General features: G+C 41.6%; 2 protein-coding genes across 2 annotated transcripts in view; both read right to left on the bottom strand.

The window, feature by feature from the left end:
* CDC5L (cell division cycle 5-like) overlaps positions 1 to 8,321 on the bottom strand; it is a 44,360-nt gene extending 36,039 nt beyond the window's left edge. Inside the window, exons 1-5 of the mRNA XM_008572649.1 lie at positions 8,079 to 8,321; positions 5,699 to 5,802; positions 4,135 to 4,296; positions 3,408 to 3,535; positions 1,877 to 1,976 (exon numbers count right to left, since the gene is read on the bottom strand). Coding sequence (XP_008570871.1) covers positions 1,877 to 1,976; positions 3,408 to 3,535; positions 4,135 to 4,296; positions 5,699 to 5,802; positions 8,079 to 8,123 — 539 coding nt within the window. The 5' untranslated portion in view covers positions 8,124 to 8,321. The remainder of the gene's footprint in view (positions 1 to 1,876; positions 1,977 to 3,407; positions 3,536 to 4,134; positions 4,297 to 5,698; positions 5,803 to 8,078) is intronic.
* Positions 8,322 to 16,596: 8,275 nt separating this feature from the next.
* Positions 16,597 to 46,045, bottom strand: SPATS1 (spermatogenesis associated, serine-rich 1). The gene is made up of 9 exons (XM_008572648.1): positions 46,020 to 46,045; positions 45,556 to 45,690; positions 38,913 to 39,060; positions 31,781 to 31,905; positions 30,368 to 30,529; positions 23,476 to 23,596; positions 22,807 to 22,869; positions 16,971 to 17,086; positions 16,597 to 16,728 (listed from the first exon to the last, which is right to left on the bottom strand). The coding sequence occupies exons 2-9, from the start codon at positions 45,680 to 45,682 to the stop codon at positions 16,700 to 16,702; spliced, it is 891 nt and encodes a 296-aa protein (XP_008570870.1). The 5' UTR covers positions 45,683 to 45,690; positions 46,020 to 46,045; the 3' UTR covers positions 16,597 to 16,699.
* Positions 46,046 to 72,089: the final 26,044 nt, after the last annotated feature.

Raw genomic sequence — 72,089 nt, 5'->3', positions numbered from 1 at the left:
ATAATCCAATTTTGTATAAATGTATGTCTATACTGAGAGAGAGAAACGTTTGGAAGGATATATTTCAAACTGTTAAAGTAATTTCATTCTTTAAATAATAAAAATAAAGTCTACAAATCACATTAGCAAACCTTTATAACATAATACTAAGTGAATATTACCAAGCCACACAGCATTATATCAACCATGTCCCAAAGTGAAAATATTAACAATACTGGAAGAAAAGTGTATTACTGTTATAACCAAAAAGAATGCTTTAAGTTCTAAGATCTGTAATTTAAAATAAATAGCCCTGCACAGCACTTTGCATACAGGCTAGACTGTTAGAAGACGTATGTACAAAATAACTTATAAAGATGTGTGGATTCTACAAGAAAATCTACAAGAAACCACAGAGTAAGTTAAAATCTGCAAAAATTTATTTAAAGCAATCAGCCAAATCAAGATTCTCACATATAAATCTGCTGTATCACTGGCCCAATCCATATGGCTAAAAAGCTCTAAAAATCTGGTCCCCAACCAACCATGAACAAAAATGGAAAAGTGATTTTTTTTTTAAACCTTACTCACATTACTTAACCCTAAACAGTGTACAGAATACAAAGATGATTGAGACTGAGTAGAAAACTTAGTGCAGTCATCCCTCAATATCCTTCGGGGACTGGTTCCAGGAACCGCCATGGATACCAAAATCCATGGATGCTCAAGTCCCTTATGTAAAATGTCGTAATATTTGCATAAAACCTACACACATGCTCCTGTATACTTTATCTCTAGAATACTTATAATACCTAACATTTGATTTGCATGGATTCAACATAGTACTCAGAGCGCAACAAATTCAAGTTTTCTTTCCAGAACTTTGTGTAATTTTTTCCTCCAAATATTTTCAATTCACAGTTGGTTGAATCTAGATACAAAACCACAGATTCAGAGGGCCAACTGTACCCCTTCTTGCTTTGTTTACAATCCCAGGCTAGTCATATTCCCATCATAAGTAACTAGTTTAGGCTAGTGATAGGACAGCTATGCCAGCAAACATCTGCAGGCATGAAAGAATCCTCCATCCCAGGACCTAGCACTTCAAAGCCATTACTGGGGAAACCCTCCACACAATGCTAGTTATCAGGTCAAGAAGCACTTCCTAGCCAGCCTGGAGACAACAAAAGGCACTGTGTAGGCTAGGAAGGTTATTCCAATGCCTGAATCCCAAAAGTTAATAAGCTTCATTATTATTTCAGAATTTCCTTTTATCTACTTCATCTTGGTTTCTGGGCCATTAGGAATAATATCAATCACGGATTTAACCAAAAAGAAAAAAAAAGGGAAAAGTAGAGAAAGTCCTGTGGATAAGACAATACCTAATATATATTCACTCACTGTTTAAATGAAGATTTCTAGCAGAGCCTAAAATCTGGTTCAAGGCTCATTAATTGCCTCTATGTTCAGCAAGTTTCATGTTGCACAGCCAGTGCCTGCTCAACACTAATCAAATGCTAATTAAACTGGCAGTCATGCAAAAGTCACATAGCTTTGTATGTCCTCCAGCCACCTAACTTCAAGACGGCTACAACAAATGAAGCTCCCCTATGCTAACAGAACAAACACAACCAACTAGATAAACTGGGCATTACTTTTACCATGGCTTACAAAATTTTTTAAAATACGTATTTTGTTCTATAACTACTCTGAAATGGTTAGGGAAGAAAAAATAGAAGACTTTTTCAGAGAAATAAAGAAGCTAAGAAATATTAGCAAAATGGAAATTGGACAATTCTGATGATTATTCACTCAATAGGGTTGATAAATCATGCAGTTTTACTGAGCCGAAAGATGTACCAACTAACTGTTGAACTATGGATGGAGACAAACTTACCTTGCTTCTTCCAATTGTTTCTCTCTTGCTTTCCTCTTGGCCTTCTTTCCCTGGGTATTAGCCAAGCGGGCTCTAGCTTCAGAAAGCATCTCAAGTTCATCTGCAAAAATAAAGAGAAGAAAAACTAAGTTCTTCAACAGAAGCAAGCTATGTCACAGACATACCCTAGTGTTTAAAATGAGAAAAAAACATAAAGATAACTCATTATATGATGCAGCATAATGGAAATAGCTTGAGTTTTGAAATCAGAGAAACCTAGGTTAAAAACCAGGGCCACAGCTTCCTAGCTATGTGACCTTACAAACTTATTTACTCTCCCTGAGCACATTTCCTTATAAAATTGGAATAATAATTCCACTTCACAGGGATTTTGAGAAGAACTAAGTAAAATGAAATGTGTAAAGCATCTAGCAAGTATTCATTAAAGGGTGACTATAATTATCATATCCTTCATTATCATCAACTAACCAGCACATCACAAATCGTGAAATACTGTAAAAATTATTTAATTATGAGGGAATTGCTAATCTCCATTGGATGCATTTTTTTTCCCCAGAACTATTTCTCTCCTCCAACAATTTTCCATGGCTCTCCAGAATAGAATAATGAACGCCATTACTGATGCCTTAGAACAAACCTTATATGAGGACATCCAATGAAATCACATGCGAACTTTTAAAAAACTCAGATTCCAAGAACACTGCTCTCCCTCTGCCACACTCCCCCGACACACCTGCCAATTTACTGACTGTATCTCCAGGGAAGGCCCTGGAGGATATATATTTTTTAAAGTTCCCCATGTGACAATGATGCAGCCAGCTCCAGCCTAGCCACAGTATGCCTTTGGGAACCACTACCTTCAAACTTTTCCATTTTACATATTACATTTTCCATATTCAACAAATATTTACTGAGGACTTCACAACAATCCTGTGAGGTAAAGTACATATTATTATTCTCCAGCCAGAAAGAAAAGGAATCAAAGCTCAGGGAGATTATATGACTTGTCTAAGGTCAAATAGCTAATAAGGAGTAGACATGGGTCTAAAATCCAATTCCTCTGACTCTTGATTCAATGCCTCACAGAATCATCATAAGTCTCCATCCCAGCTTTGCAGGGTTGCCTTCTCACACAGATTAAATGACCTGCTTAAAGTCAAAGCAGTAGTTAACAGCAAGACTGAGATTCAATATCCTGACTTGCTGCCTCTCTTTGTGGAATGGGAATGAGAAACAAGATCTTCAAGAGCTCACCTCTAGCCTCTGAGAAATCTGCCCAGTAATATTATACTGCTTAATTTATTAAGTGAATTAAAGAAATGGAAGATATAAGGGCCCTATTCAAAATGAGCAACTACTCTGTAATAGAAAAGAGTGGACCCATTTGGAAAGATACTTAGAATAACAAGTGCTGATAGAATTGAGATTCTAAAAAGTCACAGGAGTTCAGAAAGAAACTAAAAGAGTTAAAAAGAGGCCTGAGGAGTTTATGGTTAACAAAGAAATAAACTCCTTACAAGTATACACTCACCCTCATCCATATCAATTGGATCAGGCCGTGCGGGTTTTGTTTCTGGATTTGGATCTATTTCTCCAGGCTTAAGTTTTCGTGGATCATCCGTTGTTTCCTCTTCATTGTCTCTTTGGGCAGCTTTATCCCTAGGAAAAAACCACAGATGAGTTAGTCAGACTATCATACCATTTAGTATTAGAATTACTAGGCTTCCTAATTCTGGCACTCTTTTGTTCCTAAAGCCCAATGGATCCACGTTAACAAAATAAAGCATTTCTACTATCACTTCATCTGAAAGACATGGTATTAAAATTCTCTAATTTCAGTGAGTGTGTCCATGCACTATGAAATAGCATTCAAGCAGCCTGTTAATCACAAATGCAGTACAGCCATACAAATGAAAAAAACTATTAGTAAAGAATCAATATGTTCCAATGGTTAATTCTAACAGTGCGATTATGGGTGACTTTTATTTGCTCTTTTACTATTTTTTTTCCCAGATTTTCTATGATGAGCATGTATGACTTGCATAATTTTTTAAATTATTCTTTTAAAATGTCTCTAGCAGAAAACATAATTGTGATCAACCATATGAAATTTGGAATATAGAATCCATTATCTTCAGCTCCTTTGGCTTTACTCGCATCTGTAATTAAAAGTTTAAAGACAGGAAACACTAAAAGTTTGTTCAGCCTCATTCAGAACATATACACATATTTTATACTACTTTTGAAGATTCACATACAAAAGAAACTCATAGTGTTCCAAACACTGGGCTGCTGTTCTTCCAATGATTGGAGCAATGGTCCTCCACTGAGTTGGCATCAACTTAGCCAAGTGCAAGAGTTTTTCCTCTTCTTCTCTGGACCATTCTGTTTTCTTAATGCTTGGATCCAGCCATTCATACCTATTAAAAGATATCACTTTACACATTAGTCAACTATCATAAATATCGAATATACATATTAGATTTACTGACTTCTACTGTCTGAAAAACACAGGCTCTCACCCTTCAATAACTAAAGCTATTCTTTATATTCTGATTTTGACAATATTCACTGTGTGTTAAACTTCCCCAAGTCAAGATTCCCCATCTCACCACATTTTACTGTATTTTAATTATGTAATGTTAGTAAAGCTTAAAAAAGGTACTACTAAAACATGATCATATGCCTTCTTTCTCAACTATCATTTGCCCTCATTTATTTTATGCTTTATTAGAGGTTTTGAAATTATTTGGAAATAAAACAATACCACCTCATATTTTTAGTGTTTCTAGTTTTCACAGTTCTTTTTCACACTTCAATTCTCACATCTTGGCTTACTTTTTTAAGCATTCGACTTACACTCACTACATGCTTTTCAACATTGTATGCTTTCATTTGGTATGTTTTTTAAATTTAAGTAAAACTACTATGGCATCCTCTGTCTTTCCTAATGCCCACCCAACCCACCTTTTCCATCCAGTCTACTCAGCTGGATGAAAGGCTGGCAAACAGGCCATAAGTCTTACCAAACATCAGAGCAGAAGCTTAATGCTACTAAGAGAAACAGAAATCAGAACCACTTCTTCAACCTTAGAACTATCTTCCTCTTTGGAGTCCAATCTCCACATTCTGATCCTTTTTCCTATCCAGGTACCTTGAAAATTAGGTCATTCTTGTATAGTCCAATGTATGTTTTTAGTATCACATGGATTGGGGCTGGGGCCAAATCGCTCATGCCCAGAATACATGTAAATAGTTTAATGTGTCCACTACCCTGTGATTTAAAAGGTGACACCATATGTGTAGTGTTGGCTTATGTTATATTTTAGGGTAGCAAATATAGAATATTTCCACTCTGCTATAAAGAAACTCAATAATTGTGAGCTTGCCTAGAAAATTAACCATTATTTATCAAAGAAATAAATGTTCTTTGGAAAAGTTCTAAAATACCCAACTTATAAACTTTTGGAACACAATCCATTTATAAGCTGGGGCCTATCTGTCCCTAAAAGCAGATTTTATGCTTCACAAAGTACTCTCAAACACATTAACTAATTTAGATGGAACCTCACATCTCCATCAGCTGGAGCCAAGTATTATTATCCCTAATTAGGAGAAAAGAGGGGCAGGGTAGAGGGAATAGAAAAATGGCTTGCCTAAGATCACAGAGAACGCAAGTGACAACTAAGTTGAAAATTCAAATTCCCACCTCCCACTTCATACTTTTTGTTATATCACAATTCCTACTTTCTTTGATAAGATTCAAAGAGCTGACATTTTCCTCATCATAATTCTGTTTTCCAGTTATTAACTGGTACATACCATCTGGCTTTGCACTGCTTTGCTGATTTTCTATGCAATAGCGAAGCGATCCTAGACCACTGATTTTTCCCATATTTCATTACTGCTGCTTTCAGTATTTCATCCTAAAAAAATTGTCAAAGAAAAAAGGTTCATTCAATCACAAAACTCCAAGGGAGAAAAGACAAAATTTAAATAAACTGATAGAGCTGCTGTACAGAAAGAGACATACATAAATACGCTAAGTTTAAAAAAAAAGGAGGGGACACAAAAACCTCATTGACTATGATGATAAACAGCAAGCAAGAATCAACAAAACGCAAGAAATTAAGAAGAAATCCCTTAGAAGGACATGTTACCCTCCCTTATACACACATCGCCCAACAAACTGAGAGTGAAAACAGCCCAATCTGAGAAACCCTACTTTATGATAAAGACAAACAGAAGTATTCTCCGATGTCTGGTTGCCATTCTCCTCAAAAAGGTGTATTTCATTCACTTATACATTCCTTCAAAAAACACTTCCTGAACACCTACCATGAACCAGGTCTTGTGTACTTGGGGAAGAGAATCAAATAGGACACACATCCAGGCCTCAAGAAGCAAGTTGTGACTCTGGTGAATCCATTCTTCAATTCAAACTTCCTGCCTTCAGTTTACTCATGGCATTTCCTCTCCAGCCCCTTAACCCCAACTCTAACCCAAGAATCTACATCTCAGGTCCAACCTAAGAATTAAATACTTCTCTCCCACCCCACCATTCAGCTTTCCCTCCAGTCTCCAGTACTATTTCACCAGAGTACCCATCACAATATGAAATGCACCAATCCTAGGGCAGCCTGGCAAGCTAAGCCGCAGATACCAAAGATGACAGACTCACAGATGAATGCACTTGGGGCATTTCACTTTTACGCTTTTTACCTCACCGGACTTGAACTACATGCTTCGTACTTGAGCCACCCCACTCTACCCCTCACCCCCATTATGAGAGGTAATTACTAGAGATAATAAAGACTGCAGGGCTTTGACCACTGCATAGGAATCCTCCTGTTACTTGTTTTTGTACATCTGTCTCTCCTTCAGAAGTCATCTTTTCTCCAATTTTAAATTGCCTGGTTCCCTCAGTGCAAGCGGAGGCAATTTTCACTGACTTTATTTGTAACTCTGATGCAGTACTGCTATACTTAAACACACCTTCAACTAAGTATATATAGTAGATATCCACCCTACTAGATTCATTCCTCAAACATCTGCCAAGCAACCTACTTCATGTTGGTTACTGTCCTAGGTTCCTGGGATACCAATACCTGGTCCTCTTGCAGCAGTGTCTGGTGAGAGAAATAGCAACTAGCACTTACTGAGAGACTACTACATACCCAATTGTTCTAAATGGTCCAAATGTGTTAACCCATTTAATCCTCAAGAGGAGTAGGTATTATTATCCCCATTTAGAAAAATATGGAAACCGAGGCTTTGAGAGGTTAAGAAACTTACCCAGCATCACATAGACGGATGTGATACTTGCAAAAGGACAAAGCAAGCTATGACAAGTGGGAATGCAACTAATTCTCACAGGATGAATGGGCAAACATTCCAAGAATTTCTGAACTAGGTTTGAAGGATGGTCAGAAGGATGCCAAGCAGTTGGAAGATATACTAAGGAGGCACAAGATGTAAAAAGACAGGGTATGAAAAGATATGATGCTCTGGAAACTGACAAATTCAATGCACCTTGAACACCAAATGCACTACAATATAATTTCTATTTTACTCCCTCTCTTCTGCCCTTTTGCATACTAATGGTTATTTTATACCATCTGGTTTCTATCCAGGCAAAGGCGGAGTGACAGGAAGACAAGAAAGTGATAGATCTTGGAAACTGTGGGGAGGACAGACAGGTTTGGCATGGATAGCAAATAAAAAGACGGACGTGGGCAGAAATGAGCTCCTCGAACCTGACACTCAAGCCGCTTCCCCCCTCTGCAAGAAAGTCAATGAAGAAACAAAGTTGTGACAACAGCAACTTGTTTATTTTTGAGTATCAGAGAGAGGCGCCGTGCCCCGGAAGACCAACTCTGGCTGATGTCCTATCTCTCCCGTCATACTGCGAGTTCCTCAGGGGAGCAGGGGGCGCGTACTCAATTCAACAAATGTTCACTAAGGGCCTAACAAGTGCCTGACAGTGACCTCGGAGCTGAGTAGCCAGGTGGGTGAGTCACGGTCCCTGTCCTAGAGGCGCTGAGATAACACCGGGCCGGGCACACGGTAAAGGCCCCGAGGGTCCCCCCCTCGCGCTGCTCCCCTCCACAGGGCATCCCCTCGCCTCCCCGACCTCCGCGCGCGTGCGCACAAGCTTCCAGAGGGGGCGGAGGGCAGAGGACGGCGGGAAAAGGGGACTCACCTCGGTATTCCTCCACACGCCCCCCTTGATCATAATTCGAGGCATCTTGGCGGCAGGGTATCTCGGCAAGCAGCCGAGAGGAGCTTCAGAGAAGTAGTAACGGCGCTTCCGTCACGGGACCCAAAGCCGCGACTTCCTCCAAGCGCGACCTTCTGCTTTGAAAAGATCTGCGCAGGCGCAAGGGTGGCTCTCCCTCCGAACAGAATAGCAAGTCTCGCGAGATCTCGGGTGTCTGAAAGGAAAGTAGCGTCTTGTTACAACTAGTGTGGAAAGACTGACAGAAAACGGTCAGACCACTCGGGCTAAAGTGCCTTTACGCCGTGCGCATGTCCAAGACAAGTTGGAGGAAACCACGTCTCTCGCGAGATACCAGCGGTAGGGCACGGCTGGGAGCATAATAGTGGGATTGGTCGTGACGTCACCTAGTGGCTGGGGGTGGGAGTGTCACGCGTCAGAGTTTCAACCCTGTTAGTCCAAAGAGAGCTTTGTTGATTTATTAATTTAGGACTTTATTTATTAATTTAGGACTTTATTTATTAATTTAGGACTTTATTGAGCATTCCGCTAATAGAAATCTATTCACAGAACACTCAGATAATACTAGTACCAACCTCATGGGATTATCCTAAGAACTAAATGACACCATAAACCCAGCAATGTATCTAATACATAGTAACTGCTCAAAAAAATAGTAGCTATATATTGCAAGGAGGACAATGCCAGCTTCAACCCACCCCTAGGCAATTAGTAGTTGTCCCAGAAACCTGCAGAAATGTCACGTCAAAGTTCTTCATTCATCGCTATTCAATCTGTGTGGATTAGTAGGAAGAGTTACCACTGATAGGCACCGGTATTGGACAAACATGGGTGGGGTGAAATCTTGGCTCTCATTAGCTTGGGTAACGATCTTGCTGAATCTCGGTCCTCAGCTGAAAGTGGAGCTAACGATACCTACAATATAAATTTGGGGGCAGATTAATTGAGACATAACTAAAACCCAGTGAGGTAGGAAGTGTCAAGCTCTCTGCCATCCCACGTCCCTATTACTTTTTCCAATCTCCTTCACCATTTCAGAACGTCTCTTTAGCGCCAGCCCTAGAAGGCATGGAAATATTTAGTTAGTGGATTGAGAAACACCCTGAGTATTTATAGAGTGCCTTTCTCTTTATATTTCTTAATTTCTCCACTTGCCTCTCCTGGAAGGGCTAAAGAAATTTGTAATTCGATTTTTTTTTTTTTACCTTGAAATGGGAAATTGTATCCGTAAAACAAATTCCTTTCTGTTGAGAGTAAGGCAATGTAGGATTATGAAGAGCACACAGACTTAGCCATCTAAGCTCTTGGTCCACTCCTATCTCTGCTGTCACATGGCCGTGTGAATGGTGACAAGCCATTTTCTGGCTCTGGACCTCTCTGTGCATTACTGAAGCCAGAGGATAGGGTCTGGGAGACCCAATAGCCAGCCTCAATCCACCCCATCCTCTTACCAGTTTCTTGACTCTGACACAGGAAAAATTCAAGAGCAGAGTCTCAGTAGAAAGTGAGAACAGGTTTAATGTAATGAATGAGGGATACAGATTTCACTGAGAGAGTGCAGCCTATCTCCAGAGACTGAGCAGGGCCCACACTGAGTTTAATACAAAAGTAAGAAATACACACTTAAAGTTTAGTACAGAGTACAGAATGGCTCAAGAGAGTGACCAACTGCTTGATAAAAGTAAGCTTGATTAAAAAGAAAGTACACTTTCCACAGGCAAAATGCAGGCTGGCCCCATAGAGAGTGAGCAACCACCCCACCTTCTACTGGGATTCGGCTTTTATAGTTTTTCTATCTGATACATATTCATATTATCTAATGAATATTCAAGTAAGGGTGTGGTTCCCTGTTATGTAACACAGTCTTGCACATACTAAGTTAGTCTCCTTTTAGGGTATGTCATTGGTCAAATTCTATCACATGTACTGAATATATTAAAGAATATTGTGTGCTCTTTAGCACCCCTAGTGAAGGTCATTCAAAGGATAAACTCCTTTCCACTAAGCATGCTCAAACACTGGGGTCATATAATCCTGTATAAATTCCTCCTACCAAGCATGCTTAGCTGCTGGATTTCACTAAGTCCACTCCTTGTGGTCTCAATCCCCCCATGTTGGTGCTGAAAATAGGTCCAATAAGCAACAGTAACTCTCCTCTAGAGGAGGGCCTAGAGGAAGGACTTAAGACCTTGGGGCATCATTTGAAACCTAGAGGTGTGTCCTAAAACCCAAACCCAGGGCAACTTCCAATCTCATTACTCCCCTGTAGAATGTGTGATCATTACCTTCTGCCCACCCTACCCCCAAAGTCCACTTAGTTGATGTGGTTACAGACACACACACACACACACACACACACACACACACACACACCATTTGATTGATCTAATCAGAGCTGAACCAAGTAAGTCTCCTCCCCGGGAATTTTAACATAGGGAGGTCAGTCTGTTTGCTAGCTGCTGAACCTCTAACATGTGACACCTAGAAGTTATCTACCACTATGTTTCGGACTATGTAGAAGGGAAGAAAGCAGGTTGCAGATGCATTGAGAGGAGCAGAAAGGAAAGTGTAGAGACAGAAGTAGGTCCTTGCCATGTTGGAGCCCCTGTATCGAATATGTTCCTGAGTCCCAGCTGCATCCCTGTTCTTGCATTCTAACAATTAGTTCCCCCTTTGACTTTAACCAGATGGCATTGGGTTTCTATTACTTGTAAGCAAGAGTCCTGACAAATTCAGAGTTGGGCCAGCCCTCTATCAGAGCTCTTTCAGATCTAACATTCCAAGGGTCCATGATGATGGCTTTTCCTTTCCACTCAGGGCCACCTCTACACCATATGTCACCTTTGTGCCAACTAGAAAAAGGTGCCCCTTCCTCAAGACACTTTACTGCCACCTGCTGGAAAATTGTCACAAACTACTGATATTTTGAGAACAGGACACTCCACTACAGAAATTAGATCTACCCTGTCTACAATGTGAATTGCACCCCCTCCCCAGGGGCTTGCATTGTTCAACCTGCCCATCCTGACAAAGCAGCCCTGTCAACTGTCCCCCAAGTCACCTTTGAACATGCAGACTCTTTGTCCTTTCACAGGATTCAGAAAATGCAACTTCATACAAGTTCCAGGATGTCTGAAACCAGAGTCCCATAGCCACAAACACCAGAACAGGAACGTGCTGTCCTCCAGGATGGTCTGATTGGCCAGTCTCTCCCACCATATCATCCCAGCCTCATCAACTAAGTCTGAGGCCCCCACAAAAAAGGCCATCCCCACCCCAGGGCTGCCAAGGATTTCTGGCAGGACAGCCTTAAGGAGCAGCCGCCATCAGGCAACCAGACTGTACAGCCGGTCACTGTGAATCATTAGCAAAGTGAGTTGCCACTTGGAAACAGAAGCTTAATGAGAAGGGTTTCACTTCTTCCCTACTCATCCAAGGCGTTATTTCCCAAGCATGTTTCTCAGAACACTGGTTGCATGGGATACACTATAAAAAAAAATAAACATGTTTTTCATGATTCTTTGAATTTGAAAAAAGCAGCATGCTCTGTCCTCCCCTTTTGAACAGTCACCAAAATTAAAGCCTGTGAGAAGTGGTAGGATGAAGAAGTCTGTTTCTTCCTGTTGTGGATTGTATCGTGTTGCCCAAAATAGATATGTTCAAGTCCCAACCCCTGGTACCTGTAAATGTGACCTTGTTTGGAAATAGAGTTTTTGTAGATATAATCAAGTTAAGATGAGGTCATACTGAAATAGGGCTATCCCTAAATCCAATGTCTGGTGTTCTTATAAGAAGAGAAGAGATACAGACACATAGGCAGAACACCATGTGAGGAAGGAGGCAGAGATTGGAGTGATGCATCTACAAGCCAAGGAATGCCAAGAGTTGCCAGCAGCCACCAGAAGCTGAGAGAGAGGCATGGAATACATTCTGCCTCTGAACCCCCAAGAAGGAGCCAAGCCTGCTGACACCTTGATTTCAGACTCCTAGCCTTTAGAACTGTGAATAAATCTGGCTTGTTTTAAGCCACCCAGTTTGTGGTACTTTGTCAAGGCAGCCCTAGGAAGCTAATACACTCCTTTTTAAAAATAGCATTTCCAAACTAGTTTGACCCTGAAACCTTTTCTCTTATAATACTTATTGACAAGCAGAAAACACAATTTTGGGAACTCTGCCTCAGGAAAAACAGGTTAAAGTTCCATCCAACTGTAAGGGGCTAATCAGACATTTTAGCCAGAGGATTTGTTGCATTTGTTGCATTGTCTCCCATTTCCCTACCCCTCATCCCTTTCTGGGAGCTGGTTCTGACTGGACTAACATTTACTTAGCCAAGAAAAAAAAAATCAAAATTCTAGCTTCCTATAATCCAGCTTTTTACCATCAAGAAACTATGCAGGAAAGGGCTAAAATTACGGGCAGAGCCTGTAGTTATACCAAAGCATGATTGGGAGACAGGATTAGTCACCCCCACAATCTTCATCATTTCTTCAAATAAACATATACAATTTCAGTAAAGACACTGCACTACTTTGCAAATACAATTTCAAGACAAGTCCTTTAGCCCCACCCCATCTACCAGATTGCCACTCCTAAGCCCCCCACCCTCCCATTTAGAAATTTTTCAGCAGGAGTTGAGAAATGTTAATGTCCTTGTGTCAAATTACTACAAAATGGAATTCCATGCACCCTAAATCCTAGTAATTCATATATTGCTAACCATGGTTTAATCACCTAAATTAGCTTGAGTTTCATATACTGACACTTCCTTGTAGTAGATCTAATTGTAGTTTGTAATTTTTTCTCAGAAGCTCATCTTTGCAGCTGTTATTCTGAGGGAGTCCCCTGTGCCCTGAGGTGGGAAAGTGTTCCCAAAGAGACTTCGCTTTTTCTCAGGCCCTAGAGGTTCAGGATCTTTTTGAGTTCACTTCTCGGTTTGGCATCGATATTCCAATCGGGTAAGTTTACGTCTAGATCTCACTTCCACCTGCAATGGGTTGGGATATACACTTCTCACAGGAGCCTTTTTTTCACATGCATGTATCCAGACCCCAGGCTTATATGCCAACTACATCCTGGACTGTTCTGCCTGTGTGTGTCACAGGTTCCTCAAAGTCAACTTGCCCAACATCGACCTCCTCCCAGAAAACCTGGACTTCCCTAGCATTCTTTATTTTAGTGAATAGCACAGAGCTGCCACATATGGTTGTGTAGGAAGATCACTGCACAATGGACAAACGAGGCTGAAATCCAGCTTGCACACAGCTCACCACGCTACACATCCATGGGGCTCTGTCCACTGAGAGGGCATGTTTCTCTAGTTGTACAAAGATGGCCACATAGACTGGAGTTGATCCTGGCAACTACGCCACCATCCCCCATATTGCCACTTTTTCTTCCCCCATACCTTTTCCTCACCCATAACCAAGTCATCCCAGAGTCTTACTGCTTTTACCTCCTACTTAGCCCTCAAACCCACCCCATTTGTGCCACCTCCACTGTAAGTTGCAAGATCTGGCAAATAAAAATGCAGAGCTCCCAGTTAAATTTGAATTTCAGATAAAGAACAAATAATTTTTAGTATAACTGTGCCCCATGCATCCTCCCTTTCTAACAGAACCCCATTTTTACACCAGCCCACACTGTGCCAAGTCAAAAGAACACTTTTCTAGCCAGATGATCACACCCACGCTCCCACCTTTATCACTGGAAGCTGGGTCCGTCTGCTGCCCCCACCCTCTCCACATTTGGTAGCAGCAGACACATTTCTTCAGAAAATAAGGCATTGGGATATTTGGCTGCTTATTTGATATGATGCTGAGCCACTTCATGCACACCAAGAAATGTTTGTTTTTCGTGGATGTATTCTTACAAGGTTCTGGTTTCGGAGCCTCAGTATTGTCTCTTGAGGCAGTAGTGGCCTCCCCATTCCTCAGAGTGGGATCAGGCCATAGTCCCTCCTGGAGTTCCACAGCATTGGAAGGACATCAGGCACCTCACATGGGCTCCCACGTCCTTTCCCAGAGTCCACTGAGAACTTGGCCCGTAGACCCCCTAGAAAGGGCACTATCCCACATCTGGCATGTGGCTCAGTCCTGGGTGGAGGTATTTATATACTCAGGTACTCTCTCCTGGTTTTCCAGCCAGGAAAGAAAAGCCTCTCTAGGCCAGTGGCTTGATCTTGAGACTCCAACTCTAAAATACTCCACCAGTCAAGTCCTATAAACGGTGATATTACCTACCTAGCTTTTGAAGGCCAAATGCCCAAGAGCAAAAGGAAACAGTCTAACCAAACTGAATACCTCATACTTGAAATGTGGACAATGAGAGGGATCCTACAGAATATTCATAAATCTTTTGTCGAATTTTAGAAGTTTAATACCCTAATGCCTTAATATTTCAGTAACAGAGTGCAGAGACTGTAAAAATAGTTTTGGAATTGTCTTTATTTAGCTGATACAGATTTTAGTGCCACTAGCTGTATAACACAGCGTTTCCTCCTGTTCACAGAGGCCATTTTCGTTTGTCCCAGGATCTGAAATTAGAATACCTATGTGCAATGCAAAGTTGTTACTCTAATGAATTTAATTGTAAATAGTCATATACAGCCTGTTTCTATTAAAAGTAAGAAAGGAACACACACACCCCGCACAAACACAAGTATTTATTTACCAAAGAAAATAAAGTGAGGTGAAGAGGATTTTCACATCTAACAGGTTCAACCTCTTTGTGACTGGAAAGAAGAAAGAGCTGTAACAGCTGTGACATGCACATGGCTTTTCTCTATACCTTCATCCCTCCAAAACACCAGAATACCTTCTGAGAGCAGTTTCCTCTGCCACCTCGATAACTCCATCAGGAAATTCCTGCAGAATCTTTTTTTATTCACTCTGTGTTCTCCATTATCCACTCACCGGGTGGCTGCAGTGGACTTTTTTACATTTAAGTAATAGAAGCACAAAAAATATTTTTTTTTTCAGAAGTTAATGTATGCCAGAAAAATCTCTAGGCAACCTTTTTTTTTTTTTTTCTTTCTTTCTTGGTTTTATTTTCTGGATTTTGTTGGGGGTAGGGGTGGTCCTTGTGTCTCAGGGTCCAGAGAATTAGCACAGATGTATGCTGATGTTAACCCAAGAAGGGGTCAGACACAGTTACTGGTGGTAGGCACCACATTCTCTGCTAGTTAGTCTAAAGGCACATATGAAAGTAGCATGAATGTCCTGTGTTCTAAACCTGCTTCATTCACTTTGGCTGTGTCTGGAGACAACAAACGTTTTCACAAGGAAATAAAGCCTCATGTCTCGGGCACTTTGAGTCTCAGCATGGGCCCCAATCTCCCTTTCCACTTTAAGGTTTTGGGGAGACCAGATGTGCAGCCCTCACTAGCCAACCAATGGGGTCTCCTCAGTGGAGAAGGAGATTGGCTGCAAAAATGCTGAGAGGCATTAGTTTGACTGTCATAGCCTGACTGTATAGGGTTGACTTTTGTTCCCATCCTTTCCTCCAAGGTTTGCTTCTTGCCTGATTGATGGGAGGCCCTAAAACTCTTGATTGGCTGTCACTGAGCTCTCACCTGCTTGGCTGTGTAGACAGACAGTACTGAAGTGGGCAATGGAGCTACAGGGCGATAGTACTAATTACCTGGTGTAGATCCAGCTTTCACGTTTTTCTGACACATACCGAGTGAATATTAGAGAATACCAAAAGGCATTAATAAAATGAAAATAGTTTCACCAAAAATAATGAAAGCTCACTGCTATGGTCTGAATGTTTCTGTCTTCCCAAAGTTCCTGAGTTAAAACCTAACCCTCAAGGTGATTACATTAGGAGGAGAAGCCATTGGGACATGATTAAGTCATGAGGGTAGAGCTAACAAATGTGGACAGAGTGAGAAGCACCATCAGTGAACCAGAAAGCAGGTCCTCACCAGACTCGGAAGCTGCCAGTGCCCTGATCTTGGACTTTCCACCCTCCAGAACTATGAGAAATAAATTCCTGTTGTTTATAAGCCACCCAGTTTATGGATTTTGTTATAGAAGCCTGAACAAATTAAGACATTCATGTAATGTCTGCATTTCACCATTGATCTGAGGGCATCCTTAGAAAATTAAATATAACTGAATAAAACTGAATGTGGACTGTATATTAGTAGTGTGTACCCATGTTAAATTCCCTAAATTTGACATTTGTATTGTGGTTGTTAGAGAATATCCTTGACCTTAGAAGGTACATGCTGAGGTATGTAGGTAGAAAGGGTTACAATATCTGTCACTCACTCTCAAACAGTTCAGCAAAATAATAATAGCAATAAGGGGGGGGGCAGAGAGAGAGAGAGAGAGAGAAAATTTTGGCAAATGTTAATAATTGCAGAATCTAGGTGAAGCATATGCAGGTACTGGTTGTATGATCCTCACAACTTTTCCATAAGTTTGAAAGTTTTCAGAATATAAAGTTTAAAAAAAGCAAAGCACTGTGACTCCTCTTTAGAGTTAAACATTTGATTTAGCACAGTCACACTGTGAAAAACCATCAACTGGAAGCAGCTTGCCAGAGTGCAGCCAATGCATGCCCTATGGGCCTGTTTCTGCTCAGGATTGTCTTGGAAAGTCCAAAGTACCTGTGGATAGAAGCACGGAGTTAAAGATTGTGCTCCATTACAAGACTAACAGTTCTCAACCAACACATTCGACCCTTGATGCTTGGCAATAACATCTGCCCAAGGGACCACCTCGGGGCAGAAGACACATCCACTCTGGGAGAGGCTTTGCCTTCTCTCCTCTCCATTGTGAAGCCTCTCAAATGCCTGTTCTTCTGGACTCCTCCAGTTTTATACTATTCTATGAAGGTTCTTCAACCCACCAGAAGGGAATAAAATGTGCATTAAGGGTGCCGCTGGCTGCCAATCGTCAAGCTCCTCAACTTCTCTTATCTCATTCTTCAAATTGTTGGCCTTCTCCTTCACCCAAAAAGGCAAGCTATAGGAATAAGACAACACTCTGAGTTTGTGTTTGTGAGAGTGGATAAGGCACTACATGCTCCAAAAGTAAGAAGACCTCCAATTTAGGAGACCAGTTTTAAAATAAAATACTATGTTAGTTGTTTGTTGTACCATTTGCCCCTACCCCAAGTCCAGATCTCTTTTGGGCCCTTCTCTGCTGTGACCCCTGCAGCTAGCATCATCTCAGCTCCTTCCCGCCCCTGCGTTTGAGCTGGGCTTGACTAATGGGAAGCGAACAGGAGATCAGAAGGTGGGAAGAGAGAGGGTGGGGTACTTCTGAACTAGTTCCCCCACTTCTGCCCTATTTCCCATGGCAACCCAGTTCTGGCAGTGACAGTACTCAGCAATGCCACAACTCCTGCTGGGCAGCTCTTCTTCCAGGCTCCAGCTCTCACGTTTCTGCAAACCATGATCCCTCTTCTTCAGACCTAGAAGTAGTAGAGCTTTCCACTGTCGTGAGCCTCTGGGTGCTTCACCTTCCTGTGGGGTTCCCCCAACACACGTGTAAATAGTCCCTTCCATTAAGCTGTTGTCAGAATTCTAGCTGAGGGTGCTTTCTGCTTTCTGCTGGGACCTTGACTAATGCAGACACCCAGAGTTCTCTCAGGTGCACTGAGACTTGAAAGGGCACATGCTGGGCTGTCTGTGTGTGTTCCAAGAGGGAGTAGGAAGTGTGACTCCTGGGATTAGTTGGAGCAGGGAGATAGAGAATTCTTTTATCTTTTGGCAGCTAGAATTCTTGTACTTTTCAGGAGTAACATGCTGTGACTGAGAAAATGCCCGGATAAAATTTCTGGAGTTAAGGAAGTCCCTGCAAGAGGGTTACTACATAGGTAATAGGTGGGAGTCAAGGTTATCATTTAAAGCTAACAAGCCAGATAGTAGAAGCCCAGGTATGAAGAGCAGGACTAAAGGCAATATATAAAAATATTAGCATAAAGAACTATTCAAACAAAACACAAGCATTTTTTTTTTCTTTTTGTCTTTTTTCGTGACCAGCAACGGATCGCAACCCTCAGTGTCGCGCCCGTACCGGACCGGGACCGGCAACGGGATCGCAACCCTCGGTGTCGCGCCCGCACCTCGCTCAGCCAGTGAGCCGCCGGTCTGTATGTGGGATCCGAATCCTCGGCGGGAGCGCCACTGCACTCCCAAGCAGTGCACTGTAGCAGTGTGCCACCGGGCCGGCCCAAAACACAAGCATTTTTAAATATCAAAAGAAAGAATTTCTTGGGCTGCCCTGGTGGCGCACTTGGTAGAGTGCGGCGCTTGGGAGCGCGCTGGTGCTCCCGCCGAGGGTTCGGATCCCATATGGAGACCGGTCCGCTCACTGGTTGAGCGCGGTGTGGGCGCGACACCGAGGGTTGCGATCCCATTGCCGGTCACGGTGCAGGCACAACACTGAGGGTTGCGATCCCATTACCGGTCACGAAAAAAGACAAAAAAAAAAAAAGAAAGAAAGAAAGAATTTCTTAACTTTTGTTGAAGCAATCGAAGAAAACAGTGACTCACAGTAAATACAATGTAATACATATAATAAATGTAACAAAACAATGTGATAGAACTAAAATCAAATATATCAGTCAAATCAATAAATGCAAATGGCCTTAATTCACCTATTAAAGGAAAACATTTTCAAAATGCTCAACATCATTAAGCATCAGGGAAATGCAAATCAAAACCACATTGAGATATCATCTCACCCCAGTTAGACTGGGTATTATCAAAAACACAGAGAATAACAAATGCTAATGAACATGTGGAGAAAGGGGAACCCTCCTACACTGTTGGTAGGATTGTAAATTAGTGCAGCCATTATGGAAAACAGTATGGAGATTCCTCAAACAGCTAGAGATAGAACTGCCATACAATCCAGCAATCCCACTACTGGGTATACACCCAAAGGAAAATGGAAATCTTCATGTCAAAGGGATACCTTCACTCTCATGTTTATTGCAGCTCTGTTTACAGTAGCCAAGAGTTGGAACCAACCTAAAGGTCCACCGATGGATGACTGGATAAGGAAAATGTGGTATATATACTCAGTAGAATATTACTCTGCCATAAAAAAGAATGAAATTTTACCATTCACAGCAAGATGGATGAAGTTAGAGAAAATTATGTTAAGTGAAATAAGCCAGGCACAGAAAGAGAAATACATGTCCTCATTCATAAGAGGGAGCTAAAAAAAATAAATAAATAAGATAAAATAATATGTATTTTCAGATTAGCTCACAAAGCAAAATCCAATTCTATATCTAAAAGATAGACCTTAAAACAAAGATCTAAAAAGACAGACCTAAAAACAAAAGAATAGGCAAAGAATATTAGTCAAATGAACAAAATAAAAGAAGTGTTGTAATCTTAATATCTGGCTAGGTATAATTTAGGACAAAAATATTAAATGAGAAAAATAAAGATGTTTTTATAATGCTAAAAGACACAACAACAAAGTTTAATACTCTAATATTCAGACAATTTAACACACCCATTCTCAGTCTAAGCTAGTCAAGTTGACAAAAATAAGTAAGGAAATATGGGGACTAAACAACATAAACAATAAGCTCAGTCTTCTGGGTATATATCTAACTGCATCCTGATTAAATAGAATACACTTTCTTTTCAAGTACCTGTGGAAACAGTCTCATTAACTAATGGCACCTTCTCTACATTGATTGTAAGATGCATCCCTATTCAAAGTTGTTAAAATGGATAAAAACAAAACTTAAGTGTCCTAAAATAGATACATACCATAATACTCTTTTCCTTGGAGGACCCATTAACTGTAATGCCCTTCCTTCTACTTTTTGATGGCGAACTTAACTTATCATCTAGGACCCCGATCAAATACCTCCTCCTGGGCCGGCCCGGTGGCTCACTTGGGAGAGTGCGGTGCTGATAACACCAAGGCCCCGGGTTCGGATCCCATATAGGGATGACCGGTTCGCTCGCTGGCTGAGCGTGGTGCTGACAACACCAAATCAAGGGTTAAGATCCCCTTACCGGTCATCTTTTAAAAAAAAAAAAAAAAAAAAAATACCTCCTCCTCTCGGGCATATTCCCAACTTTCCCACCGGTGTACTCCCTTTATGCACACACTGTACTATGTTCGCTTTCAATTGTTTCATGATTACGCATTTATTGGTGCCCCACACTAGACAACGAGCCTTGAAACAAACATCATATCTTATTCTTTGTGCCCTCTGCTTCCATCACCTCAACACTTTCCCACCACTTTCCTATAGGCCAAGTGCACAAATGGTTTTCTATAGATATCTTTTGAGTTGATTAAATAATCCCTGTAGACACATTGCAAATTATATGATCTTTTCAATATGTAAAAATCATCTCCCTAATTTTTGTTCTAATTCTGACTCTGTCACCAACTAGCTGGGGAAGACTTGGGCAAATCATATAAGATATCTGGTTATCAGATTTTGTCCTTATCTTAAAGTTGGACTGTTGCATTTGCAGATTTAACATTTTTAAATTTCTAAGCACAATTAATATAATATTTAAAGATATGAATTATTTTAGTGAGAGCAATGTAGTCATACAAAACTGATTCATCAAATAACTTGGGAAAGAAAATAAAAACCTACAATTTTTATTCATAGGTAACAAAGAATCTGGCTTCCAGCCACAACTGGATAGGAGGGATCAGATTTACTCTCCTGACTTAAGTAAAAAACTGGACAAAATGTATGAAACTGCTGTCAGACATGAGACAACTGAAAGTGCAGAATTGTGATCCGGGAGAAAAGGAAAACAAATAAAGGGAGACCTGTGGTCACCCAGCTTTTGCCTGGAGGCACATTCAAGACCACAGAGCAGGGATGGGCAATCCCAAGCAGAACAGGGTGTTCAGAGTTTGAGGAGCCAAATTTGGATCAGGGTTTAGGGAATCTTAGAGGGCTGGAAGCTGCAGGGCAGATTTCTGGAAAAGAAGGAGCTATACGGAAAATGAGCTTCAGAAATTTGCCCAGCATCTGCTTTGAGTCTTTGCAGAATAAAAAGACACACACGTGTAGGGCAGAACACAGCAAGATCAAACAATAGAGTGACTGGGAAACTGAACTGACTGATTCTCAGGGTTTACAAAGGACTAAAAATCATTTGAGTTCTCATCAACTAAAGTGAAGACTCCTCATTATCACTCAAGACATTCAATAGAGACTCCCAAAGGGCCACACCTTAGTAGTGAGGTTAAACTATCCCTAGAGTAAAGACTATTTTAGACATGTTCTAAGAAACCTTGAAAACATGCCTCAAAAGGATCAAACCAAACAGCAAGTGACTGAACTATCTGCCAAAACAAAGCCTGACACTCTCTTTAAAAAGACAACAAAATCCAGACACTCAATAACAGAAGATTATAATGTCCAGTATCCAAACAAAATTACTAGACATGCCAAGAAGCAGAAAAATGTGAGCCATAACCAAGAGAAAGGTCAGTCAGTAGAAAAAGATCCAGAAGTGACAGAGATCAGAGAGTTAGCAGACAGAAATGTTAAAATGGCTATTATAACTATGTTCAAGTATTTGAAGAAAACATGAAAATAGTGAGGCAAGAAAAGATTTTAAAAATAATCAAATGAGACTTCTAGTGATTAAAAATATAACCGTCACTAGATGAGATTTACAGCAAATTAAACACTGCGGAAGAAAACAGTGAATCTAGAAAACAATAAATGGTAAACCGTGCAGCTGAAACTGGAGCATATGTGTCTCCTGCCATGACTAACTGGTTAGTAGACTTTTTCATCAGGGTGACTGTCCCCTGAGGAAAGGGCCTAAATCTCCCAATTCTCTTACTGGCCACAGCACAGAAGAATTTGTTTGCATACAATGTTTTGTCCTCCTTAGAAAACATACTTACTTTTTTTAGAAAACCAGACTCATTGCTATTCTATGATTTATACATGTAAAAACATATTTGCACATGAAAGGCAATGCATGAAAGCTAAAATAGTTGGGTAGTGTGATGGCGTTTAGAATATTATTTTGAATATTCTAGAATGGTGTTTATAAAAAACGTAAAGTACAGACATGAGACGCCCTAATTCCCACTGAACTCCAGAGTTTGGTCTTCCAGCTAAACCCTGGTGGATCAGACTCTGGGACACTTGCCCACTCTACCCATACTTCTACAACTATGAGACTGTTTTATATTAGGAAGTAAAAAAAAAAAGAAAAGAAAAATATCTTTTGTTGGGTCAGAAATAAGTGAGGTAGGGAATGGAGCTGAGCAAAAGTATGACATTAGAGGAATGATACTTCCCCCAAATACAGGAGTGTTCTGTTGGCTTTCTCTCTGCCTCTTGAAACTCTAACCATTCTCCCCAGTTGCAATCATTTAAGTATGTGTCTTTCTTTTTCCACAATCTCTCATATTCTGGAAAGCAGGGCCCCTGGTCTTTTTGCTCCATATAAACTCTCCTGTGGTACATACCTAGCCTCTGGTAGTTTGTCAATCACATCTGTTGCATATGTGACCATCCCAAGTGCCAGACTTCACAGACATTGGCCTCCATGTGTCTCTCCAAACACCCTCCCTACAAACTGCCCCACACTCCTGCTGGCATTCAAAAAGTCTTTGTGGGTTTGTTGTCTACAGGCTCCTCCACAAGAGAAAATAATAAATAATTGATATTTTCATAAAGATGGGAAAATATAAAACACGGTGAGAGAACTCACTTTGGAATTTGTGGAAGAGGCTCAAGTGGAATAAATGTATCAAATTTCTTTTCATAAGGCGTTCTGAAAAACAGAAACGGCAACCATAAAATTGTGTGGCTTCTACAGCAAAGAGATTAGTACATCATCACAGTCAATAAAATGTCTTATTTTCCAGTTATAATTTTCAAGTACGAGCTTCAAAACTGTAAAGGCCACAATTTTTATTATTTTTGATCATTTTTAGTCAACATCATTAAATCCCACATGGCTTTTTAAAATAATATATAAAATTTAATACACTAACTATTTTTCTTTTAACTTAATGATCCTCGTGTTCTCCTCAGTCACTTTGGTCTAAGTTTAGTTCCAAGTTTAAGTCAACCCACATAGTAGTCACTAACCAACAATCTGATTCAGTATGAAAATTCAAGTCTTCAAACTTGCGATAATAAAAATTGAAACAAAATTAATAACCACTTTTTTGTAGTCAAGATCCTGTGTATAATTTCAATTACACACACTAATGTGTGCATATACTAATTAACTAAAGATGAACTTTTTAAGGAATTTTCACCCAGTCATATCTTGTTGAGATATGCCCCTTTCAAAATATAACATATATAGTAGAGGGAGACACAATCTCTTTAAAGTTAACTTTAAGTAACTCGAGTATTAAAATACACTTACATTGAAAAATTCACAGGTGGGAGAGTTGATCCTGCCTTGTGGAAGCCTTTACTCTGTTCTGGATACATGTACGGATTATCCCCTGGAGTTAACTTTGGGATTCCATTCCTGGGATCAATATCTGTGGAAAATGTTTGAAAACGAAATCATACACAAGGCCGAAGATAACCCACAGATCTGCTGTATCAACATGACAATGGAAATAGGCTATTTTAGTGTTTTATTATAAGCTACATAGAGGTTTCTTTAAAGTTCTATTTGTGAGTACCTCGCCTTCAGCAGATGAAGATAGAAGTGTGAGCCTACATTTGAGACATTTTCTAAAAATTGTTATTATGTTTAATTCACCCTGGAAAAGAAAAATAGGCTTAGGTTCAGATGGGGTGTTTTGGTTTAAAATACACAGCAGGTTGGAGGCACCTTTGCAATGATTCACAAGATCTCCGACTTAATCTTTTCATTCCTGAGCATTTAGTGCACTTTGAATCCTTGAGTTCTAGAAAGCCCAAGAAGCAACCATACTTAGTGCTCTGCCTCTCTGAGCGGGTCTCAGGAGGAATCAGCTCATGAGTGTCCCACTCCTCCTCTGCATCAAGCACTGGGGCCGTGTGGCAGTGGAAGGAAGTGGCCCTCCTGGTGAAGAGAAGCCAGGAGAAGGTCTACTGCTGCTGAGCATGCTCTGCTTACCCAGCTGATGCTCTGACACCAGCTCAGCCCCTGCTTGTGCCCTGGGAACAAGAAGCTAATCACAGGAGTTGGGGAGGAGTCAGGCTGGTACAGGATGGTCATTGAAACCCACACACCTGACATCAGACTCATCTGCCAAGAGAATAAGCCTGGCCTCTGAGACTGACCAGCCTGAGCTCAGAAGCAGGGATACGTGCTAGGAACATGGCCTCCTTCCTTGCCACACACCCAATGAACAGGACTCTTTTTCTCTCTCTCTCTTTAAGGCTTGTTTTTATATTAATTCAACTGTACCCACAAGATGCAAGCCAAAGGGAGAGCTAGATAAGATTTTTGAGAAGCTGTTTCCTACCTACCCATATCCTCTTGCTAACTCAGAAAAGCCATCTATACAACAGGGAGGAGTTTTGAGTTACTGGAGTATTTAATTTTTAACCTTCCTCTTTCAAAAGCCTTTTCAATAGCTAAGATTCTGTATCTAAACTTTATATTTGCAGAGTTCCGGTCAAGATGGTGGAATAGATGGTCCCCAGTGTCACTCTCTCCAACATATCAACCAATTTACAACTATAAAAATGTAACAACAGCCAAGCTGGGGCCACTGGAGCTCAGGGGAAGAGGAGGAAAGTCCTACAGAGTTCATGAAGGTGGGAGAAGCCACGATGAGAGAAAGAAAAAACTGCTCAGAGTGTTTTGGGCCACAACTGCTTTAAGGCTGGAACTGCTGAGCACATGGAGCAGGAGCTGGCAAAAGCCACAGCTGTGCCCTTCAGACAGAGCTGCTTGGAGGTGGCAGGGGAGAAGAGGACCTTGGTAGCCCCCAGGACAGTAAGACCACTAATAGGGTTCCTGTGGACCCATGCAGGAGCAAGGAGCCAGAACAGCTGAAAAAGGGGAGCCACTCAGAAGCTGGTGAGTCAATACAAGGGACTGGTACAGGGCCTTTCCCATGGGAAATGTTTGGAGCACGGGCAGTGAGAGAGACAGGGCCACCAGGAGAACACTGGGACACAGCAAGTACAGCTGATCCATGCCCCAATCAGCACAGGACCACTCAGAGGAGACTGGTCAGGAATGCAGAATTGCATCGGGTGCAGTTTGATGAAAAGATTCAGGCCCAGATCAGAGTTTCTACACAACCCAGGTGCACTAGGTCTGTGGAGAGCTGGAAGTACCTATAAGGTCAACCATTAAACCCTGAGCTGCACAAAAAGTCTTCCCTACAGAATCAGCAGCAAAGCAGCAACTTAGCTCAACCGCACAGCTCAAGTACTGGTTCCCACAGGAAGTTCCCCCATTTTAAAAGTAAGCAAAGGACAAAAAATTAGTTCCAACCCAGGCACACCACCAGCACCTCGGGGCCTACCAGGAGACCTGAGGTATGGGCCTGGGGACCAGACCCCCGCCCACAACTATGCACACCACCAGCACATTGGGGCACTGCCCAAGGGCCTGGGGCATGGAGCTGAGGACCAGATCCCCCTTCCACATCCAGGCACACCATCAGCACCAAGGAGCATGCCAAAAATATCACTTCCACGTGGGTGGCCCACCACAGCCATCACAGTAACCACAGCTGCCGTGAAAGTGGCTAGACATCACAACCACCAGGCAGATAATCCACCAGCCACTGGAGTGCACTGACATAAGGAGAGTCACCAGCAGAGACCAAAGAAAAGAAGAGGATGTCTCTCTTCACAAAGCCCTGTCCAGAGTGACAGAAGAAGCATCTGCTCTGTGATAATATTGGGGGACCTGATCACCCCTTTCAGCATTGGACAGATTATCTAGGCAACAAATCAACAGAGTAACCATTATTCTTTCAGAGGGAGAGAAGAAATCTAGGGTTCTCAGTGGTGGGGGGGGGGAGGGAGAGAGGGAGAGATTGGACAAAGGGCATAAGGAATAAGTATAATTTGTAAAAATACACATACTAGTAATATTGATTTGATCAACATATGTCAACATTGAATCCCAAAAATATGTATAATCAATGATGATTCAATAATAAAATAAAATAAAATAAAAATAAACTTTATATTTGCTCTTAGATGTAGTGAAATAGCATTAACTACTCCCATGCATTGAGTGCCTGCTGAGTATGGGGTGCCAGGTTCTAAGCAGAGAGACAGCAGTCAGCACATCTTTTGAATCCCAAACCAAGGCACAGACCAGTAAAGATCAGGTGACAGCAAGAAGTGGCAAGAAGGGTTTGGACTTTGTAGTCAGTCACACCTGAGTGCAAATTCAATGCTGCAATTTCTAGTTCTGTGCCCTTGAGCTATTCATTTAACCTCCCTAAGTCTTAGTAAACTCATTTATAAACTGTTTATTTCAAATGTCTAATTTGCAGACTTATCAAAATGCTAAATGAGAATGACCTGAACACATTACTGGCATTCAAGAAATAGTAGCAGTTATTATTATTATTTGAAATCAAGATTGGACTAATACCCCCCCATCCCAATTATTTTTTAATCTGAAAAATATAATACCATATGGAGCTAAAATATATATAAATATATAAATATATTTAATATATTTAAAATATATATATATATATAATACATAGAGCTAAGGTATAAAGCTCTCCCTAGGGAATCTTACCAAGTTAGGGCAACAAGACAAGGAAATAAGGAGATAAACAATCCAGTAAGAAGGTAAATGCCATACATTACAGAACAGTGATCATACAATTTTAGCACAACTGAGAACCACCTAGGGAGCTTTTTAAAAATTAAGCTTCCCAGGTCCCAACCCAAGAAATTCTGTTTCAGAAGATCTGGAGCGGTTCCCGGAACTGGCCTTTTTTACAAACTCTGTAGCTGATTATGATGCAGGTGATTTGAGGACAACACTTAGAAATATATTACTGCAAAAGATTTTATAAGATAATGTCAGCAAGTAGAAAAAGATCCAATGGTTTGGGTTTAAGTATGAAGTTACTTTTAGGGAAAAATCTCTCAAACAACACTTCTGATATAACACATTTGTTTAAGTAATTAGTTGTAACATGGGACCTTGGTTTAATTTCTGAGTACTCCATAAAAAACAGGTTATCATCCCAAAGTGCTTGCCACTGTGTATCAATAGCTGATAGACCCAAAATACCTCATGATCTGTTCTAATGCTTGTTTATGCTTTCAGACAGACCATCCACTCTGGATGTAAAGAGATTCAGAAGGTAGGAAATGGGACAAACACATTAAAAGACAAATAACCATACAAAGGAGCGAACTGTTTACCAAGTCAAATAACATATTCTGTCCCACATTTCTGTGCCCCAGTGCTCTTGGGTGGAGCCATGTTCTGACCTACAGGCTGTGAGCAGAGGTGATGTGTGCCCTTTCTAAGAAGAAGCATTTCAGCAGCTGATGTGTAACCTTCCAGATCTTTCCCCTGCTATGGCAACCTTAGAAACCACATGTTGAGATAGAAAATCACAAGGTAAAAGTAGAAATGTTCCTTGAGTCACTGTTTGGAAGATAGCTGCCCTGGAGTACTACTGGATCCACAGTGGAGTTTACAAGAGAAAGAAGCAAACTTAAATGGGTAAGCATCTATACTGTAGGAAGGGCTACACAATAGAAAAGTTATATTTTCAGGCCTATTTCCCTACAACCTATTATCATAGATAGCATTTTACCCTTTCTTCTGTGGCAACAGTTAGTCGACAATTATTTAAATATATTTTGATTCATTTTTTCCCCATTATAAATGTGTTGCATTCCAGCTCAAAATGGCAGCTGGCTGGCAGTTCCTGACCCTGCCTCTCCATCTTGTCCAAAAAACCAAAAAACAAGGGGGAAGAAAATTTCACAAAGGAAGACATGTCCAGTGTCGAGCTTAACAGTATCAAGTGCTACAGTGAGATCAAGGCAGAGAAGAAGTGGAAAATGACCATTGCATGTGATGTTTAAAGAAGTCTTCGCACATCACCTGAGAAGTAAAACACACTGAAACAAATCCAGCCTGTAGATCCAATTACCAATTTACAGGAAATACATAGGAAAGCAGAACCTGTTAAGTGGTACCAAGAGATGGAATCAGCAAAATCCTGACTGCGGTAAACTCTACAGGACAAATGACCTAGTTTCTTCACCAAATAAGTTGCAAGAAAAAAAGAGAGGAGGACCTGTATATGAAAAGAGAGTTAAGAGATATACCAACTAATTTCAATGTGAGGACCTTATTTGGATTCTGATTCAAGCAAACTTAACATTTTTTAATTATGGCATTTATAAGACAATTGGATATTTGAACATTGAATATTTGATGATATTAAGGAAATATTGTTAATTTTTTAAGATATGATATTATGATACAATATTGTGGTTATGTTAATAAAAATAACCCATATCTATCAGAGATACATAATGATATATTTACAGATGAAAGGATACGATGTCTGGAATTTGCTCTAAAATAATCCCTAGGGGTAGGGGTAAAGAAGAAACGAGATTAGTCACAGGTTGATAATTATTGAAAATAAGTGAATGAACACATCAGGTTTTATTATGTTATCCTCTCTACTTTGACAAGTTTGGAAATTTACCTAATAAAAAGTTTTTCTTTAAAAAAAGTTTTAAAATGTAAAATAGGGATTACCACTGGAGCAGGGGGAGGAAAAATGCAGTATTCAGGGAAAGGCATACAGGAGACTTCGAATGTAAACATAAGATTCCATTTCTTATATGGATTGAGAAGCACATAAGTATTTGTAGTATTTTATTCTATACATTCAACAAATATTTCATAAATATACCTTTGCATCTACTCAGTATTTATAAAATCACCAAGAAAAAAAAAAGGAATAGAGGAAAGGGGAAGGAGAGAGGGAGAGAGGAAAGAAGGAAAGAAAAAAAAGGAAGGAGAGAGAGAGGGAAGGAGGAAAGGAAGAAAGAGAAAGGAAAGGAAAGGAAAGGAGCGAGAGGAATAATAACCACAAAATTCAAGATAAGGTTTACTTTAGAGTTAGGAGGGAAGTGATGGGTTAGGATTAGTATTTGGGTCACCATAATAATCTCATTAACTTCTGATAAATACTTTCAGCTCAGGAATGCAGGTACAGGACTCCTAAAAGACTCCCATATCAGTGAGCACTCCTCCAGCTCAGCTCGTATGGCTTTTCGTGTATTCTCTATCCAAATAAATAAAAGCCTCGATTCTCAAAACTATTTATTGCTGCTATGAGATTAAATGCCTACTTTAAAACTCAAAACGAGAACTTTCTACTTCTTTGTCTTTGTGTCCCTGCTATAGCAGTCCTATTCATCTCTGAAGCGATGGCTGCCTCCTACACGGGTATATCTATTGAAGAGTGGTCCGTAAGTGGTTCGTTGGCACTCAGCAACCTTTCGGGGTCTTTCAGTAAATCTGTTATGGGTAAATTGTGGCAGAGAACTCAACACATTACAAACCAAGGAGAGATATACATATATATGAGGGTACTTCAAAAAGTTCAGGGGAAAATGGGATTAAAAGACAATAAGAATCATTCCATGAACTTTTTGAAAACCCTTATATACAGATATAGATTTAGATATTCATCTCAATTCCCTTTAATTAAATAAGCAATATAACAACGTGCACTACAAGCTAATGTTTATGGATGTTTTCCTCATCAAGTAAATAAAATACACTTTAAATGCACACGACAGGGGCCGGCCTGTGGCTCACTCAGGAGAGTGCGGTGCTCATAACACCAAGGCCACGGGTTCGGATCCCATATAGGTAGGAATGGCCGGTTTGCTCACTGGGTGAGCGTGGTGTTGACAACACCAAGTCAAGGGTTAAGATCCCCTTACCGGTCATCTTTCTTAAAAAAAAAAAAAAAAAAAAAAAAAAAAAAAATGCACACGACAGGTAGCATCTAATTGAAGCATAAATTATTTTCTTCGGACTTCAATGAGGGTTTCTATTAATAAGTATCTAAGAGAACTTATCTGATGACTTAAATGCCACATTAGCATTTTATGAAATTCAGAGAAAAGCAAAAATGTGGATCAGCATATGCCGTGAGTTCTTTGCCAAAATGTGTAGCCTGCCAGCTGTCCCTCTTCATTTTTCTATCTTCCTGGCTGCACTAGGGTGACATGGCTACCCCACAGGGCTGCTCTCAGCTATGAAATGCAGAGCCTACAGAATCATGACTCAAGACTTTTTTCGGGCATCACACAGTCAAGGTCCAGAAGGAAGACATTACCGTATTTCTTCCTCCCTAAGCACTTGTCCACCGTCCTTTCTGATAGAGACCTCCTGTTGCCGAGGAAGACCCCATTAAAGAAGCACTGCTTTCCAACATGGTAGGTGTGGATATTGCTGCTAAACCTTGGGTAAAACGTCCACTCAGGACGCTGCCCATCTTCTGCAAGACATCAGAAATCCTCCCATCAGCACCACTCCCACCCTCATAATGCTATTAAATAACAAAAAGTTGTAAATATTCCCCAGGCACTATCTGGCTGGGGAATACACTTTATCAACATGTATAATTCTTTGGCTCTACATCAGGGGTGGTCTCAACCTCTGTAGGACTAGGCACAAAAAGGAAGAAAACAGGGGGGAAAGCTACTTGAGGCCTCATTTATTTTTCCTTTTTACTCCCTCCTTCAAAAATGAAGCCAATGTTATGTTTGGAAGTTATGTATGGGCTGGGAAGCTCAGAGACTGTCTTAAAAGCACCTGTGATCCAACCCTCAGTCTGAGAACCACATAGGAAAAATAGAATGCCATTAACCAGAGAATGGCTGGGCCAACTGTGGCATCTCAAGTGGATGGAACAAGGTGGTGGCAGCAACAGCAGCACACACAAGCACTCCAGTGACACAGGGACATGTATATATATGATAAGTCAAATGAGAAAAGCTGCTGTGTGACCTCAGGCTAATTACTGGACCTCTCAGTGCCTCTATTTCATCATTTGATACTTTTCCTGTAAGATTGCTAACGGTGATTTTAAGCAATAAAAGATCCTCTAGCACCTCTAGGGTTGCTTGAGAAACACTTGGGCTCTGAGGTGGCCAAGTCAGAACACAGGCTTTGGAGGCAGGCAGGTTTGAGTTCTAATCCCATCACCCTACTCCCTGGCTATGTGTACCTGTATGGGTGACTGAAGATCTCCAAGCCTCAGTTTCCTTCTCTGTAAAAAGGGTAGGTCTATATTAGCCACATACATCTATATGTTTTGCCACAGAAAGAAGTCCATGATCCATTTACTGACAAGTGAAAACAGTTTGTATACTACAACCTATTTATTTTATATATATGTATATATGTATGTATACATACATACACACATACATTTCAAAATTCAGGAAAAATATATATCAACTCTTCACAGCTATGGGGCAGAATGAGGATATTGTTGGAGAATACTGGGGAAGGGATTTGTACACTCTATATACTTCCATACTATTTTAATGTTTTGCTGCAATACTTTTATGGTTTTTATATAAAGGCATTTCATTTTTTAAAAACTCATAACAATAGCTCCACAGCAGAGCTGCGACAATTACAGATGAAGTGTGTCAAATGCCTGGCACTTGTGGGTCTTTAGTGACTTCAGAAAAGACCCTGGGCACAGAGGCATGTGGAGGAGGGTCTCTAGCTTACTCACTTGTCTGCAACTTAAGCAGGCTGAATTCCTTAGGATATTTATCCTTTCGGACTTCAGGCACTGAGGTTTCAGATGAGTGATCAGAATGTGAGGAGGAGGATTTCTGATCCAAATCTGCAGCAATGCTGGAAAGAAAGCAGGATTAGATTTTCCTGTATGCTTAAACTGGCAGTTAGTTAGAACATGATCATACATATCTTACACTAGAATTGTCCTCACTTATGAGAACTAAACCTCCTCCTCTATAAAAGCCCCTGAGCATATTTGAGGGGACTTAAACATATTCAAAAGACACATGTTTAAAAACAATTTGGTGGTGCCTCAAAAAGTTAAACACAGAATTACCATATGACCCAGCAATTCCACTTCTAAGAATGCCAAAAAGAAGTGAAAACAGAGACTCAAATAGATACTTGTATGTGAAAGTTCGTTGCAGCATTATTCATTATACCAGAAAAGTGGAAACAATCCAAGCATCCATCAACAGATGAATGGATAGGCAAAATGTGGTATATATGTACAATGGAATATTATCCAGCCAGAAAAGGGAATGAAGTCTGGTTCATGGATGAACCTTAAAAGCATTATGCTAAATGAAATAAGCCAGACACAAAAGTACAAATATTGTATGATTCCACTTACGTGAAATATCTAGAATAGGTAAATTCATAGAAGCAGAAAATAAATTAGAGTTTACCAGGAGCTGGGGAGAAGGGAGAAGGGCAAATTATTGCTTAATGGGCACAGACTTTCTGTTTGGAGTGATGAAAATGTTTTGGAAATAGTGGTGATGGCTACACAACATTATGAGTGCAATTAATGCCACTAATGTCAAATGCCATGTTATATGTGTTTTACCATAATTTATAAAAAGAAATGATATACTGATATATGTTACAACATGGATAAACTTTTTTTTTTTTTGTCCTTTTTGAGACCGGCCACACCGCGCTCAGCCAGTGAGCGCTGTGAGCGCACCAGTCATCCTATATAGGATCCGAACCTGCGGTGGGAGCGCTGCTGCGCTCCCAGCGCCGCACTCTCCAGAGTGCACCACAGGCTCGGCTCCAACATGGATAAACTTTTTTCTTTTTTGTCCTTTTTGAGACCGGCCACACCGCGCTCAGCCAGTGAGCGCTGTGAGCGCACCAGTCATCCTATATAGGATCCGAACCTGCGGTGGGAGCGCTGCTGCGCTCCCAGCGCCGCACTCTCCAGAGTGCACCACAGGCTCGGCTCCAACATGGATAAACTTTGAAAGCACTGTGCTAAATAAAGGAAGCCAGGCAATAAAGACCACATATTGATGATTCAATTCATATGAAATGTCCAGAATAGTCAAATCTATAGAGACAAAAAGTAGATTCATGGTTTTCTGGGGCTGGAGGGATAAGAGAGATGGGGGAGGGAGGTGATTGCTAAAGGGTACGGGTTTCTTTTGGGGGTGAAGAAAGTGTTCTAAAATTGATTGTGGTGATGAATACACTAAAAGCCACTGAGCTGTACACTTTAAACGGGTGAATTGTATAGTATGTGATTTATGTTTTGATAAGTCCGTTACCAAAAAAAGATGCATGTTCAATAATACAATTAAATGCAAATAAAAAAGCAATAAGTATATAGAGACAAGGAACAAATAATCAAAAACAAACCTAGACTGAAGTGGTTATAATAAGGGAGCATTATATTTAGTGTTGAACTTCCTAGCCATTAAAAAGGCCTACAGCAAACTGTTGTATCAGCAGAAAAAGCAATGACTTCTGGTTTAAGGGTCTTTGGATTTGAGAGTTGGCCTTGGACAATGTTTTCAGGTATAGTTATCTGTTATCAAGTCATAGGAGCTTTTTTTATAATATTGCATCACTTAGTTTCAAGGCAACTTCATACTGCTTGTCTTGTTCGCTCCCTACTAACAATCAGGTGTTGCGGGTAGGACCAATATAATAATTTCCATTTGAAAAGGAAATGGACTCTCAGAGACTATGACTTTCTACGATAAAACACACATATCCAGGGTCAGAGCTGGATCTGTAGCCCAGATCTCCTAATTCTAGACTATGTTTCCTAAAAATCATAAAGAACTCTTAATTTGAGGAGTGCTGAGTTTCAATAACTCAGAATATATAATAATTTTCACATTGCAGTAAAATATGTCTCTCCTAAATATGAGGTGGAAATGCTTTTCTGACCAAACTGTGTGGGAAAGATTGCAAGGATAAAGGAAACTTTACAAAAGAACTTTAGAAGTATCCGCCTACTTTGTTTATTCAACAAACATTTATCTAAGTACATTTTGTGGCAGGCAGTTCTAGACATTGGGGATCCAAAGATGACCGAACATAGTTTCTACCCTCAAGGAGCCTAGGGTACAGGGGGAGAGGAAATGGACATGTACACAGACGATTGTGGAAGAACAGGTCAAGGCAGTAATAGAGACCCCTCCAGGAAATTAAAGGAGCACCCAGAGGGCCGGCCCGTGGCTCACTTGGGAGAGTGTGGTGCTGATAACACCAAGGCCACAGGTTCAGATCCTATATAGAGATGGCCAGTTGGCTCACTGGCTGAGCGTGGTGCTGACAACACCAAGTCAAGGGTTGAGATCCCCTTACCAGTCATCTTTAAAAAAAAAAAAAAAGGTGCACCTAGAAAGGACACCTAATCCAGTTAGGTTTGAATGGGTAGAGCAGACATCTGGAAAGATTTTATGGAGGAGGTGTGCCTGAGCCGAGTCTCAAAAGATGGGAATAAATTTACCACATGTATCAATCAAGACAAAAGTGACAGAAATCCATGGTGGTTTAAGCAATTATGGGAATGTATTTGTTCCCGTGACATGGGTACAACTGGGGACAATTGGAGTCAGGTCTCAATGTCTCCAGAACTGTCACTCTCCCCTGCTGGTCCCCACTTGTTTGACATCTTGGCTTCATTTTTGCCATTTGCAAAAACGTTTCTTCACAAGGACAAGGTCACTGAGAGCCTCAGATTCAAATTCTTGTAGTCTTCCAGCCAATCTTTATCCCAGTCTCCAACGTGAAAAATTTCAGGGAAGAATTCTTTTTGGTCCAGCTTGAATCATGTGCCCTCCCTTAAGTCAATCACAGGCAAAAAGCAGAGTCATGTAAGAAGATGGCAACTCCCGTTCAGAACACTCATTAAAACTGGGTAGGGAAGGAGAGGAAAATAGCTCCCCAGGAAAAGGGGGATAGCACAGGCGAGGCCACTAAGGAAGTGAGGGGGAGCTGAGCAGCTCCTACGATATGTGAACACAAGCAAAGGGCACTGGGAGGAACCACTGCAGGCACAGACAATATGAGCAAAGGTGCAGAAGGAAGAAACAGCAGGGAAATAAAGAAATTTGATGTGGATGTGGCAGGACAGTTGGAGATAAGACTGCAGAAGAGAAAGAAGACAGATCTGGAGAACCTGCAGTCACCGTGAAGGGGCTTGGACTCTTCTTTATCACACTTTAAGGGGGTATCATTAAATAATCGTAGGCAAGGACATGACATGGTCACATACGGTCAGATTTCTGTTTTAGAAAACTCTGGAAGCTGTGCAAGGAATAGCCTTTAAGAACACAAGACTTAAGGCAGGGAGTCATTTAGGAGAGAGTTTGGTAGGCAGCCTCTGACATGGCTGCCAGTGATTCCTGCCTCCTGGGGTTTATTCCTTTCTGTAACCTCCTGTCCTTCAGTATAGCCTGGACCTCGTGACTCACTTCTAACAAACAGAATACAGCAAAAGTGATGGATATTACCTCTGAGACTAGGTTACAAAGAGACTGGCTTTGTCCTGTGTGCACTCTTGCTTGCTTGCTTAGGAGAACAGCTGTCATGTTGTGAGGGTCCTATGTGGAGGCAAGGAACTGAGGGAACTGCTGGGCAACAGGCAGTGGGGAACTGAGCTCCAAGTCCCAATAGCCTGTGGAGAACTGAATCCTGCCACCAACCATGTGAGTGAGCTTGGCCATGGATCCTCCCCCAGGTGAGCCTGCAGATGAGCCCACAGCCCTTGCTAACTCCTTGATTGCAATTTCATGAGAGAGGCCTTGAGGCAGAGGCACCAGCAAAATCACACCCAGATTCCCAACCCACAGAAAATGTGAGATAAAAAATGTCTGTTGTTTTAAGCCACTAAGTTTGGGGTGGTTTGTTATGCAGCAATAGATAGCTAATACAGAGAGAATTACAGTGGGCCAGGCAAGAGATAATTGGAGCTTTGAGTGGGACTGTGGTAATACAGATGGAATAGAAGGGACGGACTTATAAGATATGAGTATTGCAGGACTTGATCCCCTAGTGGATGAATAGGAGGAGACAAGTATGACTCCTAGGGCTATACCTTTGGGACTGCATGAACACTAAGACTGAGGCAGGGGTACAGGAGGAGGGTCTGGTTTGTGGGGAGGAGTGATGATAAGTTCAGTCAAGGCATGTTGATGCTGATAAATTCATATCCAGGTGGAGATATTTAGAAAGAGTTGAATACATCAATCTGAAACTTGGGGTTATGTCTAGGCTGAAGTTTTAGCTTCAGGTACACATGCTTCTACTGAATTAGGTCTTCTGTATGTCAGGCATTATGAAAGATAAAAGAGACCTATATATGTGGAGTTATGAGTGCAGAACTGGCACCAATCGCCCAGTTCCCCATCCTCCAGGGTATGAACTTGACAGTCTGGGCTGTCTTTCCCTCCCAATGCATGGATCCGCTGCCACCGTTAGTGACATATGTCTGTTGCAGAGGACCTAAAGGAGCAGAGCTTAAGAATTATCTCAGCCTCTTTCATGTCCAGTGATGGGGGCAGCAAGTCCACTTGAAGCAGATTTTATTATGAAAAGAATCACTTGAGTGACTTCCCTTACCTTTGACTCAATAATTTCACTTTCAGGAATTTACCTTTATGATATAGCCAGAGACAGGCAAAAGACAAATGTAGAGGGATACTCACTACAGTGATATTTACAACAGCAAATTCTCTAAAACTATAGGGCACTGGTTGAATTGTAGTCTATTTGTCTGACACTCCAGCATGTAAGAACATTAAAAACCATGTTCTTACAAAAGACTCAAAATTATGAGAAAATCTCTCCATGCAATGTTCAGTGCAAAAGCACGTTTTATAAAATGCCGTTCAGTAAGTGAATGGATAAATAACCCTGGGGTACATCCAGACAGTGGAATATTATTCAGCACTAAAAAGCTGTCAGTCCGGGCCGGCCCGGTGGCGCACTGGTACAGTGCGCCGCTTGGGAGTGCGGCGGCGCTCCCGCCGAGGGGTTGGATCCCACATACAGACCGGTTCCCGCTCACTGGCTGAGCGAGGTGTGGGAGCAACACCGAGGGTTGCGATCCCGTTGCCGGTCCCGATCCGGTACAGGCGCGACACTGAGGGGTGCGATCCGTTGCCGGACACCAAAAAAGACAAAAAGGAAAAAAAAAAAAAGCTGTCAGTCCGGGCCGGCCCGGTGGCGCACTGGTACAGTGCGCCGCTTGGGAGTGCGGCGGCGCTCCCGCCGAGGGGTTGGATCCCACATACAGACCGGTTCCCGCTCACTGGCTGAGCGAGGTGTGGGAGCAACACCGAGGGTTGCGATCCCGTTGCCGGTCCCGATCCGGTACAGGCGCGACACTGAGGGGTGCGATCCGTTGCCGGACACAAAAAAAGACAAAAAGGAAAAAAAAAAAAAAAAAGCTGTCAGTCCATGAAAAGACATGGAGGAATGCATACTACTAGGTGAGAGAAGCCACTCTGAAAAGGCTATATGTATACTATATGATTCCCACTATAAGACATTCTGGAAAAGGAGAAACTATGGAGAGAGTAAAATAATCAGTGGTTGTCAGGGGCTGGGGGTGGATGGTAGTAGGCAGAGATGAATAGACAGGACACAGAAGATTTCTAGGGCAGTGGAAATACTCTGTGTGAAACTATAATGATGGACACATGTCATTATACAATTGCCCAAACCCATAGAATGTACAACACCAAGAACCAAGCTAAGGTAAACTGTGAACTTCGGGCGATTGTAATGTGTCAATGTAGGTTCATCAGCTGTAACGAATGTACCACTCTGGTGTGCCATGTTGATAGTGGAGGAGGCTGTGCATGGGTCAGGGCAGGGAGTATGTCGGAACTCTCTTTGCCTTCCTCTTAATTTTGCTGTGAACCTAAAACTTCTCTAAAAAAGTAAAATCTTTAATAAATCTTTTTAAAAATCAGGTTTCACACAAAAAATAGTATACTATGATCTTAATTGTGCAAGATAAATATATAATTATATGCATAAGAACATGAAGTGTTTTTCTCATGCATATGAAAAACTAATATCAAAATATCATTTATTTTCTAATATGTGAAATTATTGTGACTTTTATTTTTACTACTGTTTTTATAATTTCAAATTTTCTACAATGAACTTAAATTACTGTCATTATAACAAAAATTGTTAGAAAAGGGTTTTCAAAACTTTTTACTGTAAAAGAAATAGAAACAGAGAAAAATGCACAGAACATAAGATACAGTTTTACAAGTAATTGTAAAGCCAACATCCAGGTCAAGAAACAAAACATTGCCAGCTCTCCCCTACCCCACTTGCCAGAAATCATCTGTGTGTCCCTTTCCTGGAGAGGTAACCACTATCCTGTGACTCTTAGCATAAATATTTATTCGCTTTTTTTTAAGTTTTACCACCTATGTATGTATGTATGTATGTATGTATGTATTCCAAAAATGTGTAGTTTAGTTTCATCTGCTTTGAAATTTGATAATAGCAAGCACTTACACAGCACTTATAGTGGGCCAGGGAGTCTTCTAATCACTTTACATGTATTAACTCATTTAATCCTCACAACAATCCTATGAAGTTTTGTTTTGTTTTGTTTTTCTGGTATGGGGATCCAAACCTATGAAGTATCATCCTTGTTCTACAGATAAGAAAACTGAGGCCCAGGAAGGTAAAGTGATTTGCTCAAGTTCACACAAGTGGCAGGGCTGGGACTTGAACCCAGATAGTCTAGCTCTGGAATCCATGCTCTTGCCAAGCATGTCATGCTACCTCTCAGACTGCTGGCTTCTTGGTCAGAATTCACCCCAACAGTGACGGCTCTTCAGCACACCCTTACTTACTCCAGGTGAGCAGACATTCTGGGGAGGCCTGGAGGCTCACTGACACTTAGACCTTCTTCTACAGAAGATGAGGGGCTGACCCTCCTGCCAGAGGATGCTGTGTTGGCAAAGCATTCCTTAGATTCCAGAAAATCATTCTGTTTAGCACCTGCAACACATAGATATCACCAGTTAATTACATTATTGGAAATACCTTCCATTTTATCTTGTTCCCTAGATTATAAATAATTAAGACAAACAAACAAACAAAAAACAGCTAACATATGTTTAGTGTGTACTGGGGATTATGTTAATACCTCGCACACATTATCCCATTTAATTCCCAAAATAACCCACAGACATAGGTATTATTTATAGTCCTCATTTTAAAGGTGAGGAAACAGAGGCCCAAAAGGTTAAGCAACTTACCTATGATCACACAGAAAATAGATTTGATCACAGTTCTTGTGGCACCAAAGACTAAAATCCTAACCTCTATGCTAGACTGCTTGCCCCTACACACAGTTCACTCTGAACTAAGTGGAAGACATAAGATTTGAATTAAGCTGTATATCACTGTACATTGTATTGAGCATCTCAAGTACAGAACAAATTTTCTAAAGGATTTGTTCGTAGAAGGGCGGATGAATATAACTGGTGATCATAACCTAAAGAACTGCCTTTGGAAACTTCCATGGGTTCCCCTCACACTTCTTATTCATCTTAGTAGCATCCAGAACAGTGCCTGGCACAAAGTAGGTGCTCAATAAATAGGGTTGTTTTTTTTTTATTGTTTGGGGGTTTTTTGTTGTTGTTGTTGTTATTTTTTTAAAAGATGACCAGTAAGGGGATCTTAACCCTTGACTTGGTGTTGTCAGCACCACACTCTCCCAAGTGAGCGAACCAGCCAAGTGGCCTTGGTGTTATCAGCACCGCACACTCCCAAGTGAGCCACAGGCCGGTCCCTCAATAAATGTTTGAGTGAATAAATGAGAAACAATTATAACTCCCCGACAACAGACAAGTACAAGGAAGGGAGTTCTGAAAGCCTGTGATTGTCAGAGAAGTGTACCCATTATCTTCACTCTGCTATACAAAATACTTTGTGAAAGTCAGTCTGTTCTCATCATTTCATATAGGTACATGCCTTGTCCAGTCACACAAAAAAAAATCAGATGAATAGACATTGCATCTATTTATGCATAACTTTGTACAGCACAGAAGCTCAATAGATACAATGTAACTTCCAAATATGAGGAAATAATAAGAATGAGTCAGATTTCTCTGACTTGAGTACATTTTTAGACTGACCACGATTCCACCTACATAGTATCATGCTTCACATGTACATGGTATAAACCATGTGCCCTCTGCCAATTCCCACCATCTATCAGCAGAACTGCTACTTAGACAATTTTTTATTCATCTCCTCTCTAATTCATAAAGCAAGAGGATCATATCTTTTCCACTCTTGTCAAGTCCTGACCATATCATCAATCCCTTCACTCTTAAGAGGACTTTCCCTGTAGCTCTACAAAGCTGAAAGGCCAGCTGAGCTATTTCAACCCTTCAAAATCCTCCCATTCTAGGGGCTGGCCCATTAGCTCAGTTGGTTAGAGCACAGCCTTATAACACCAAGGTCACAGGTTCGGATTCCCATGCCAGCCAGCTGCAAAAAAATCAAAATCCTCCCATTCTGGGGTTTCTCAGGGTGTATGGCACAAGCACTATCTGTGCTGTGGTCTGAACGGGAGCTTGATCCCCAGTGTGACAGTGTTAAAAGGTGAGGCCTTTGGGAGGTGATAGAATTGTGATTGAATGTATTCAGGGGTTAATGGATAAATAGGTTATCAAAGGTGTGCACTGAAGCTTTATAAGGAAAGCAAGTGAGCACACTAGTGCTCTCACCATGTGATACCCCACATAACTTCAGGATCTGCAGAGTCCCCACCAAGAAGAAGGCCCTCACCAGATGTGCCCCCTGGACCTTGGACTTCCCAGCCCCCAAAACTGTAAGAAATAAATTCTGTTTCTTTATAAACTACTCAGTTTCAGGTATTCAGTTAGAAGTGACAGAAAACATTCTAATACAATTTGCATCAAAATTATCTGTTAAAAATACAGATTTCCTTAAAAAAAAAAAAAAAACAGATTCCCAAATCCAATCACAGACCTATTGAATTATAATCTCTCCAGGTGAGGACTGGGAACCTGCACTTTGAGTAAGTCCCCCTCCCCCAGCAGCTCTTAGGCTCATGTTTGTTTGGTTTTTGTTTGGTTTTTTTTAAGATGACCGGTAAGGGGATCTTAACCTTTGGCTTGGTGTTGTCAGCACCACACTCAGCTGGTGAGCAAACCGGCCATCCCTATGTAGGATCCGAACCCATGGCCTTGGTGTTATCAGCACCGCACTCTCCCGAGTGTTAGGCTCATGTTTGGCAGTGATCTTCCTCTTAAACTCTAGCTCCATCACTGCAGCTGCATTCTATCACATCTCATGTCCTGATTCCCAAGTGCACAGAATATCCCAAATTTGCCTAGTCATGAGAATCACCTTGGGGTACTTGTTCAACACGCAGATTCCAGGGCTCTGATCCAGACCTACAGTCTGGGAATCAGTATGTTTAAGAAGCACCTCAGGTGATTCTTAGTGCCAGCCAAGTGTGGGAAATGCTATTCTAGAATATGCCCCAGAGCCTACAGCAGCCCAGGCACAGTAAGAGCCAACTGGTTGCTTGAGGTGTGAGTAGTTGGATGGAGTCAAACCCAGTGGACGGGGCAGAAAAGAAGCAGAGCTGTGAGAAGGCGAGGACAGTTCTCCAGCAGCCAAAGGAGGCACCCCCCCATGTACTAAGCTACAAAAGAAGTATCAACAAATACAATATAGACCACACTCTCTGACCACGATGCATTACAATTAGAAATCAATAATAAAAAGACAGCCAAAAAATATTCATGAACTTGGAAGATCAAACCACACTTTTAAATAATTCATATAAAAGAAGAAATCGTAGTGGAAATCATGAGGTGCTTAATGATCAATGAACAGAAGTACTACATATCAGAACCTGTGGGACTCAACTAAAGCGATAATTAGAAAGTTGGAGCCATAACTGCATATATGGTATTTCACTGACTATAAGATGGCATTAATTGTAATAACATTATTGTTTTATGTACCACAAAGAACAAAAGCTGCCAATTAAACTCTGACACAATGCCTTATCACTTAGAATTTTTATTTTATACATCACATATCACTCACATGCACATATAAAGAAGGAAAATATAAGCAAAATAAATTGGCTAAGGTATTCTTAAATCTTCTTTGCATTCAAGAGTCTGACCAGAAATCACTTTTCAACTCAATCACTGATGTCCACATTTTCCACCTAATACTGACCTCAGTGCAACCAGAAAGTAGGTAATGCAGCATCTCTTAAACGAGTGCTTCTCTCTTGCCTTTGGAATTTTCTTCCAAGCTATGGATGCACATTTTGCATGCTTCGTACTATAAAGATTATGACAATCAGCTGGCTGGTTAGCTCAGATGGTTAGAGCTCATTCTTATAACACAAAGGTCAAGGGTTCGGATCCCCATACAGGCCAGGCCATCAAAAAAAAAAAAAAAAAGATTGTGACAACCACTTCACACCTGCTGCTGGGCCCACAGCACTGATGAGACCAATCCCAACTTTAGAGATGCAAACCATGAAAAATATCCATCTTAGAACTGATGGGTTATAGTGTTCAGAAACAAAGATTCCAAAACTAATGAGCTAAGCTTTCAATTCAAGAAATAAGGAAAAAAGAGTAAATCTCCCAAAATAAGGATGAAAATTATAAAATGAAAGCAAAAATGAATGAAATAAAGACTAGCAGAACTACAGAATCATGAAAAAAATTAAGGTAGATAAACAAGTTTCAAGAAAAAAATTTAAAACATAAGTAAACAGTATTAGAAATGAAAAGGAGGCCATAATTACAAATAAAATAGAAATAACTTTACAGATAAAGAAATAGAGTCCCAAAGATGTCAAATAACTTGTTCAGGGTTATACAGCTATAAGGTGTAATGTATAAAATGTAATTTAATGTTACACTAATCAACATGGTACTGACACAAACCCTAACAGATAGATAAAAAGAACAAAATAGAAAACATAGAATAAAATTTTATATGTTAATAGTGGTATTTCATCTCAGGGAAGAAAGAATGGATTATTCAAAAAATATTGCTGGAACAACTAATTAACCATTTAGAATAAAAATAAAATTAAATCCCTCCTATCCCAAAATGGAATAATCCAGATTGATTATAGATTTAAATGTAAAAATTAAAATAAAAGATGCATCTGAAAAAAATCAGTGAAATTTTACATAATCTTTTGGTGGAGAAGTTATTGCTAAGAAATATATCAAATATAGGCAAAATAAAGGAAAGATGCATAGATTTGAATGCATATACATTTAAAACTTCTATAGCAAACTATTAATTGGGGAAAATAAAACATACATGATAGAAAAGATAGTAGTCATGAAAAATTGTGAGTTTTTATAAATTTATAAAATGAAAATAAATACCCAAAGAGAAAAAACAGACAAAAAATATGATCAGGTAACTCATTTTAACAAAAACACATACAAATAGCCAATATATATTTGGAAAAAAAATTTAGAAGTTTATCCATTCTGTGTGTGTGTGTGTGTGTGTGTGTGTGTGTGTGTGTGTGTGTGTGTGTGGCTGGTAAGGGGATCATAACCCCTTACTCGGTGTGGTCTACCGCGCTCAGCCAGTGAGCACATCGGCCATCCCTACGTAGGATCCGAACTCGCAGCCTCGGCGCTCCCAGCTCCTCACTCACCCAAGTGAGCCACGGGGCCAGCCCAGAAGTTTATCCATTCCAATAATCAAAGAGTTGAATTTAAAATGAGATTCCATTATTTGCTATCAGTTTGCAAATACCCAGGGTTAGTACAGCTTGGAGGAATGGACTTCTCATTGCTGGTGGGAATGTCCCCATCTTACTGAAGAGCAATTTGACCATATGCGTTCTCCAAAGCCTATGAGAAGAGCACACCATTTGACCCAATGGTTTCACTTCTAGAAATGTTCCTATGAAAAAGATCTGAAATTTATGTATAGGGATGTAGAAGGGGCCCACACATAAGTAGAACAGATAAAATCAGCGGCAGAGATGTTTTCTAGGTTGATACTCTATGTGAGTTCTGAGGTATTTATTATATCATTTACTTACAGTAATTTTCATACTAAGTTTTTTTGTTTGGTTGTAGTTTTGAGGTGTTTTCTTGTTTTTCGACAGCTGGCAGGTACAGGGATCTGAACTCTTGACCTTGCTGTTATAACACCACTCTCTAGCCAATTGAGCTAACCTGCCAGCCTATTTATGGTAATTTTTGCCCATATGTTTTAACAGTGGCTGCCTTCTCACAGCATGTAAACATTTTAATTGTGTATTTGCTGCTACAGGATTTGAGAGTTCACCAAAGCAAGAACTGGTTGGCTCTATGGATGGAATCAGAGAGGGCCCCTTTAAAAGTTTTTTGTTTGGTTTTTGGTTTTGTTTTCTTTAGGGGCAAAATTTTTAAGTATTACATGATCCTGAGCATCAAGCAGTGAAATTACACCTAAAACTTTAGCATATTTCCTTGCATACTTAATAAGTCTTGTGGCTGCTATAAATGGGATGACTTGTCTGATGGACAAGGAGCGTAAGAGGAATCTCCTTGCTGAACTGGCAAACAGCACACTCTCCAGTTCAAGCTGACCACAGGATGTCCCTAGAAGTAACTCAGCCTCTAACATGAGCTGGAGACAAACATGCCTCCCCACCCCTCCCCAGCTAGGAGAAGAGCGCTGGAGTTGCAAGTCTGAAGCCTTCTATTCTGACTCTGATGCTGCCATTACATAGAGTGACATCATGTGCAAGTCAGTTACCTCTCCACGACTCCCGATGCCTGCCCCACCTCTCCATCTAGCTCACAAGGCTGGGGCGAGGAGCAAGTTCGCCAAGGAGATACACCCTTCTTGAAAAATTAGCTATTGGTCATGAGAATTGTTATTCAAATGAAATAAATGTCGAGTAAGCCATAAGCCAGGAAAGTCTCTAAAACACTGTGAAATAAGATGATGCAACCAAAAAGACCAAGACGAGGTTCTGGTGACCAAAAAGGAATTCAGGAGAGAAAGGAGAGTTTGGAAAAAAGTCTGTTTCTTTGGTACCATCTGTGGAATTCAAGATAATTATTTCCATTTCTTTAGGCAGGAATAACACCTTACATAACCAAAGCACTTTCACACCTTGTCATCACAGCTGATTTTCACAATAGCTCTGTCTGTCAGGAAGAAAATACATCAAGCCATGTAACCAAACACTCAGTTTCTCATCCCCACTTAACTGCTCAACAAGCAACCGAAGGGCCTAGGACTCTTTTCAGGATAACACACACATCTGCAACGTGCTCTTTCTGCTGGAAAAAATGCACATACACACATTGTGGAGCTCATTCCTTCCTGAAACCCAGGGACTCTGTGTTAAGCTGAATGGACCTCCTAAACTTCAAAAGGTGCCCCCGGGCTCTAATATACTTAGATATGGCAACCAAATCCACACCCAGCCCTCCCGATTTCTTAGAACTCAACTGTATCTCCTCTCCACCTTGGTCATGCCAGCGCCTCTTTCCTCTGGAACCTTCTCCAGCTCTCTGTCGCAGGTCACTCTTGAAATGGAAGGGAGATGACAGTCCCGCGGACTGTTTCCAGTGTACATGGACTCATCTATGCACGTGTTGATTTTAAATATTAAAAGCAACCCAGAGACAAAGAAAAGATCCTTGTAAGAAACATATCAGTTTAAACAACCAGAACCTCCACAAGCCATTGAAAGTCAAGAGGGCAGGGATGACCTCTCAGTCAGAGCCTCGCTCCCTCCACCCGGGTGTTTCTTGGTCTGATGTCCCCAGGGCTCCAGCGAGCACTTGTCCCCCAGCCCCGGCAGGGCTGGCTGCCTCGCCCACCCGTGGTCCTCCTTCTTTTCCACCTCTGGGTCTTCCTACCCCCTTCTCCAAGGGAGACCCCCATGCAGAATGTGGCCGAGATCAACGCACCAACTGGCAGCCGAACTGCGAATGCCAAGAGCCGGGAGCCGAGAGCAAGGGGGCCGCGACCGCCGCCCGCCGCTCCCGCGGGTGAGCGCTCCCGGGTTGCCCGGACACCGCCGCTTCCGGCCGGCGCGGGCTCCGGCCCTCGGTACGGGATGGGGTCTCCTAAGAGGTGCAGCTCTAGAGGCTCCAAGGCCGGGCGTCGTAGGCACGGACTGCTGGAAAAGCCACGTAGTGTTTTGGGATTTTTTTTTTTTTTTTTTTTTGAGTGTGGTTATTTTCCAGGCAATTTTCGTTATTAGAGCTGTTTCCTCTGGTGTCAGCGAAGGACGCGCCCTCCACAGAGCTTGCAGATGTCTGCTTATAATTGCATTGATTACACAGGATTCACCTGCCACTGACAGAGCGCCTTTTCTGGGCCAGGCGCCCTGCTGGAGGTTATCTTCCTTCGGCAGCCAGCTGCATTTTTCAAAATAGAAAACTGAATTTGAGCAAAGCCTAGCTCAAGGTCACCCAGAAAAACTGAGATTCACGTCCAAGTTTCCTCATTCCGAGCCACCAGTCTTTCCATCATATCAACTTAAATTTCTCTTCCTAATCCTTCCCAGTATCTAATAAATCTTGCACAGAAAGCTTTTCTCCAAGCCTAGCTTAAGTCCCCCAAATCAAATTTAGACCTCGTTTCTCCCTTAGTGAAATGAAAAAAATTAGAATGTGTTTTTATTTTTAATAAAAATTTTTTCTGATTATAAACAAAATAAATGGTAATTGTAGACATCTTGGAAAATATAGAAAAGTGTCGTTGATACCCATAGTCCCACAATCCAGAGATCAACCACTTTTTCTGGATACCTATTGCTATATAACAAATCACCCACAAATTCTGTTGCTTTCATAACGTCATTATTATCTCCAGAATCTAAGGGTTGGCTAGGTTGTTCTGCTTGGCATCTCTCACGCTTTTGTAGTCAGAGGTGGCTGGAGCTTCCTCACTCATATGTCTGGTGATTGACATTGGTAGAAGAGGTAACTGCTCTATAATAAAAATGTTAGCTAGTCAAGGGTTCAGATCCCCATACTGGCCACTGCCAAAAAACAAAAACAAAAAAATGTTAGCTGGATACACAATGGAATACTACTCAGCCATAAAAAGGAAATGAAATTCTGCCATTTGCAGCAACATGGATGAGCTTGGAGAAAATTATGTTAAGCAAAGTAAACAAGGCACAGAAAGAAATACCACATGTTCTCACTCATATGTGGAAGCTAAAATAGTTGATCTCATAGAAGTAGAGAGTAGAATAGTGGTTACACTAGAGATTGGTAGAGGGAAGGGGTGGGGGGTGGGGAGAGGGTGGTCAGTGGATACAAAACAGTACAGAGATAGGAAGAATGGAATCTAGTGTTCTACAGTAATATAGGGAGACTAGTTAACAACAAAGTACTGTGTAACTTTGAATAGCTAGTCGAGATGGTGTTAAATGTTCCTACACAAAGAACTGACAAATGTCTGAGGTACCCTGATATGGTTACCACTCATGGTATGAATGTACCCAAATATCATGTTGTATTCCATAAATATATACAATTATCTTGGGTCAATTAAGAAAAATAACTAAAAAGAGAGAATGACAGAGAGTGAAATAGAGAGTAGAATAGTGGTTGCCAGAAGCAAGGAAAAGAAGTGGGGAAAGTGGGCTGGGGAAAGGTTGGTAGACAGGTACAAAGTTACAGTCAGATAGGAAGAGTAAGCTCCAGTGCTCTAGGATGACAGTAGCTAAAAATATTATATTTTATATCACAAGACAGCCAGAAAAGAGGATCTTGAATGTTGTAACCACAAAGAAATGAGAATGTTTAGGTGATAGATATGATAACTATTCTGATCAGATCATTATACAATATATGCATGTGTTGAAACAATAAACTGTACCCCATAAACATATACAATGAAAGGAATAAATTTATTCATCTATTTATTTATTTATTTATTTTTTTTACATTCTATGATGTTGTTCCAAAGCAGTTGGGAGGGAGAGAGGAAAGGGGAAGGAAAATGTGATGGAAAAAGGAGGAAGGAGGAGGGGTAGGATTGAGGCCTGTGGCACCCCCATCATTCCCACAGGGGAGACTGGGGGGCTTCCAGCAGTGGCTTGGTCATTGCTGGGCTGGGTGCAGATATCGGGGGTGTGTGGCAAAAGCCCTCACCTCCCACCACCCCAGCTCGGGAACCTGGGGCCCTTTTTGCTGCGGCTTAGTGGTTGTCACTGGGCTGGTTGCACATGTCGGGGGGTTGTGACCAAGGCCCGAGACCCCCACCCTTGGGACTGCTTGCGGGTGTCAGGGGGCATGGCTGAGACTCCCAGCCCTCTCCACTTTCTGGTTTGGTAGCCCAGGGGACTTTCAGTCCTTGTAGGTGTTATAGGTGTTCTTTGGTGAAATGAGACTTTTACTCGTTAATATCAAACTTTGTCTCTGGTTGTGGGTACTCTGGTTTTTCTTTCATTTCTGCGTTGGATTATTTGCTGTTCCCACCACTCAAACTCTGCACTGGAACTAATTTGTTGTCCTTTGCTTACTTCTAAAATGGGGGAAATTCCTGTGAGGACCAGCACTTGAGCTCTGTGGTTGAGCTAAATTGCTGTTTTGCTGCTGATTCCCTAGGGAAGGCTTTTTGTGCAGCTCAGGTTTTAATGGTTGACTTTATAGGTACTTCTGGCTCTAGTGAAAGCTGATGTACCTGGGTTGTATAGAAACTCTGGTCTTGGCCTGAGTCTTTTCATCAAACTGCGCCCCATGCAATTCTATATTCCTGACCAGTCTCCTCTGAGTGGTCCTGTGCTGATTGGGGGACAGATCAGCTGTCCTTGCTGTGTCCCAGTGTTTTCCCAGTGGGCCCGTCTCCCCCACTGCCCATGCTCCAAATACTTCCCATGGGAAGGGCCATGTTCCGGTCCCTTGCAATGACTCACCAGCCTCCGAGGGGCTCCTTTTTTTCAGTTGTTGTGGCTCCTCAGTCCTATGTGAGTCCAAGAGAGCCCTATTAGCGGTCTTGCTGGTCTGGGGGCCACCAAGGCCTTCTTCTCCCCTGCTGCCTCCAAGCAACTTCATCCAAAGTGCACAGCTGCGGATTTTGCCGGCTCCTGCTCCACGTGCTCAGCAGATCCAGCCTGGAAGCAGCCAGAGCTTGAAACGGTTGGAGCAGTTCTTTCTTTCTCTCATCATGACTTCTCCACTTTCATGTACTCTGTAGGTCTCTCCTCCTCCTCCCCTGAGCTCTAGCAGCCCCAGCTTGGCTGTCATTGCTTTTTTTTTTTTTTTTAACTTTTCAATATACATTGTAGTTGATGTTGTTGCTTTTCTATAGTTGTAAATTGGTTGATTTGAGGAAGAGAGTGACGCTGGGGACTGTCTATTCCATCATCTTGACTGGAAGTCCTGAAAGAAATAAATTTAAAACAATGTCAGCTGAGCAACTGTATAGTTATTGATGGCTTCATCCAAGATGCTGCAATTACAGGAAGAATAGATTTTTGTCTGTTTTGCTCACTGCTACATGCTAAGCACCTAGCATAGTGCCTGGCACATATAGGTGCTCAATAACTAGTTGTTTAATGAGTGAATACGTGGGTGGGTGGATAGATGGATGATCAAAATGGTCTGAGCTGAGTCCCTCCCTCTCCTGTTTGCATCCTCTTGAGAGGAAAGAGACCAGGTTCCTAACCTGCACCACCAGGTTCCACGATATCAAGACCCATCTATTGGTCCAGTGATTGCAAGCAGATGAGTGAATCTCAGAATGAAAATTCTGTATCATTCTCGGTGAGTCCTATGAACTGTGACTCAGAAATGACTCTGCATTATTACTCTGCAGTTTAAAACCCCCTGGGCCACTTTGGGCAAGTTTTTGATGCCTGCTGCAGTGGGCCTGCTCACACTGTGGTCCCTGAGGTCTGGCAGGGCACGAGAGCCACCTAAGGGGTTCTTCCAGCCATGGAGCTGCCTGTGCTCAGCTTGGCCTCCCACGCAGTCCAGACTGGAGCCCCAAGCTTCCTGCATGCAGCAGAGGTCGGAGTTGGGGGTGCTAAGCATGTCAAGAAGTCCAAGACCTCCTGAAGCTCTCAGAAAACCCTGCCCATATAGCCGGGAGTGTGAGCACCACTGTGAAAGAAGAAAGGCTTTTCCAGACTCTGGCTTTGTGCCCCAAACCAAGGCCAGTCTGGAGGTCACCATGGAACCCGTGCAAGGACAGGGAGGCCTGACTCGAGCAGTGGGGTTGTTCCCAGGTACTCGAGGTCAACTCAGCCAACTCTCCAGCTTTAGGGCCCTCCTTCCCGCACTACAGTCCAGGATCCTGATGTGCCAGGAGGCTGACTCTCCTGGATCTGAACGAGCCCAGGAAACTTGAGACTCCATACCACGACTAGTACATACAGTAGTTCCCCCTTATCCGTAAGGGATACATTCCAAGACCCCCACCGAATGCATGAAACTGTGGAGAGTATGAAACCCAATATATACTATGCACAAATTTATTTTCTTCCTTCCACAATTTCACAGATAGAAGATTCGTTCTTACCCAAGATCTTAGCGACCTCAGCACAATATTTTTTTTTCTTTCCTTAAGTTGAGAACTTTCAACTTTTCACTGAAGAGAAGCACTTTACAGCTTCTCTTTGGCATATCTGAATTGCCAGCATCACTGCTCTTCTGCTTTGGGGCCATAATTAAGTAAAACGAGGGTTACTTGAGCACAAGCACTGCAGTACCACGACAGTCGATATGATAACCTAGCCAGCTATGAAGTGACCAGTGGGTGGGTAGTATATGCAGCGTGGATACACTAGACAAAGGGAGGATTCGCAGCACAAGATTTCATCATGCTACTCAGAGTGATGCACAATTTAAAACTTGTGAATGGTTTATTCCTGGAATTTTCCACTTAATATTTTCGGACTGTGGTTGATCAGAGGGTAACTGAAACTGTAGAAAGCGAAACTGTAGACAATGGGGGACTACTGTATAGGGTTTTCGTGGGAAGTATTATTTCGAACCATATGAAATTGCCATTTTGGAGGTCAAACATGGTTGCATACTGGTAATTATGTGTGGCTTATCTTAATTGTAAAAGACAGGTGCTTCTAGCAGGTTCCATAGTGAAGTCAGAGGAAGGTGGGCAGAACTTAAGCTCCCACTCCTCACCCTTCACCCTGCTGGACCCCACTTCATTCTCAGTGACCAGGAGCTTGGCTCTGGGAAGGGAGGACAGACAACGAGGCAGGTGGTGGAAGCAGGTGGTGGAAGCAGGTGGACGGGGCGGGCTATTACAAGCACTGGGTAGGGACAATCGGTTCTGGTTCTCCCCTGCCTCAGACACCTCCTGCCACTCCAGACCCTTGAGAGCAGCTGGGGCAGCCATAAGAATGAGGTGCCCAGGGGTTAGAGGAAACTAGACATCAGAGGGGAAGAGATATCACAAAAACTCCACCCTAACTCCAACTTTTTGTTCTGGGTCTTGCAGTACAAAAACTCCAACTTTTTGGTCTGGGTCTTGCAGAACAAAAAGTGCCTGCTGTAAAGAGAAACTTGAGCCTAGAAGGGTGGTATTATTCAATCGCTGAGGGGTCAAAGACATTGGTAAAAAGCCTCTGTGTTTGGTAAGCCCCAAGAGCTGGAAGCTAAACTGTGGGTGGGAGGGTCTTAAATACCACCCCTCCCCCAACAGCACTGTAGGGGAGCCTCTCTTCCCCAATGTCAAGAAAAGGTCACCCACCACAAACCCTCATTAAACATGCTCGTCCCATAAACTCACACTAGAGGGCAGTGTAAACCTGGACGTGGGAAATAAAATGGGATAGAAGATTCTGTACAGTTGCCTTCAGGCTAGGGCATCACTGAACCTCATACAAAGAGGGCGCTGGGGAAATAGATGTTGAGTGGATTACTGGCGCGCAGTCACCTTCAAAAATCTTCAGTGGTAGGCAGAGGGAGCTTGGAGAAAACGAGGGAAAAAGAGTATTAGCTGCCTCAGAACCGGCTAACACCACCGGCTCCCAAATCTTCAAAGGCCTCCCATCAATTCTGGTCAGGAAATAGTTACCAAACACCTCCTATGTTCCAGGCACTGTACTAGGTGCAAGGATGCAAAGGTGAGTAAAACGCAGTCCCTCCATGGTCGAGTACCTGTGATAGATATGCCAGTCTTTTCACACTCATTCCTCGCTTCATTCTTACCACTGTAAAGTGCTATTAGAAGCATCCTTGTTCTACAGAGGAGGAAGGACAGACGCAGAGGGGGGATGTAGCTAGTCAGTTAGCAACTGGCAAAGCTGGAGTTTAAACCCAGTCTCTCGAGATTCAGAACTTGGCTCTCGTCACTGTACCAGAGCCTTCTTAGTGTGTGCTCTCAGCAACAACAGGGTTCGTTTGTCATTGCAGTACCAGCCAGGCTGTCATCACTCCCTTCACAGGCTGCCGGACTGCCCAGGAGAGGCCTGGGAGGATGCCTGTCCCCAGAAGCACAAACACCCCTTTGGACTTGGATTTCAGAGTAACATAAATCAGGACTGGCCGCTTAGCTCAGTTGGTTAGAGCATGGTGTTATAACACCAAGGTCAAGGGTTAGGATTCCTGTACTGGCCAGCCACCAAAAAAAAAAAAAGAGTAACATCAATGACTAAGGTTTTAAAGTATATAAATGCAACACATACAATATATAAAACAGCTTATGTGCGTGGAATGACTGTTCTGTACAGAATAGGAAGAGAGAGGGCTAGATTAGGAGGGGTTGTTGTAGAATTCCTTGAATACCAGGTTTAACCCAATATGGAACAGAAAGTCACTGCAGAGCTCTCATCACAGGAATGACAAGGCAAAAGTGGTGTATGCTGCGTGCCCTCATCTCCTCCCCTGACCCCTCCAGGTCCACTCCCCACTGTCCCCACCAGCTCTGTGCCTGGGAGGTTGACCTATACGGAGTGCATCCCCCAGCTCCCATGGGAGGCCCTGGGAGGAGGGTGAAGGGAAGTGGAGTCAGGGTGTTTATTCTCTTAGCTTCTTCCTCGGTGGCCTCAGTTGCCTGTGGCCCTCTCCCTAAGGCCACAGCTCCTGTCAGGGACTTTCTCCACACAGGTGTCTTTGGGGTCCAGTAACTGCTTTCATCCCTGGGTCCTGCAGGCCCAGGAGTAGCAGTGACTCCTTTGCTGTTACAGCCCTAGGACATTGCCCCATCCCTTGCTACTTTTCCTAAACTGTGCGCTTTTGTGACTAGCCCTTATTACACTCTGCGAGCATGCCATATCCTTTCTGCTGGAACCTTAGAGCTCTAGGGAGCTTAGTCTGATGAGGTGGAAAGGCAGTGGGAAGGCTGCTATCTGAGCAGGAAGGCCAGGCTGGGGGGACTTATTAGGTACGAGAAGCCAACCAAACAGAGGAAGCAAAGACAACTCCAAGACTTGTAGCCTGAGGACACCAGGTCGTGAAAAATGGATCTAATTGTACATTATTTTTTGTGCGAGCTGGGTAGGAAAGAGGGATGGCAAGGGAAATGGATAAGTTGATTTCAGCCAAGCTGAGAGTGGGGGATGTTGGCATACTAACAGGAAATTGGATGGACCTTTCCTGTTGCCTAGAATTGGTACCCGGGGCCCCAACCTGGGGACAAAGAGGCATTAAGAAATCTATATTCTAAAGAGGACATTCACCAATGGAGGGCCAGACTTTTCTTAGAGCCTGTTAAGAGGCTACCAAATCTCTGAACACTGCTGAATATTTGTTACTTTTCCAGAAATAAAATAAGTAAATAAATGTGATGGTACCCTCCAAACGAGCCAATACTGTGAAAACAGGCATTATGACACAGGGGGTACAAGTGCAGTCTGCAGAGCCAGACTCCCTGCATGCAGATTTTGCCACTCCTGCTTACTGGCTGTCACCCCAGCAAGTGACTCAGCCTAGGCAAGCCTTAGTTTCCTCATCTGTAAAGGGGGATAATAATAGTACCTACCTCACAAGGTTGTCCAGAGGATTAATGAACAAATACCTGTAAATCACTTAGAATGACATGTACATGGTAAGAGGTCAGTACCTGTGTGCTTTTGTTAAGAGCACTTCCTTCTATAACTGATTTCTATAATAATGAAGTACAGGTTCAAATCAGATGCAAGAGGAATTGAACAGCTTTTGGCCTGTTCTCTTGGAGAAGGGTTGAGGAGAGAAAACAATAGAATCAAGTTTTATTTTTGCAAGTTGTTGAAGAGCTCAAGCCTCTTTGGGAAGAAGTTAGGTCATCCCCTTGCCCTGCTCACCATGCGTTCTGTGAGGTGTGCTGCTATGTCCTCTTGTGTCTCCACTCAGGTTTTGAACCAGGACCAGGGACAAAGAGTCTCTAAGAGGGCTGGCTGTAGGAAGAAAACGGGGAAGACTGCCTCCTGGGATAGATGGGCTTCTCCACACAAACTCTAAAAAAATGCAAATATGGCCAGGCAGGGAGTCCATCGGTCTGGGAAATTCTTCCCTGAGAAAGAAGACTGCAAGACAGAGCTGGAGCAAACTTCTACAGTAGATGAGGGAAATAAATGCTAGTTAGTGTGAAGGGATCTGTCCGGCTACAAATGCCCTAGCCGATGCTGTGAATAAAGGTTGTATGATCCATTTCGCAAACCATAGGTATGGCAGAGGGGTCACCCAGCTCGTGTTGGGAGAGCCAACTACAAAATAGTGCATCCACAGCCCAAGCAGGTGGTAAGATGGAGCATCCTGCTGAGCTCTGCCATCTGCTCCTTCAGGTCCACCTTTATTCCCCTACAAGCATAAAAATAGACAGATTTCCCTGAGAAAAAGAGAAAAGGGAGAACAAAAGCCAGCAGGTTGGCTGATGTGGGCTGTGGAACAGAAGGTGGGAAGACTAATTTCTGCTCAGGTACTGTCAATCAGCATTCAGACTTGGCGTTACATTCCATCTGATGGGATTCCTGCTTTTATTAATACCTAGGCTCAGAAAAACAAGATAGGTCCATTTCTTACTGAACCAGGTATCAGTTCTCATTACAAAATGGCAGCATAACTATTGATACTAATTCATGGAGGGCTTCACGCTGCCAGGCATTGTGTTAGATGCTCACTCTCATTTACTCCTCGTAACATCCCATGGGGTAGGTACTGTTATTACACCCATTGCCTCCAAACCTCAGTTTGGAGAGATTAAGTAACTTCCCAAAGGTCTCAAGACCTTACAGAGCCCAGCTTATAATAGCAGAGCCCAAAAGCTCTGCCTTGGAGGGCTGGTTCCCCATACTAATGACCTTTTAAAGTTAGGGAACATCCCAGCTGGTGGTGCCCATGCCCATTCAGCAGGGTTCTGTCTTTAGATCTCATGTGCCCCACCTTTCTGTTACTGCTCCATTGACATGTTGTGACCATGAACCCAGGTAGACCCATAACTAGAAGTCTGGGCCCTGCTAGGAATCAAACTTCTACTCTCTGGAAATTTCCCAGACATTGGCAACACTGAACAAAACACCAGAAAGGCCCAGTGCCCAGCAGAGGCACAGAGGAGGTGTGTGTGTGTGTGTGTGTGTGTGTGTGTGTGTGTGTGTGTTGCTCCCCTCCCGCTGTGCATCCAGCATCTGGTGAAGCTACAGTTGCAGTATTCCTTTCCTCCCATTTTCTCCGCCTTGTTCTTGTCGGAGAGCCTCCCCTACCTGCTCTCTGCTCAGACCCTAGCACATTTCCTTCTTGACTCTCATGTCAGCCATCATCTTCACGTGCCCTCTTACTCTCGGCTCTGCATGTTGGTCCTTGTATTAGCCAGCTATTGCCACTACAATGTTGTGTAACAAACTATACCCAACCTCACCAACTTACAACAACAAATGTTTATTTTTCTCACCAATGAGTCTGGAGGTCAGCTAACATCAATCTACTTCAGACTAGACCTGAGCAGCTAGCCTGGCTCCAGGGTGTGTCTCAGATTCAGGTTTGCTCCCTGGGATTTGTCTCAGTTCCCTGCGATCAGCAGCTCTCCAAGGGATGTTCTTGTCATATCAAATGCCATAAGCACAAGAGGAGTGAATGAAAACACAATGTCTCTTGAGGCCTCGTCTGAAATTTTCACACTGTCATTTCCACGCACATTCTCTTGGTCAAGCAAGTCACATGGGGAAACCCAAAATCAGTGAGGGGAGGTCATATACTCTATCTGCACAGTGGATGATAATACAAAGTCACATGGCACAGAGAGTAGATGTCGTGGTTCCCATACAGGGCGGGTACAACGAGAGGACAACAATGACTTAGTCCAATCGCTTTCATCCATCTTCAGGAGCTATTCCAAGACACCCTTGGGGTTAGGAGGCAGGTGGTCCTTGTTAGTGGAGGGAAAACACCTTCCTCTTCAGTCTTCTCCAACTCCTGAGGCAAAACTGTGCTCCACTGTGGGACTGTGAGCATAAATGACTCTATCTCTGACCCTTCCCAGAATGTTATACTGTAACTAGGGGAAAAGCAGTTAGAACAGGAGGAACAACTGCTGACTGAAAAAGGGAAGATTATGTACAGGTGTGATGATAAGCCAGCCTGGCCACCTACTTCAGCATTCGGAACTAGTTACCTTAAGCCTGTTTATGAACCGCTTATATAAACCTGAACTCAGCCCTGAGAAAACACAGAGAAAAGCTTGGCATGTGCATTTGGGTCACTGTCCGCCAGACCCATTATTCTGTAAGTTACCCTGTAACAAAATTCTTCGCTTTATCACACGAATGACCTATTTCATTGTTTGGCCTTGAGATACCTTTCCAGTTAGGTGGACAATCTGCCCTTGGTCCACCTTCAGACATCCATCTTTATGACAACTGGACTGCTCACTGGTTCACTATGGGGCTTTGGAGAAAGGCCTTGGCTGCAGGACTGCCCTCTTCCTCTACAAACAAATGTCTTCATGATTCTCATGCTCTGGAATAAGATATGGGCATGTTCATCTGACAGACTTCAAATTCCTATTCTGCATTTTCATTTTCCAGAAACTCTATACCATATGTGCCTTTCTCCCAGATGAAACAGGTCTTCAAAATTTCCAGATGTTCCTTGTTCAGCTAAAGAGGATTCAGGTTTAGGAAAAGGATAAGAGCAGGAAAGAAGCAGATTTGCATACTTAACACATTTTTTAAAAAATAGATACTTCAGTGTACAAAACCTACATATTGAGGAATAAATCTTTCAGAGCAGATGAAAAAAAATTCAGAAATCATCACTAATAGAAGCAGCATCCTTCAAACATGGCTGTGATTTATTCTGAGAAATGGAGTTTATACCACCACTGAGCACTTAACCAAATCCATTTACTACTGTGACGGGCAAGAGAAGTTGACTGGGAAGTTGGCAGCTCGTATTGCTCACACTGGAGACCGTGGTCTGACACTGAAACATCAGCCGCAGAGCAGTTTGTCACAGTGACGACAGGAAATGAGAGAAAAATCCATGAAAACAGTCTTCAAGGCACCATAGCTGGCTGGGGATTGTCATCACACAGCCAAACACTAATAAGCCTATACCAGATAAAAAGAAACAGGGGGCACAGGATGTCTGGTACTCAGGGTCACAGCCAGTCTACTTTACATCAAAAGCCCATGACCATATACGAAGCACCTGGAATGGTCATATTCATAAAGACAGAGAGTAGAAAGGTGGTTATTAAGGGCTGGGGGTGGGGATGAGGAGTTAGTGTTTAATGGGTACAGAGCTTTAGTTGGGGCCGATGAAAAAGTTCTGGAGATGGATAGTGGTGATGGTTGCACAGCAATGTGAATGTTCTTAATGCTACTGAATTGTACACTTAAAATGGTTAAAATGGTAATATTGTGCTCTGTATATTTTACAATAAGATATATAAATAAAAGTCTAAAAAAGTTATAACCACTGAAAAATCCATCCAGCCATTCACCTGTGTGGACTTTTCTGCACCTATGTCATACTTGAATGACAAGTTTTAAAATAGCAGAGGAATTAATATGAAAGTGAGAGATAGAAATAAGTGCTGTGGGGGTCGGCCCGTGGCTCACTGGGGAGAGTGTGGTGCTGATAACACCAAGTCAAGGGTTAAGATCCCCTTACTGGTCATCTTTAAAAAAAAAAAGAAAGAAAGAAATAAGTGCTGTGAAGAAAGTGAAATGGGGTAAGCAGATGGAGGATGAAGGACAGAGAGCGGGGCTCAGGACACAGTGCTGGGTAGACTATGTTATGGGTTTAATTCTCTCTCCTAAGAACACCAGGAAACAATTTTATACTTTGGTTTTTTGTTTGATTTTTTTTTAGAGAGAGAGATTAAATTAAAATTCATGTACTTAGTACAGTGTGCCAAATAGTTATGGCTCAACATATTTACCTATTATGTCAAAGAGGACAATTTTACACCTAGGTGGAGGGTTCAGATCCCCGTACTGGCCAGCCGCAATTTAAAAAAAAAAAAAAAAAGAGGACAATTTTACCGTATTCAGGGTAAATACAGGACTTCTCATTTATAATTAAATTTAATTTCAACAAAATTTAAAGGCTTTTCATTTTCATGATTTATTCTATTTTAGTATCTTTTTTAAAATCTGGTCAAAATGTTTTACATGAAAAACAAGTGTGATAAATCTTTGTTAAAAGTCAAATGAAAAATGTTTGTATGTATATATGCATGCATGTACACATAAATGTATGTATATACACATACATGTATGTGTATATACACATATGCATTCATTTATGTGTGTATACATGTAAGTGTATGTGTGTGTATCTATATGTATACACACACATACTCTTTATGTGAAAGAAAGCAATTTTTCTTAAAATTATAGACAATTTTTTTAAAGTCGATGACAATATACTACTGAATTTTGGCTTTGACTTAGGGCTCCCCAGGTCTCAACTCTGGAGACTGAAGAGGTGAGGAAAAAGTTTGGGGTGAAACCCCAAGGAAACCAGCTTCAAATCACATTTCATGGAAGGAAAATTCTGATAACTAACTCTACCTTTTCTCACTTCTCTGCTTTCTGCCCCCTTTCCCATAACCTGGATTCTCTTCCTGAGTTAATACTGTCTGAGGAAAAGAAAATGGTCAAGTGTCTTTCAGGCATCAATATTTCTGCAGGACTGCTCCAAAGTCATTAATTACTGACTTTTTTTTCTCAGTCTGCCAAGTGCCATATAATACCTTCGATTTATTGTTCCCTACAGTTCCATGCTCGGGGAAGGGTAACATCATCATCTGCAGAGCTGACAACCAGAGTTAAGTAATTCGCCCATTATTTATCTGCCTGTCGCTGAGGACGAACGGGAGTGAGCTCCTGCTTCTGTGCACACTGGTTTAATTGCCCGAGGTCCTGGGCTGCTCCCTCAGCTTTCACCACTACTTGAAGATGAAGAAAGAAACACTACTAGCTGAAGACACTCCTGATTCCTGCATGATATATCCTAAGTACTATCTGCCTATCCACGTCTAAGAGGGCCATTGGCCACCCTAAAGTTTGCCAAAACCTGTCCTGTGGGTGGGAGGAGCTTGGAACAAGAACAAAAGGAAAGGGGGAAACTCAAGAGGTTAGTTTTTTGGGTCACATTCCTCAAGGCAGAGAAGCCTCCGAGTGTGCTTTTTGTCTCTGACTTTCATAAAACGCAAGGCTCCTCTCTTTAAGGAAAACAACACCAGGCAGAACAGCTTCTATTCCTGGGCTTTAGGAGCCTGCTTGAATGTCTCTCCTAAGAGCCTTCCCTGATGCCCCAATTCAGGACTGGGTTATGTGCTCCACCAGCCCCGATCACTTTTATATCCACGTGCTCACCTGTGTCCCCCACACCCTGCTGACTGAGAGCTCCTTGAGGGCAAGGACTCTATCGGCCTTGCCTCACACAGAGTAGCCATTCCATAGACATCTGTGAAACTGAATTGAATTTACATCCTCTCTTTATTACATCAACCAGATAAAATATACCTTTCTCTGCTATCGTTAAGGAATTATTCGGGTTATTTCCAAATAATTAAAATTGTCCCTAGTAGGCCTCAAAGCTTATTTATTATTAAACTCTTTCTAAAATGCTTTGAATATTTCCTTGACTCGTTAACAAAATGCAGGGAACATAAGGTAACCTTTCTTTCAGGTCCTGAGGTGTATTCATCAGCTTGTGAGTTTGGCTGCTCTAACAGAGATTTAAAGTTGCTTAAACAAATGTTTATTTCTCTCGCAGGTAACAAAGCAGGAATAAATGGTCTAAGACTCCCATGGTGACTCCACAGGGTCAGGGATCCAAGCTCTTTCCATCCTCTTGCTCTGCCATCCTTGGGTGTCCCCCTTCTCATCACCCTGATCCCTGAGACTGCATCCCAGCCTGTATAGAAGGAAAGCACAAGGGCAGAGCTTGAATGAACTGCCACATCTCACTCTGCTCCTAGTCCAGAGGCCATAACATGGCCACATGTAGCAGCAAGAGAGACTTAGCAGCCATGGTCCATTTAAAATTTACTCCATTACTTGGTGGGGGTGGGGGTTGAGCACTGGGGGACAGCTTATAAGTGTCTGCCATAGCCATCTTTATAAATCTTAATCATGGTACTAGGCTATTTCGGTTCCTACAAGGACATCTGAAACGTGCAGGGCTGACTCCTAGCCAGACTGCTTGAGTTACAGATCCTCCATCTCCTCAGTCACTAGTAGGCTGCCAGTCTGTCTCTTGATGTGATGAGTAGGTTTGTTTCTAGTGATCGTACTTCCTAATCGGTCATATTTGGAAAACCAAATATCTGAGCCTTTTTAGAATTATACTTTTTAAACACACACACACAAACAGATGGAAGATGAGTGGTTAATAGCGTAGGCTCTGGAGCCAGGCTGCCTCCTGGGTTCAAATTCCTGCTCTACCATTTACTGTCTGTATGACATAAAGCAAGTTACTTAACCTCTCTGTTTCTTCATCTGTAAAATGGGAATAATAATAATAACTCACTTCATTGGGTTGTTGTGAGGATTAAATAAGTTATTACATATAAAGCACGTTACTTGTCACATAGTAAGTGCCCAATGGGGTAGCTATTATCCTTAATATAAAGTAAGTTACTGATTCCACAGGCCCCGAGTCAGGGCGGGAAAGACTCTCCTTTGATTTAAACTTCTTGGGCTTTATGGTGGCACTTCTCGCTGCTCAGAGGCCCTTTTTCCTCATTCCCATGCTCTGGGCTGCATCCCAGATGGCTTAAAGCCACTGAAAGCTGGAGGGCCAGAGAAACAGAGGGCCATTGTAAGTTGAAATCAACTCGAATTTGATATGTTTTATCTCGCTCACATCCTGCATGCATTTTTAATAGCATCTCAAAGACAACAGAGTAAAGTGATAGCAAATGAAAATTGCATTAATGTTAGCAGTCCTGATGCTGTGTTTACATTTCCATTCTCCAGACACCCTTACAGGCAGACAGAAGCCCATTTCAAGTAGCAATAATGGAACTCTGTGTCCTAATATATTAAATACTTTCTGCGGAAGGGCTTCCCGTCATAAGTCTCTAGACCAAAGCTAGAGTAGCTATCTCCATCCCTAACAGCTCAAACCATAAGAAGGAAGCCGAAGGAAGTGAGATACCCTACTAAGTGATTCAGTTTGACTTCCAGGATCCACAGCCATCACATGACGCCTGCCTTTGCCGTGTGTTCTGGAAGAAAATGCTATTCTGCACTCAAAAATCCCATGTTTAGGAAAGGGTCACCCAAATGTCTTTGTGAAGGGGAAGGATTTGATGATAAACTTACCCATAGAATAAACAAACATACAAAATAAAAATCAAAGCAAAGAGAAATAAAACCAATATCAACATAATGTACCTTGACAGCAGAGCCACGTGCACAACACTTAAGACAGAGTCTCCGTCTCACAGTGCAGTGCTGGTCTTTATCACTGAAATTATGGTTAATCAGGAAAGACACGACCTTAATTTATTTATTTCTTTATTTCTTCCAAGGAACTGAAGAACATTATTTTATGTTATTCTGTATTCTTTCTTTCTATAATTGATTTAATTTTGAACAGGAAATTTATTTCCATAGCTTTCAAAATCAAAAACTATAAAAAGGCGTACAGGGAAAGCCTCCCTCCCACTCCATGGCCCACCTGGCCAGTCCCACCTCCACCCCAACCGAGTAGAAACCACTGTTGTTTCTTATGTGTCCCTTCTAGAGCTATATAAGTATACACGAATATGTGTGCTTTTTGCATCCCTTTGTAGACAGTAGTAGCATGCAGTCACACTATTCTGCATGGTTTGTTTGTGTGTATGTGTGTGTGTGTTAAAAAAAAAAACCATACTGTTTTATTACTACCAGCAAGAGTGGCCTGCATGGCATGGTGGTGTGCTGGGCGCAGGGCAGGTGTGGGCTGTGAGAAGACAGCTGGGAGCCTGGGAGGAAGGGGTGGGTTGGAATACCAGGCCTAGCAGGCCTCAGGGATGCTTGCTGGAATGGATAGCCCTTGTAAAGGAGTCATAGCAAGCCATGGTCAGGCTGCCAATGAGATTAAGAAATTCTTGGAAATCTAGCCACCCATCAGAGTTGAGGTCCAGTTTCTTCATTATGTGATCGAGAACACTGGGGTCCTTCTGATTCTTTGTGAAGGCAGCCGGTTCTGTATTCATGAAGCTTCGGAACTCCAACTTTGAGAGAATCAGGTTTTTCCCATCCTTTCCAGCATACCTCTGAAAAACAGCAAACAGGGACTTAATGCACCACTTAGTCTCTTCAGAGCTGGAGATTTTGCAGTGTTGGAGTGGAGAGAGGCACTGAGGCTGTGGCTGGAGCAGCACTCTATTCTACATGTTTTTCTATTCAATTTTAGAGATCTTTTCATAGCAGTACATACAGAACTTCCTTATTCCAGATTTCCTCAAGGAAGGAAAAAAGCACTACACAGGATCCCTGCCCCCCCCCCCGCCTTGGTTAATTCTAATGAAAAATGAATCCTTAAGTATGCAGCCCATAGAAAAGCTGCTCTGACACTTCCCCAAATGAAGTTTATTGGCTAGTCAAATGCAGTGCCTAGCTAATAGAGTTGGGCTCACGGATATGCGCTTCATACATCTTAACCTCTTTCCTCCCTCTTCACAGCACCAAAATGTCCCAGGCCAACTGGAAGACGGATTCTTCACAACCCCAGCATTTACAGCCACACTTAAAAGAAGCTAGTCGATCTTCAGTTTTTTTATCATAAACATGACCTCTGAAATTAGAAAAAATTTAATGCTACTTTTCAAAAATCAGTGAATAGGGCCGGCCCGGTGGCGCACCGGATAGTGCGCCTCTTGGGAAGCGCGGTGGCGCTCCCGCCCGAGGGTTCGGATCCCTCATACAGACCGGTTCCCGCTCACTGGCTGAGCGAGGCGCGGGAGCAACGCCAAGGGTTGCAATCCCGTTGCCGGTCCCGGTCCGGTGCCGGGGCAACACCGAGGGTTGCGATCCGTTGCCGGACACGGAAAAAGACAAAAAAAAAAAAAAAAAAAAAAATCGGTGAATAAGTGATGGTGTGTCATTAACATGTGGCCCGGAAGTTTGTTTGTTTGTTTAATTGACAAATAATAATTGTATATATTTATGGGCACAATGTGATATTTTGATATATGTATACATTATGGGATGATTAAATCAAGCTAATTAACATACTTATTAACTCACATACTTATTACTTTTTTTAGTGCAAATATTTAAAATCTACTCTGTACAAGCTGGCCACAAAAAAAATGAAAAATTAAATTAATTAATTAATTAATAAAATCTACTCTCTTGGCAATTTTGAAACATACATTACATTATTAGTAACTATAATCACCATACTGTGCTAGATTTTCAAAAACTTACTCCTCCCATCTAACTGAAACTCTATACTCTTCGACCAACATTTCCTTATTCTCCTCTCACATGCAGCTAAGAAATGTTGAATCCTTTTCTCCACTGTCTAAAATGAATACCCTTAAATTCATCCTAGTTTTGATACATTTCAAAGTAAGTTACAAATATCAGAACACCACCCCTAAGCACTTCTACTAAGCAGGCATATCATCAACTAGATTCACTATTTGTTTGGATGTTTGGGGGGGTAAAAATTACACACCATGAAATGTTTTGACATGAGTTTTGACAAATGCATACAATACCTCTGTTAGCCAAGGTACTGACACTCTACAATTTTCTTTCTGCCAGTCAAGTAAAGAATGCTTGGTGGCTAGAGCTGAGAAAAGGAGAGAAAATCCTATCAGAGTCAACCTTAGTCATAAATGGAGACTAGTTTTAGTTCAAACCAAAGACGCATTGTAGGAATAACAAGTATGGAGAAATGCCACTCTCCAAGATATCAAAATGGTTCCATGTACCAGCTGGGAAGAGTGAGACGGAGTCATGAAAAACTCATAGGATAAGATCCAAACAGAACCCATAGAAACCATAAACTCTGAAAAGGGTCTGACTTAAATAGTCTGGGTACTCAACTGATTGTCTATCTCTACAGTCACAACTTCTATTTTCTTAGCACTTCCCATCTCTCAACCATGGGTTATTTTATGTCCTTCTTACTCCTGTTACAGGTGGCTTGCAAAGGCATGATGAAAAAGTCATGGAAAATACCCATGGGATAATCCACTTAACAAGTTACAACCTAATCTATGTGTCACATGAGGAAAAAAATCTATTAATAGAAGAAGCATGAAGTTTAGATGCATGGAGTCTAGAAAGGAGGCGACCAAGGGTTGAGAGTGTGAGAGTGTGTCTCCAGCCCTATCCTGGGGAGAGTGTCCCAACAATTCCAGCCAAGATGAACATTCCAGTTGGATTTTCAGGCATGGGTCTGGCTTTCCTTAATCAATGATGTTGGTCACTAAGACATCATCCCACCCACTCCCCTTGCTATGACACTTGGCTCACCAAGGAGGCTTCTAAATACACTTGCTTCTCATGCCCACAGGGAAGAGAATGCAATGACTTTCTGCCTCAAGCATTTGACCCAATTGGCAGTTGCATGTGTCCTCATTCTGGGTTGTGTAGTAATCTCCTGTGAACTGGGCTAGTATGATGTGGACACACATGGAGCAGTCAGATGCTTTATTTTTGGACTTGCAATCCTGGGAACCAAACCCTGAACCTTGGTACTATCACGCCATTTGGAGATCCTGTCCAAGTGGCCAGCTGACCTCCCCTAGTGCACAAGCTATCTTGACTCTATATAGTTTTAAGTGTCTAAAACAATAGCAAAACCAGTAATATATGTAATCCCCATGTCCAAACAGGCCCGCCCCAGGTAGACATTCCAGGGTAGATTCTCTCTAACTGCCTTTTCATTTTCTCACTCTCCATTCATGGTGCCCGTGGTCCTCTTCTTTCCCTCCCTCTCCCCAATGCACACATGTCTTCAGGGTCCTACTTCCAGGTTAGTTGGCCCTACACCGTTTCCTCCTCAGGCCTCTGTATTGCTGGAGGGATCCTTTCAGCCCTTTAGGTCCCACATTCACTAAAGAAGTCTCAATCCTTCACAGCAAAACTTCTCCAAGACAAAGAAAATTTCTCCAAAAAAGATTTATTATGAAAAATTTCAAACATAAAGAAAAATTAAAAGAATTAGGCTGGCCAGTTAGTTCTGGTGGTTAGAATGTGGTGCTGATAACACCAAGGTCCAGGGTTCGATCCCTGTACCAGCCAGCTGCCAAAAAAAAAAAAAGAAAAGAAAAAGAATTATATGAGAGTCCTTCAAACAGTTTAAGGATTTATATTATCTTTTAATTCTATTTTTCCACAAACCTTTTGAAATATTTACATATAGTAAGCATACATATACCCACCACCTAGACTACATTTGTTAACATTTTCCTATATTTGCCTTATTGCCTTGTCACACATCTATCCATCCATCAATCAATCCATCCTATTATGATGCATTTCAAAGTCAACTGCAAATATCAGAATACTCTAGCATGTAATCTGCAACTAGACTTAATATCTGTTCATGTGTTTTTGTAAAGATTACATACTGTGATACCACCTCATACCCATTAAGATGACTACTATTTAAAAAACAAAAACAAAACAGAAAATAACTGTTGACAAGGATATGGAGAAACTGGAACCATTGTTCACTTTTGGTGGGCATGTAAAATGGTACAGCTGCTGTGGAAAACAGTATGTTAGTTCCTCAAAAAATTAAAAATAAAATTACCATATGATCCACCAATTCTACTTTTAGTATATACTCAGAAAACCTTTTTTAAAGGGTCTTGAAGAGAGATTTCTATTCCCATGTTCACAATTGTGTTATTCACAGTAGCTAAAACACGGAAGCAACCCCCAACAGATGAATGGATAAGCAAACTGTAGCAAAATGGAATATTATTCAGCCTTAAAGAGGAGGAAAATTCTGACATATGCTACAACATGGATGAACCTTGAGGACATTATGCTAAATGAAATAAGCCAGTCACAAAAAGACATATACTGTATGATTCCACTTAAGTGAGGTACCTCGTCAAAATCACAAAGACAGAAAATAGAATGGTGGTGGCCAGGAGCTGGAAGGAGGGCAAAATGGGGAATTATTACTTCATGGATGCAGAGTTTCAGTTTTGCAAGATGAAAAGAGCTCTGGAAAAGGATGGTGGTGATGGCTGCATAATATACATATACAAGGGCACTTCAAAAAGTCTGTGAAAAAATGGAATTAAAAGATAAATGAACATTTCCATGAACTATTTGAAGACCCCTCATATTTAATAACACTGACCTGTACACTTAAAGTGGTTAAGATGGTAAATTTTATGTAATTTTTTACAATGAAAAAAATTGGACAAGAATACATAGTAGGAAATGTTTTGACATGACGTTTTTTTTTTTTTAAGATGACCGGTAAGGGGATCTTAACCCTTGACTTGGTGTTGTCAGCACCAGGCTCACCCAGCGAGCCAACCGGCCATCCCTATATGGGATCCGAACCTGTGGCCTTGGTGTTATCAGCACGGCACTCTCCCAAGTGAGCCACAGGCCGGCCCTTGACATGAGTTTTTAAAAATGCACACAACAGTGTCCCAAACTCCTATGAAGAAAAAAAAAACATTTCCATCATCACAGAAAGTTCCCTCAAGTCCTTCCTTAGTCTATCCCTGCCCCTACTCTCCAGAGGCAACCACTATTTTTTTTTAAATCATATTTTTTTAAAAAAATGTTAAGTCAGATTTTAAAAAATAGATTAGTTTGCCTGTTCTAGAGCTTCAAAAAATGGAATCATTAAATATGTACTCTTTGGTGTCTGGCTTCTTTCATTCAGCATAATGTTTTTGAGGTTCATCTACATTGTAGTGTGCATCAGTACTTCATTCCTTTGTATGACTGAGTAATATTCCATTGTATTATATATCACATTTTGTTTATCCATTCATCTGTTGATGGATATTTGGATCGTTCCCACCTTCATTGCATTATTTTTGAGTGGTTGTTCTAGAGCAGCAATTTTCAAGTGTTTTGGTTTCAAGTTACACTCTTAAAAAGTACTGAAGAACCCCAAAGAGCTTTTCTGTGGGTTATATCTACTAGAAATTAAACTGAGAATTTTGAAAATATTTATTTTTAATTAATTAAAACAAAATAAACACATTAAGTGTTAACATAAATAACATTTTTATTTTAAAAAAACAATTATATTTTCCAAAAAAATAGTGAGAAGAGTGGCACTGTTTTACATTTTTGCAAATCTCTTTAATGTCTGGCTTAAAAGACAGGTGAATTCTCCTATCTGCTTCTGCAATCTATTGTGATATCTTATTCTGGTTGACATATCTGAAGAAAATCTAGCCTCACACAGATGTGTAGTTGGAAATGGGAGAACCTCAAAGACCTCCTGGATGAGTTTTGAGTACCCGCAAGGTCCTTACCCCACACCATGAGAACCACGGCTCCAAGGATTATGATACATACCCTTAACTTTTCAGAGTCTGCGTAGAGTTAATATTATATCATTTCATGTAAAATGTAAGAACTTTGCAACTGTATAGTTCCACCTACCACTCCCATTCTTTGTTATGTTCATATATATTACACATATATTACATAACGTGGACAGGGGCAATAAATAGAACTAACAACTGCAGAATCCTTTAGCTTTTAACAGTTAAATGTATTTTAAACAAATTGAGGGAAAAAAGATAGCCTTTTATATTTTTCCACATATTTATCATTTCTGGTGTTCTTCATTCCTTCCTAAAGATTCAATTTTCTACATGGTAGTATTTCCCTTCAGCCTGAAGAACTCCCTTATGGTGCAGTCTGCTAGCGATAAACTCTCTTAGTTTTTACTTGGAAATTTAAATTCAATTTCATTCTTGAAAGATATTTTTGCTGGATATAGAAACCAATGATAACAGGGTTTTTTTCTTTAAGCCTTTTAAAGATGCCTTTCCAATGTCTTCTGGTCTCTATTGTTTCTGATGTAAAGTCAGTTTAATGACAAATTTTTCTCTTGCTAAATTAGTGCCTGCCAATTTAACATAACTTTTAAATGTTATAGGCTAACAGTCTCTTGTCTCTTTTCCCCACCTTAAAAGCAAAAAAGCTTTCAAAGGCAGGAGGGAGAAGCCACATATTATATATATATCACTATGATTTTGTTTAAGATTTGTGTTTTAAGGTTTGAGACAGGATTCTAAGGCTATTAGATGAGATGAGTCCCTACATAGGTAGCTTTTGAACTCAAGTTCTAAACAAGGTTCAGAACTTTAACCATTTCCCTGCAAACATTTGTGCCTACCCTGTCCCCCGCCCCCATCCCACCACTTCCCATCACACTCAGATGGCAATACCCCAGTCCTGATTACAGCCAACTGTGGACCTGCTCTGAACCTGCACCTAAGCAGCTGAGCATGGATGGAGAAAATCCCACTGTGCTAATCAGCCTCAGTTTAAATTGATGACATCAAATCTAAATGAGCAGCTGACACTGTCAGCTAATCCCACTACACTTACCTAGTAAATCACCTTCTCCATTCCAAGACAGTAATTTCATCTCTGCACGTCACTGCATATTCATTAATGAAATAGATGCGTGCAGGTGAGTACTCCCTCACTTTCCTAGCCCTATAGCCACTGATCTGCTAGCATTTGTACCCACAATCTCCTTCTCTTATTATAATGGAAGAAGTGTTCCTACATGTGGCTGTGGCCTAATCCTCCCTTTGTACTGAATTCATCTCATCAAATACTTTAAAAATTTGCTCCTGAAAATTTCTTTTATCAGTTTCTTCTCTGTACTAGGTCATTCCCAGCTGCATGTAAAACAAGCCTTAATGTTGCTGTTGTTAAAACATAGTCCCTTCCAGCCTTTACTATTTTTTTTTCTGCTTCTCTTTTGTATTAGTCCATTTCTGTTGCTTATAACAAAATACCTGAAACTGGGTAATTTATAAAGAAATAGAATTTATTTCTTCCAGTTTCCAAGGCTGGGAAGTCCAAAATCCAGGGAGCACATTTGGTGAGGACCTTGGTAGTAGTGGCTCAACAGCGATGCACATGGAGAAAATGGCTGAGCAAGAGAGAGAGAACTAAGCTTCTCACTTCCTTTCCTTATAAAGCCATCAGAACCATGCCCATTACTGCATGAATGGTTTCATCCACTCACTGGGGCATGGTCCTCACAATCTAATCACCCTTTCAAGTTCCCCCCTTTCAATTATCGTAACAGGATCTCCCACCCTCTTAACACTGTCACAGTGGGGATTAAGCTTCTAATAGATGAACCTTTGTGAGACACATTCAACCCACATCATCTTCCCTGAAAATTTCCTCCAGAGTTTTCTAGACTTCCTGTCTCTCTACCTTCTTGCCTTCCCTTCTCACCCACTCCGATTGGGCTTTCCTTCCCACCATCCCAGTGAAACTGCTTCCATCTTGCCCGGTGCATCAGTCAGGTCTCCACTCTCTTCTTGCTCAACCCTCAGCAGCACTTGACAAAACTAGCCACTCTTTTCTTCTTGAATATGGTCATTTCAAGGCCTTAGTGTGATTACACTCTTCCCAGTTTTCCTCCAGAGCCTAACTGCCTTCTCAGGCTCTCCTGCAGGGGTCTCCTCTTCCAGCTTGCCAGAAAGCAGCCCAGGACCTGACCCTCCGCTCTTCTGCATCCCGCTCTCCCCCTAGGTGATCTTGATCTTATCTCACCCAGGACAACTGATGGGCTAGTGACCCCCAAATCTATAGCTGCAGCCCAGATCACATCTCTGTGCTCCAGACGTTTATATCCAACATTGAGTGACATCTCCATGTAGATGTCTAATTTCAAACTTAACATGTCCAAAACAAACTCTTGATTTCCCTCCCACAGCCCTGCTCCTTCCCAAGTCTTTCCCATCTCAGTGAATGGCACCACTACCCACCCAAGGCCATAAACTTAGAAATTAGTCTTTTTCCTATGTCTCTGCATCCCATCCATCAGCACATAGAGACTGGCCTCCACATATAGCCTGAATCCATGCACTTCTTCTTGTCTCCAATCCTGAAGTCCTGTCCATCCCCTCTTTCCTGGACAACATCAGCAACATCCTAATTGGCATTCCTACTTCTTCTCTTGCCCCCATAGTCCATTCTCCCTCAGTGGAATTATCTCTCAAAAGCATAAATCAGATCATGTCACTCCCCTGCTCAAAATCCTCTAATGGAGCATTTTATATGTAAATATATATTCCTCCATCTCTGTCCTCTGTAAAAATCTGGAGTCAATGACCAACCCAGTAGCAATAAGCATCCCTAGCACCTAGACTAGTTTTGAAATACCATTTCCCACTAAAAGTAAGCAGGACTGTTGGAAATAGCTCATTCCAGGTCTGGGGCAAGAAATGTACAAAATGAGCCAGAAATATTTTGTCATAACAGACAACAAGGCACCTATCAAAGACTACTGGGGGTGGGGGGAGACTAGAATCATGTCGAAAGCACTCAGAAGCCAGATCAAAGAGGTTCCCACAGACCAAAGACGGGACATTTGAGCATTATCAGAGATAGTAAATTACAATGGATTGAAACCATCAAATATGCTGAAACCCATGAGTTCATAATGATACTGAAGATATAGTAATAGCTCACCTTTGAAGGGTGACAGCAAACAAATTCATTATCTTGAATACTGATAACTAAACTAAAGGAAGGGAAAATCAAGCAGTTAGCCTTTTCTACATTAACTGTACCATTGGTTTAACAAATAATAGATTAGGGAAGCATCTCTTCATAGAAAGACTCCGACTAATAAATGAAAGAGAGATGATAGAATTAGAATATCACCATGTTGCCACCACTAATGTGTTAATAGGTACAGGCATTACGTTACTAGTGGCTGCTAAAATCATAGAAAGACAGACAACCAAACATTAATGTGTCCACTGGTGAAATAGCATCTAAAGTCTTGCCAAAGGGATCCAAACCTGTACCAAGTCTCTACATCCAGGTGCTAATTTGCACGAAAGAGAGAAGACAAAGGAATATGTTGAACATGAGTTGAACGTTGAATATGCAGTCAGCAAAAGCTCAGCCTGTGGGAAACTCTACGGGTCAAACCTCCCTGGCTCTGCAACAGACAAACTGAAGGAGAAGAAGAGGTTGAAGAGGGAAGACTGAAGACACATATCAAGTTTTTTTTTTAAAGTTGGGGGGGCAAGACCACAACATCTAAGGATGTACATTTGAGTGATAAAACTGTAAAAGAAACGCAAAGCAGTGATTACTGTGGAAGTCAGGGTAGTGATCACCTTTGGGAGGAGGAAGGTGGTTGGGTTTGGGGCAGGGTCCATGGAGGGCTCCCGGAGTGGTTGCAAAGTTCTATAACTAACCCGGGTGGCACTTACAAAGATGTTTGCCTTCAAATAATTAAGCTGTACATTTGTTTTGGTTGGTTTTCTACCCCTGCCTTTATATATATGTGTGTGTGTGTATATGTGTGTGTGTGTGTGTGTGTGTGTGTGTGTATTTTTTTAATCTTTAAAAAAAAAACTCCAATGCAGGGGTCGGCAACTCTTTTTTAAAGAGCCAAATAGTAAATATTTTA

This window comes from Galeopterus variegatus, unplaced genomic scaffold (genome assembly GCF_000696425.1).
Source record: "Galeopterus variegatus unplaced genomic scaffold, G_variegatus-3.0.2 Scaffold813, whole genome shotgun sequence".
In the NCBI taxonomy this organism is placed as follows: Eukaryota; Metazoa; Chordata; class Mammalia; order Dermoptera; family Cynocephalidae; genus Galeopterus; species Galeopterus variegatus.
Note: the sequence above shows the minus strand (reverse complement) of the source record. Positions and strands in the feature narration are given on the sequence as shown.

Excerpts from the sequence above, each read along its gene's own strand:
- SPATS1 (XM_008572648.1), bottom strand. The coding sequence starts at position 45,682 with ATGTACACTGGAAACAGTCCGCGGGACTGTCATCTCCCTTCCATTTCA. Across the intron at positions 30,530-31,780 it reads CCTGCTTAAGTTGCAGACAA|AAGATGGGCAGCGTCCTGAG; the intron begins GTGAGTAAGCTA and ends GATGTCTTGCAG. Across the intron at positions 23,597-30,367 it reads CTTAGGGAGGAAGAAATACG|ATATTGATCCCAGGAATGGA; the intron begins GTAATGTCTTCC and ends CATTTTCCACAG.